The sequence below is a fragment of the Myotis myotis genome, unplaced genomic scaffold, assembly GCF_014108235.1.
Source record: "Myotis myotis isolate mMyoMyo1 unplaced genomic scaffold, mMyoMyo1.p scaffold_m19_p_3, whole genome shotgun sequence".
NCBI classification, from domain to species: domain Eukaryota; kingdom Metazoa; phylum Chordata; class Mammalia; order Chiroptera; family Vespertilionidae; genus Myotis; species Myotis myotis.
In genome coordinates, this window is record NW_023416335.1 from 131129637 (window position 1) to 131201725 (window position 72089).

The window sequence follows — 72089 nt, forward strand, 5'->3', positions numbered from 1 at the left end:
TTTAGAGAATATGGAAGAGAAAGGGAAAGACAGAGAGAAACATCAAAGTGAGAGGAACACTTTGATTGGTTGCCACCTGCATGAGCCCTGACCTGGGCCCCAGCCAGGGAGGAGCCTGCAACCTAGGTACATGCCCTTGGTCAGAATTGAACCCAGACCCAGCAGTGGGAAGGCCGAGGCATTATCCACTGAGCAAAACCAGCTAGGTCAGGATATGACATTTCTTAACCCTCCAGCAGCAGACCTTCCTTTTTTTCTCCAGGAGTGTGGTAAAAAACCCTAGATCACCTATTTGGATTCTTATTACCCAAGGTACTAAGAATATTCCCAGTGGCATACAGGGAGCTAAGCCAATGAGCAGTCAGAAAAGGTGTTTCCTCTGTAGTTCACACCAATTGCCGGCTTGGCCCCTGCCCAGGCCAAACGCCTCTGGCCGAGTCATTAGCTCTGGGCAGGGGACCTCCAGCTCCCTCAATTGTGGGTTCAGCCCCTGTTCCCCATGATCACTGGCTCTGCCCCTGCTCCCCGCCATCGCCAGCTCCCTCCCTGCTCCCCGCAATCACTGGCTCCGCCCCTGCACAGGCCTAACGCCTCTGGCCAAGGCCTTAGGCCTGGGCAGGGAACTCCCAGCTCCCACCATTGCCAGCTCCACCCCTGCTACCCCCGATTGCTGGGACCATCCCTGCCCAGACCTAATACCTCTGGCCAGGGCATTAGGCCTGGGAAGGGGACCCACAGCTCTCCACGATCTCCTACTCTGCCCCTGCCCAGGCCTAACGCCTTTGGCCCAGGCATTAGGCCTGGGGAGGGAACCCCCAGCTCCCTGCGATTGCTGGCTCTGCCCCTGCCCAGGCCTAATGCCATGGGCAAGGGGCCCCCTGCTCCCTACAATCACTGGCTTCTCCCCTGCCCAGGCCTAACACTTCTGGCTGAGGCATTAGGCCTGGGCAGAGGACCCCCAGCTCCCCACAATCACCAACTTGGCCCCTGCTCCCTGCGATTTCTCTCCGAGGCATTAGGCCTAGGCAGGGGACCCACAGCTCTCTGCGATATCCTGCTATGCCCCTGCCCAGGCCTAACCCTTGTGGCCAAGGCATTAGGCCTGGGCAGGGAACACCAAGCTCCCCATGATCACCGACTCTGCCCCTGCTCCCTGCAATGGCTGGTTCCGCCCCTGCCCAGGCCTATCGCCTCTGGCCAAGGCATTAGGCCTGGGCAGAGGACCCCCAGCTCTCACCATGGCCGGCTCCACCCCTGCTACCTGCAATCTCTGGCACCACCCCTGCCCAGGCCTAAGGCCTCTGGTGGAGGCCTTAGGCCTGGGCAGGGGACTGCCAGCTCTCCGCGATTTCCCACTCTGCCCCTGCCCAGGCCTAACGCCTGTGGCCCAGGCATTAGGCCTTGGAAGAGGACCCCCAGCTCCCCACGATTGCCAACTCTGCTCCTGCTCCCTACCATCGCTAGCTCCCCCTCCATTACTCCCCATATCCTGGCTCTGCCCATGCCCAGGCCTAACGCTTCTGACCGAGATGTCAGGCCTTGGCAGGGGACCTCTCAGCTCTGATTGCAGGCTCTTATAGCCGATAGCTGCTGGGTGCCTATGTATGCAAATTAACCGCCATCTTTGTTGGCGGTTAATTTGCATATCGTGCTGATTAGCCGATGGGAGGTGTAGCGAAGGTACGGTCAATTACCCTCTTTGTCTATTATTAGATAGGATCTTTTTCACAGTGGATTTTGACTACTTTGTGAGTTCATATGCTCTTTATAGTTGTATTTATCACTTTTTCCAATACATTTATTTACTATGCTATTCACACATTTTGAAAGTTTAGGATCTGGATTATCATGCAAAGACTTTTGAACAAATTAAACCAGTTCTTTCCAAAGAGGAACGCCAGTTGAAAGCTGCACCATGAAGACCCTAGTCAAAGATGGCACTCTGCTATTTCCTGGAAGGTACCAGTTCTGATAGTCAGGTTCGATTCTGGTCAAGGGCATATGCCTGGGTTGCAGCTGGATCCCCAGTAGGGCGTGTGCAGGAGACAGCCGATCAATGATTCTCTCTCATCATTGATGTTTCTATCTCTCTCCCTTTCCCTTCCTCTCTGAAATCAATAAAAATCTATTTAAAAAAATAAAAGAATAAGATTGCTTTGCTATCAAAGCCAAGCAAGGTGTGTCATTCATTGTCCCTGACGAAGTCTGAGCAGCTCAGTTCCTAAGCGACTTCACTGGGTTCTTATCAAATAAAATTCGTGGAGAAGCAACTAAGCCCACCATGCATTTAGGCTATAAAGACCGAAAGTCGGGGAGGACAGAGTGCTTCTGGGGTAGGAGACAGTGAGGGTCAGTGGCTGGGAGGCAGGGAAGACATGGGAGTGTCTGGGATATGCAAATCTGCTGGGGGCGGGGTCAGGCCCTGTGCTCCGAGAGGACAGGTCCAAAGGGAGGACAGGGGTGTGGTTCCAGGGAATCCCCTTCATGTGAGGCTCCTCCTCCTCCCCTTAACCTCCTAACCTGTCCATTTGGATAAAGGGGGTGGGAAGCAGGTACGTAATGCCTGGGTGGGAGCCCCTCAGTCCTGGATCTCTCTGGGGCAAGGGAGGGGTGTTCATATTGGTTTATTTGATTCTTCTTACACATTGAAGGGGGTGGCAGGGGAGTGTCTGCCAGACATGGTTTCCTTCTGCTTGCTCGCCAGAGCTTCCGGCCTGATGCCTTTTTCCCTTCCTTCCCCACTGCCCCGAGCTAATGTGCATGAGATCGCCAGGGACAAAACTGGGGCCCCCCTTGTATTGCATGGAGATTGCACTCCACAGGAACCTGCCTGATCCAGGGAGGGTTGGGGTCATTCACTGCCTGAAAGGCTGGATTTAAACCAAGCCACCGCTTGCCACCGCTTTGATAGGCGCTGGCTGAGCCGTTTGCAGAGGGTGTATCGTCCCTTCTGGATGTTTCCTTGGAAACCACAAACTCAAGATAACAGAGCTGGGGCCACGTGCTTCTCAGCGCCGGCTCTCCTCAGTCAGTTGCTGAATTTACTTGAAGGACATAGAATAATCTGTAAAAGATACTAAAGTGTGTACAATTAGGTCAAAGCATTATGCAATTGTTTCCTATTAATTTGTACAACTGAGGGTCCTGAATGTTTGAGGATGTCAGCTCTCACAGAGGATAGTGATTTCAACTATTGAATTTAACCAGTCTCCTGTGGCCCTTTCGGCCAGGGGCCTCTAGGCCGGGTGGCGCACAGGGCCTGCTCACGCCTCCACTGGCTGGGCAGCCTCCAGGCTGAGTGGCGCTGTGGGCCCCCGGTCCCCCCACTGGTGGTCACTTCCGTGGAAGGCCGCTCTCAGGCCTTGTCTGACTGGTGGTGGCTATTATACGCTTGACTGGTCGTGACTGCTAAGGCGTCGGGCTAATTTGCATATCCTTCGATTATTATATAGGACTAGGGGCCCGGTGCATGAAATTCATGCACTGGGTGTGGGGGGGGTGTCCTTCAGCCCAGCCTGCCCCCTCTCACATACTGGGAGCCCTCAGGCGTTGACCCCCATTACCCTCCAATTGCAGGATCAGCCCCTTGCCCAGGCTTGACGCCTCCGCCAGAGGTGTCAGGCTTGGACAGGGGACTCCCATCTCCCCCTGATCACTGGCTCTGAGCCCCGCCCAGGCCTGAGGCCTCTGGCCCAGGAATCATGCCTGGGCAGGGGACCCCCATCTCCCTCTGAGCGCTTGCTCCACCCCCCGCCCAAGCCTGACGCCTCTGACCCAGGCTTCAGGCCTGGGCAAGGGGACCATCATATCCCCCCAATCCCCGGCTCCGCCCCCCGCCCAGGCCTGATGCCTCGGCCAGAGGAGTTGACCCTCATCACCCTCCGATCACCAATCACCAGATCGGCCCCTTGACCAGGCCTGAGGCCTCCGGCAGAGGTGTCAGGCCTGTGCAGGGGACCCCCAGCTCCCCGCGGTTGCAGGCTCTGCCCCTGCCCAGGCCTAACGCCTCTGGCCTAGGCGTCCGGCCCGGGAAGCGGGGACCTGCAGTGGCAGCGGCCCCGCGATCGTGAGCTCCGCTTTAGGCCCAGGCAAGGGACCCCTAGCTCCCGGGACTGCCAGCTTCGACCGTGCCCAGCTCCCATCACTGGCTCCACCCCTACTTCCTCCGATCATGGCTGGGGGCAGGGCAAAGGCGGCCCCAGGGCCGCCTTTGCCCTGCCCCCCAGCTCTTCGCTCCCCCCTGGGTTTCCGATCACTGTCAGTGGCAGGGGGCTCCTTCCTGCTTTCCCTTTCGCCTCCCTGCATTGTGCCTACATATGCAAATTAGCCGCTATCTTGTTGGCAGTTAACTGCCAATCTTAGTTGGCAGTTAATTTGCATATAGCCCTGATTAGCCAATGAAAAGGGTAGCGCCGTACACCAATTACCATTTTTCTCTTTTATTAGTGTAGATAAGTAACAAGGTGATTTTATAGCCTGTGGGTTGTAGTTACTGTACAAGCTCTCAGGTTTTTGATTTGACATTTGAATGGTAATGAATCTTGCTTTTCCTACAGATTCCTTCTCTTTGACCCCCAACAGAGGACATAGTTTAGAATATTTCTCCGGAGTTTTGATCACTGTTCCAGAATTTGACTGGTAGTGAAGTCAGGTGTAATATTTTTTCTCATCAACCAGTGAACATTTTTGAAAAATAAATTACACTTTATTCTGCTTTTGTATGTTTCTCCTGCACATACATAAATAAGGAAAAGTCACAGCCTTTTACTTATATTAAGTTAATTAACAAAGACCGACATGGTTTCTAGAGGTCTATGTTCAGAGAAGGAAATAGCATAAATTGAGTGTGCATTCTGATAGATAACTATTCTGATAGATAACTATTCCGGTAGTTTTACATATATAACAGCATTAAACCAATAAAATATCTCTATGATTAAACAAATATTTTTTTTGTTAAACCACTGTTTCTAATAGATATTATTCTATCTCTTTTCAGCATCTATTAGCACTGGATACATGGCATCTCCATGATTTGTTATTCTTATTGTTTTTTTGTTTTGTTTTGTTTTTAATATATTTTATTGATTTTTTACAGAGAGGAAGGGAGAGGGATAGAGAGTTAGATACATTGATGAGAGAGAAACATCAATCAGCTGCCTCCTGCACACTCCCTACTGGGGATGTGTCCGCAACCAAGGTAAAGCCCTTGACTGGAATTGAATCTGGGACCCTTCAGTCCACAGGCCAATGCTCTATCCACTGAGCCAAACTGGTTAGGGCTCCTCATTGTTTTTTGATGAAGAACTGGAAGTCCAATATTTAAAAGGGCTTGAACCAAATCTTTCCAGACTGAACCCTAGCATATCACAGAATCAAATTGATTACCCTTAGAATACCTACCATCATTTGGCCATTTGCTCATCTGGCAAATATTATACACCTACAATTTCCTAAGGTATTGAGGGGAATGCAAAGAGGACACGTTGAATGTGATCATTCATACAAGCATAGAAAACAATACAATATGAAGCAACAGTATTTGGTACCACAAACTAGGTAAATAACATGCAACAAAGATAAATTCTCTACATTGTTTACTCTTGTTAGGTACTCATAGCAAAAATGAAAAATAATATAGCCCCTCACTTGCCAATATGGATGTTTCTAGTTATTAGTTATATGTATTTACAGCTATCATTAGTTAATTTTGTTCATAATCTTTACTTTGGGTGAAGTTAATGTTAAGCACAGTTGATGTTTCTTTTTCAAATAGTCTTATTCATAATTTTAAATATTTTTCTACTATTTTAACCTTATATAACAGTGTTTTAGAATTATTTTATTTCACTTCTAAGTTTGAAAAAATTTTCAAAACAGTAACTATATTTTATCTTATTAAAAAGGCAAAGTAATATAGCAAAGAATAATTCAAAATTTACATTTCAAAATTTAGCTCAACATGATCAATTAATTTCTCCCTTTGCAATAAAAAATTACTTAAACTCTGAGTGATACTCACAATTCTGGTTTGTAAGTTTATTTGTAAAACTGTGCATTTTGATAACATAAGATTAGAAGACATACAAAAAGATTAATAGTATAAGCCATGTTTATTTTTTAAAAAGTGACAAAGCTATACATAAAATAAGCAAGAAGAAGAAAAGAACAAAACAACTGTAGTAAATTAAAGACATAAAATTGAAAGAAAACACTGAATATTATAATAATGAATTCTTTCCTTTGAAATCATTCTTATCCATCTAGACATCATTTTAACATTTTTAAGTTTTTTAAAGCTTTAGACATCATGTAGTCTACCTTCTCTATTTTATGGTTGAGGAGACTCAATGATAAACTGAATGTATAGGTTGTCCAAGCTCAGTTTGCCAGAGTCAGGTATAGAAACCTAACATTAGAACTGGGAGTTCCATATTGTTCCCAGTTGACTCATGTGCAAAGCTTTGAGAACTGAAGTTCAGAAGATAACACAAAGTGAAGTGAGACAAAATTCAAATGAATCAGAAAATATATAAAAGACAAGTGAAAATTATGTAAACCAATGGTTCCCAACTGGGGACGATTTATGATCCCTCCCCACGGCATAGTTGGCGATTTCTGGACTCAATTTTTATTTTCACAATTTGAGGAATAGGGATGCTACTGGAATCTAGTGAGTAGTTGTCAGAAATACTGCTAACTGTATAAAATGTAAAAGACCACCTGCACACACACAAAAATTACCTAATCCATAATGTGAATAGTGCACCTATGAAGAAACCCTGAAATTATTTTAAAATTCTACTAATTACAGAAAGCAAGAAAATAAAAACTAAAAATGTAAAGCAGAGTGAAGACAAAATGGAGATAGAATATAAACATCAGGAAAAGGAAAAGTAGAAAATGCATAACAAACAAGACATTATCCAACTTACATATGGATAGATATAATTCCCGGGGGAAAAATGTCTTCACCTATTTCAAAGTATACTTTTTTTTCCTGATAGACAATGAATAAAATTTTGTCTAGGTAAACAATGCTTTCTTCTTGCATAGTTATGAACAAAAATATTATTAAATAATTTTACTGAAGAAAATGTGAAACTTTGAAAAGAGACTTTTTACGTCAAACTTTGCCTCCTAGAGAGGATCTGCACAGAAGTATGGTGTGCTTTTCTGAACTCTAATTACATACGAAATGTCATCTTTCTTCTGTCAGTGTTCTATGTTTTTCAGAGATAAGAATATTCTATTTTTCATTTTTGTATGGTGTTTGTATGTAGGTTTTGAATAATATGTTTTATTTCTTTTGAAATCTCATAAATAAATTACACCTATTTAATACATAAAGAAACTGAGGCACATTGAGGTTATATAACTTCACTGCAGTTCCACTGAATAGTGTCACAGGTAAGAACTAGTATTCAAATCCAGACATTTGGTGCCAGAGCTCTCATTCCTAATCATCGTGATATGTTTTCTTTGCCAAATTTTGTCTAATTTTCAGGAAATAATATTCTCATGTGAAAAGTCATCAGAATCACAATTCCTTTTTTTACTGTGTGGATGGAGACTGATTTTAAATCATTCTTAAAGTTCAAAAAACATATTTTAAAATGTTTCTTTGCAAAACATGTGGTAGAATTCCCTATCAGTTCTTGAATGAAGAGGAGCACCTATAGACTGATGCTAGCATAAATAGTTGTCTAAATAATACCTATCATCAATCATCTAATCTAATAAAAGACAAATAGGGTAATTAACCATACCTCCGACACGCTTCCCATTGGCTAATCAGGGTGATATGCAAATTAACTGCCAACCAAGATGGTGGCCGGCAGCCACGCAGCTGAAGTGAACAGGAGGCTTGCTTGCTCCAGTGATGGAGGAAGCCAAGATTCCCCGTCTGCTGTGGCCTGGCTCTGAGCTGCACTCTAAGAAACATGTTGCAATTATAGAAGCTAAACAAACCCCAGATACCTGCTTTCAGCAGTGGAGGCCTCAGAGCTGGAGCTGCAATAGTGTTTCAATTATAGAAGGTAAACAAACCCAGATACTTGCTTTATGCCAGCTGAGGTCTCAGAGCTGGAGCCGGGCCTCAGAGCTAAAGCCAGCTCTCAGCTCCAGTGACAGCCATGGAAGGTAAATAAATCCCAGAATAAAAAAAGAAAAAAAGAAAAAAAGGAGAGGTTGGGAGCTTCAGTCGCCCAAAACGGCCCTCAGCCCCTCACCCAGACTGGCCAGGCACCCCAGTGGAGACCCCCACCCTGATCTGGGACACCCTTCAGGGCAAACCAGCCAGCCCCCACCCGTGCACCAGGCCTCTATCCTATATAGTAAAAGGGTAATATGAAAACTGACCTTAACAGCAGAAAGACTGGGAATGACTGGTCACTATGACACACACTGACCACCAGGGGGCAGATGCTCAATGCAGGAGCTGCCCTCTGGTGGTCAGTGAATTTCCACATGGGGATCTCTGCTCAGCAACAAGCCAGGCTGATGGCTGCCAGTACAGCGGTGGTGGTGGGAGCCTCTCTTGCCTCCTCAGCAGCGCTGAGGATGTCTGACTGAAGCTTAGGCCTGCTCCCTGTTGGCAAGTGGGCATCCCCCAAGGGCTGCCGGGTTGCCAGAGGGATGTCTGACTGCCAGCTTAGGCCCAATCCCTCAGGGAGCAGGCCTAAGCCAGCAAGTGGTCATCCGCTGAGGGGTCCCAGACTGCGAGAGGGCACAGGCCAGGCTGAGGGGTCCCCCCTCCAAGTGCACAAATTTTTGTGCACCTGGCCTCTTGTTATTTAATAAAAGAATACTAATTTAATTTGGTGGCTTTTAAAAGAAGGGCAGTCAGCTAACTTAGATTGTGTGCCTGTACCATTGCTCCTGTCTTCTGATTAGAATGTGGGTTCTATGTCTGAAAACCCAGCATCTATCTTGGTCAATGAGAAGGCTATTACAATGAATGTCACTCTGAAAATGACAAATCAGATAGGGAGCCTGTTCCCTGCTGCTCATGGGTTAGCTACACCAGCTCTAAAATAAACCCAGGACTTTTTTACACAAAAGAAAAATAAACCTCTTTCTTATTTAACTTGATGAGGATCTCTCAGTAGAAAGGAATTTAAGAACGTGAAAGATTAGAGCTTCTGTCATTTTTACCCTTTTCCCACTCTTTTAATCAACGCATATAGTTGTATATGCATATATTCACATAAATGTATTCATGGGGTTAAATTTTTTCCCCCTTTGGTTTCTTGCATAAAAGTTAAAAACCTCTCAAAATAGACCTGCCTCGAGCTTTTGTACATATTTGACCTTTTATTTTCAAACTTTTCTTTCCTAATGAGATTGACTTTCAACTCTATTGATGTATATTACCCCTTTGTGATACCTCTTGCTAGTTCTTGAAGTTTTATTTTTGTCTCTCAGTTCAAAGCAAAGTGTTTTCTTTTAGAAGAGCTGCTCAGTTTCTCCCTTTTGCCTTTACTCCAAGATTATTCATTTTCGGCTATCTTCCCCAAGGCTGACCTCCCTGTCTTCTATTAAGTCAACAACACTCTTCCAAAAGACCAGGGTCAGAGCCAAAAGTCCAGTGAAATGGATATTTTTTTTTCCCCAAGGACATTATACTAGGTTGGCTGTTATATTTAAGGAACCGGTGGAAAATGTAGCTGAGACAGCATCGTGAAAGAGCAGAAATTATTTAAATACTAGAGGCCTGGTGCACGAATTCGTGCACTGGTGGGGTCTATCCGGCCTGCCCCAATGGGGGCTGATCGGAGCTGGGCCAGTGGGGGAGAGGGGACACAGGAGGTTGGCTGGCCAGCCCCACCCCCAATCGGGGTGGGAGGGGTTGATCGGGGCCACAGTGTGCATCAAAGTAACTGGTTGTTCCAGTTGTTCTGTTCATTCTGGCATTCCGGTCACTTGGCTTTTATATATATAGATTAGTCCCAGTAATGAGAGGTCACTTCCTTTGTCTACAAATGACTTTTAGTAGAGCTTTGTTTTAAAATGAGAAAAGTAAATAGTTAATTTAAGAAAGGGATGTTAATAGTTGGCTGTCAGGCAAGGAGGGTGGGTGGGGACATGGAATGAGAAAGGCACACAGAAGTAAGTCAACCATTAAGCAATGCTCTATGTGGAGAAAGATAATTTGTAAATAAGTTTTTAGTTTTGCTTGATATGACATAATATTATCTATTATCCCCACATCTTCAATTATGATCTTTTATACAAAATTGCCTGATGTAAATATTGTTTAGGAAATTAGTAAAAGGAAGCTGTTTTTCCTTTGTAGATGATGAGAGGCAGAAAAACAAGAACAGCAATAGAAAGTATCAGAGATTTGAATGAGACTGAGTATTGCCAAAATTAAGATGTCATATTAAAAAAAAAAAAAGCATAGAACCCTGGAAGGTATTGCTCAGTGGATAGAGTATCAGCCCCTGAAATGAAGAGTTGCAGGTTCTATTCCTGGTTAAGGCTGTATACCTGGTTTGCAGGTTCAATCCCTGGCTCCCAGGACCATTCAGGAGGCAATCAACTGAAGTGTCTCTCTCACATTGATGCTTCTCTTTCTCTCACTCTCCCTTCCACTTTCTCTCTCTCTAAAACAAACAAACAAACAAAAAACATAGAGATAATATCAATAGTTTGGGACTGGAAACATGTATTTCCAACTCACAGAAATGACAGAATGAGTCATTATGTTAGGTTATTAAAGAATGAATCATGAAGGTCCCGAAAACATTTTGTTACAAAATTTTAGTCTAATTTTTTCTTGAAAACAAAAATTTGTGCATCTGTAATTTAGCCACAAGAAAAGAGTTTTGTTTTTAATAAAGGATTTTGTTGTAAAGTTTGAATTAAATTAGTAAACTAAGCACATGACTATTTTGTTCTGGTTTCCTAAATAACAGAAATGATAGAAAAATAATAAAACTAAAGAAAAAGAAAGAAAGGAAGGAAAGAATAATAATACATAAAATCTTTGCAAAAACAAAACAACAACACAAAGTGACATCAGGAGCAAGAGTTCTGGGGAAATTTTCCATGACAGAAAGAAAACATAACGAAGAAAAGATTGAAGAAGAGATATTGTCACCAAAGATTATAGTGGTTTTGTCATGACCCAAAATCAGAGGAATGAAAACTAGGAGCAGGTAGGAGGTGATTGGTTAAGAAATTACACTGGATGTGATTAAGCTGATTGGGGCAGACTCTCATCCCCGTTCTTGTACTGCAGCAGTTGAGAGTCATTTGTTTCAAGAAGGTGATGCGAAAAGTAGCAGTGTCCTGAGAGTGATGCTGATATCCCCCCTTTCACAATTAGAAGTTGAACTAATGACACACAGGGACAAACAATCAAATTCCCAGCAAATTATTTTGTGGATATTGACAAACTGACTCTAAAGATTATATAAAGTCTTAAGAAACCCAGAATAGCTAACAGAATGTCAAAAAGAAGGACAGGAGTTCTCAAGCACAGCTGATTTCCAAAGCTAGTTTTGGGGTTCCTCTCTCAAGGTTTCCTGTCTCCATTTTAATTCAGACATACCACTTTCATTGAGAGGTACTTTCAACATTCATCATCTCATGATGGATTATGTAATCTGTGAGATCAGTAGGCTGGAATTGTAAAGATGAATGAGGTGGCTTAGTGACATATCGACTGCTCTATATCCCATTTCCTTAAAGACATCCTGGTTTCTTATATATGTGCCCCAATGAAAAGTTTACCATCACCAGGCTGGTGTGGCTCAGTCTTGAGAATTGACCCATAAACTAGGAGGTAATGGTTCAGTTCCTGGTCAGGGTACATGCTCAGGTTCTGAACTTGATCCCCAGTGTGGAACATGCAGGAGACAGATAATCTATGGTTCTCTCTCTTCACTGATGTTTCTATCTTTATTTTCCTCTCATTTCCTCTCTGAAATCAATAAAATAAATATTTTAAAAAAGAGAGGACAACCTGGCTAGTGTGGCTCAGTGGTTGAGTGTTGTCCCATAAACCAGGAGTTTAAGATTTAATTCCTGGTGAGGGCCCATGCCTCAGTTACAGGCTTGATTCTCAGTAGGGGGCGTGCAAGAGGCAGCCGACCAATCAATGATTCTCTCTCACCCTTGATCTTTCTATCTCTCTTTCCCTCTCCATTCCTCTCTCTGAAACCAATAAAAAACATATTAAAAAGAGAAAGAGGACAAAGTAGGAAGATTGCCACTATACAACTTTAAGACTTGGTATAAAGCTACCATGTCAAGATAGTGTGGTAATGGAAAAATACTAGACAAATAGTTCAGTGAAAGATAGTAGGGAGCCCGGAAATAGATTCCCCATAAATATAGTCAACTGATCTTTGACAAAGGAGCAAAGACAGACATTTTAGCAAATAGTGGTGGAACAACTGGATATCCACATATCCACATGCGCGTGCACACACACACACACACACACACACACACACACACACAAATCTAGACACAGAACTTACACAGTTCACAAAATTAGTTTAAAATTAAGACTTAAATGTAAACTGCAAAACTATAATATTTCTAGAAAATAACATAGAAAAAAACAAAACTAGATAACCTTAGACATGGTAATGATTTTTAGATACAACACCAAAGGCATGACTAATCCACGAAATAAGTAACTATTAAGCTGGACTTCATTAAAATTAAAAACTGCTCTGCAAAAGACAATGTGAAGAGAATGTCAAGACATAACACCAACTGGGAGAAAATATTTGCAAAGAATGCATCTGACTATTATTCATAATATACAAATACCCCTTAAAACCTAACATTAAGAACACAAACAACCCAATTAAAAAATGTGCCAAAGACTTTAATGAATACCTCACCAAATAAGTCATACACATGGCAAATAAGCGTATGAAAAGATGTTCCATATCTTAGGTCATCATGGAAAGGCAAATTAAAACGAGATAGCACTGCTCACCTATTGGATTGACCAAAATCTAGAACACTGACAACACTAAATACTGAAGAGGATTGGGACCACAGGGACTCTCATTCATTGCCGGTGGGAATGCAAAATGGTACAGACACTTTGGAAGACAGTTTGGTAATTTATTATACAACAAAACATACCTATCTTGGGTGATTTAGTGATTACACTTCTTGTTATTTACTCAAAGGAGTTGAAAACTTATGTCTACCCAAAACCTGCACATGGATGCGAAGAGCGTTTTTATTCATTATCACCAAACCTTGGAAGCAACAAAGATGTCCTTTAGTATATGAATATGTAAAACTGTTCTACAGCCAGAAAATAAAATGTTAGTCAGCCCTAAAAAGAATGAGTAATCAAGCCATAAAAAGACATGTAGGAAACTTACATGCATATTATTAAATTAAATAAGCCAATCTGAAAAAAATCTAAATTCTATGTGATTTCAACTCTATGACATTTTGTAAAAATACTAAGGAGATAATAAAAAGATCATTGGTGACTAGACAGAGCAGAGTGGGGGTGCTAATTAAAGGGGAGGCTGTGCATGCTTAAGAGCAGAGGATACATGGGAAATATCTGAATCTTCCCCTCAATTTTGCTGTGAACTGAAAACTACTTTATGAATTAAAGTTTTAAGTAAAGAAAAATAGAAAAGTTTTGATCCTCTGTCAGATGACCATATAAGGGGATGAGGTGAAAATGAACAAAAAATAAATCCATGGTTTGCATTTTTGAGCAAATTGGCTTATGTAATAGAGGGAAAAGAGGAATCAGAGAAAAAGTAGTGGGTCTGATTTAGTTGTAATGAGTTCAGGAGTCTATCTGTGACCCAGATGGGGTTTGTAGGACTAAGAAGTGAGATGTGTGATCAGCTTCACTTTAAGATTGACTCAAATATGCAGATTTTTATTTTAGAGTTTTGAATATTGTAATATAACAGAATTGACCACTGGGAGAGGCCAATGGATAGAGGATAAGGAATTGTTTTAGTTTAAATGGCTTAACTGCTTAACTATGCTATTGACATATCATTACATCTAAAAATTCTAGTTTATAGCCCAGCCAGCGTGGCTCAGTAATTGAGCAATGACCTATGAACCAGGAGATCAGGGTTTGTGCAGGGGGTGGCCAATCAGTGATTCTCTCTAATCATTGATGTTTTTAACTCTTCTTTTCCCATCCTCTCTGAAATCAATAAAAATATACATAAAAATAACAATGCTAGTTTATATATTAAGTTACTTAAAATTTTATATTCTCTTATTAAAATTAGGCTAAGATTTATTTTGAATAGCTGAAAATATTGACTTTATTTCTGGGGAAAATAATTCTTTTCTAACACAAAATTTTCCTGCTTAATGGAAATCTGTTTAGTTTTATTATTTTGGTTGGTCCCCTTTCAATCTAAGGCATAAAAGTCCATAGGTGAAGATATGGAAAACATAGATCCGGTCTATTCCCTGGAGTTTTCCTTAACACCAAGCTGACTGAATAGAACTGTTTATTTGTGTTTGAGATGTGGATTACTCTTCACCAGAGGTTAGTGCTCAAAATTTAGACCTGAAAAGGTCAGAACTTTTATCCATTAAGCCATCAAGCTATTTTTCCTATGATAACAGTAGATTTAAGGTTTTAACTTGGATCATAAATGTAAAGTTCAGCAGAATGATCATATCTCAAATTGAAAGAACAAGGCAAAAATAGCTTTATCATTCCATGTTTTGGAATCCAGTGGTCTAAATGTCAGTACAGAATGATAAGAGTATTAAGTCTTGGATCATATCAGTAAAAGCCAGAAGACAGGCAATTTTTAGTTTTATAAGTTCAAATTATATATAATTTATAAATAGAATGCATAGTTTGAACCTTACTTATCTAATACTAACATAACTTTAGATTTTATGGGAACATGCTAATCTCTAATTATATGCTAAGAAATTTGATTCCTTATTTAAAACCCAACTACTACTATTGCTATGGTATATAATTTGTCACACACTGAAGAAACTAAGCACATTTTGTGCCTACTGTATAAGCAGAATTTAGTTGCATATTTACTGTGATAAAAATAGAGATGGGACACTTATAGTTTGTGCTGACATATTTATAGCTCTTTTATTAAATTTAACACCCAAATATTTTCTAAGATATTACCAAGCTATCATGTTCATAATTTTCCTCCTGAGTGACAAACACTGGCTTCTTTTATTGCATTTTTTTAAATACTGTTTTATTAAATTTAATATATTTAGATAACAAGAAGAGGAAAAATGAAACTTGGATGTTTTTCTGAAACATCTATATTCTGAAAGATAATTCATATTTTCTCATAAAGAAAAATGGGTTTTCATAATATTCTGACTTGAGGAAATAGAGATGTTGCACAAATAATATAAACAAAACAAGGAAATTGAACAAAGACACTCTTATCACTCTTATCTAATAAAATGATCTGGGAAACAAAACAGACATTTTTTGTCATAACACTCAGCATGCTTGAAGCTATAATCCTCTCTGCATATGGTTTACCTTGAGTGCTGATTTAAAACAACAACACAGAATCCTATCTAATAAAGAGGGAATATGCTAATCGACAGTCACACCCTCACAAAGATGGCGGTGCCCACAGCCACAAGATGATGGTGCCCAGTCCCCTCAGCCCCACTGGGGCGCCTGCCTCCAGAGTCCCCCAGTCCCCTCAGCCCTCCAGCTGCCCAGGGCCAGCCTGAGGCACAGGCAAGCCTCAGATGGCGGCTGCCCAGCTGCCCAGGGCTGTCCACGGCTCAGGTAACCAGAGCCGGCTGAGGCTTGCACTGCCAGCAGTGGGAGCAGCAGAGGTGTGATGGGGCATTGCCTTCCCCTGATTGCAGGGTTTCCTCCTGCTCCTGAGGGTTCCCAGACTGTGAGAGGAGGCAGGTTGGGCTGAGGGACTCCCCCCTTCAGTGCATGAATTTTTATGCACTGGGCCTCTAGTTAATGTATAAGAGGGTTTGGTGTTTGTTATGGATTGAGTTCTGTTCCCCACAAAGGTGCACTGCAGCTTTAATCTCCATACCTGTGAACGTGACTTTATTTGGAATAGGGTCTTTGCAAATGTAATCAAGTTAAAATGAGGTCAGTAGAATGAGCCCTTAATCCAAGATGACTGATGTTCTTATTAAAAAAATGAAAAATTGGGCAGAGCTACACAGGGAATGGTCCTTTTCTCTTTTCCTATTTTTTTCTCAAACTGTTTAATTTATCCTTTTGTTCACATTTATAAGTTGTCCTTATCCTCTTTGAGTCTAGCAGATGTCCATTTAATTTTATTTGTTATTAAATTTATTGGAGTAACATATGTTAATAACTTCAATTTCAGGTGCACGACTTTATAATACATCTGTATATGTTATTGCTCAACATTATTGCTCAACCCAAGGTATAGTTTCTTTCATGACCACATATTTGACCCCTTTTACCCTCTTGTCCTCCCCACAGCCCCTTTCCCTCTAGTAACCACCATATTATTTATTGTTTGTGTGTGAGTTTGTTTTTGGTTCATTTATTGCTTTTTGTTTTATATCTCACATGAGTAAAATCATAAGGTTTTTGTCTATTTCTATCTTATTTTACTTAGAATAATACTTTCAAGATCCATCCGTGTTGTCACAAATAGCAATATTTCATCTTTTTAATCTGATAAGAACAGATACTACACTTGATCTTAGCCAAAAGGCTGAGAAGCGATAGCAATATTTCATCTTTTTAATGTTTGAGTCGTATTCCATTGTATATATGTAGCACATATTCTTTATCCAATCATTGTTGAAGGACACTTGGATTGTTTCCATGACTTGGCTATCCTATATAATAAAAGCCTAATATGCTAAGTGTCTGGTCGACTGGTTGGCCGTTCAACCAATCAAAGCGTAATATGCTAATGATATGCTAAGGCTGCTCAACTGCTCACTATGGTGTGCACTGACCACTAGGGGGCAGATGATCCGACCCATAAGATAGCTTGCTCCTGGGGTCCGGCCAATCGGGACTGAGATGGGCCAGACTTGCCCTGGAGCTCTCCCACAGTCCCTGCCCAGGTGGCCAACCTCCTGTGTCCCTCCCAGCCCTGATCATGCACCAGTGGAGTCCCTTGTCCTGGCCTGCATCCTCTCCAGTCTGGGACCACAGAAGAGATGTTGGAGAGCTGGTGATCCTGCAGGCCAGGCTGAGGGACGCCACTGGTGCCTCTAGTAGTAAATAATGATGCAATGAACATAGGAGTACATATATCTTTATAAATAAGTGTTTTCAATTGTTTTAGTAGATACCTAGAAGAGAAATTGCTGGGTTATATGATATATATGGTTCTATAGATGTTTATATTTGACACTATCTCTTCAGGAGCACTTTTTTTATTGGAAGTGGCTTAACAATCACTTCATACAAAGGCATTTTTCTGAAAAATGCCATTTCTAAAGCGTTTCTTCCTTTCTTACACTGACTCTTTTTGCTATTCTTAATTTGGATGAGAGTTCAAATAATTTTTTAAGTTTTCAAATTGTCAAATATTTCATTTGTATATTCTGCATTTAGAAAAACCTGAAATTTATATTGGTATGACCTGAAACACTTCACTTTAACATATCTCATCTGTATCCACTCTGTCTTAATTAAGGTACCACTGATTGTTGTAACATTTCCTTGTGTTAAGATAGAAATTTATCTTTTTAATCATAAAGAGTCCAATAAGATAGTGCGTGAACAGCTGGACTTGGTTAGAGAGAAGAAAATGCAATGTGCTTATTGGTGCAACAAGTCTCAACTGGGTTTTCTGAGATTTAGTTGGTCAATTCAATCTCCCACTCACAAAGAAATAGTTTATATTTTCTTTATTTAAACCTTTATGTGCCTTTCTGTACTCCTAATGTTCTTATCTGAGAAATAGAAGCAATTAAGGAAGCCAATCCCTGTCCCCACCACCAAATCTATTAACTACTTTGTATCTAGCCACAGACCGATTTTCTCCTCACTGCAGATGAACTATGTGGACTTCTAAGGGCAGACCTTTTACTTCTGTGCTATGTTCTATTATATTGTTTTCCTTTTCACCACAAGAACTTTGCTTCAAGAGCTGTTTCCTCTCTATAGCATCTTGCAATTTCCTTTCTCTTCAGGATCATTTTATTAGCAGAGATGAACCCCTATATTAAAAATTAAAGCCTTTTCATATGCATATCCCTCTCTGGCTACAGCCCCATGTCCCTTTATCCCTTATGGTAAAGCTGTTTTTAAAAGTTGACTATACTACCAGTCACCATATACTCTTTCCTCAATTCCCATTCTCTCCAAATCATGCCACTTGTACATCCATCCTCATCACACCACAGTATCTTCTCAAGTGTGACATTTTTTACCAGATAGGGGATCTGACCCTTGGTGGGTCTGCCTAGGGCCAGCTAGTAGTATGTGGGTTCTTGACTTTGTGCAGGAAAAATTTCACAACATGAGTCTAGGTGACTATGAGGAACATTTACTAAAGCCCACAAGAAAGGGCTTAGCATAGAAGAAGCAACAGGAGAGCCTAGGCTGGGCTGCCTTAGTTCTCTGAAAAGTCAGAGAAAAGGGGACCTTGGAATCAGGCTCAGGGAGTAGCCTGGGACAAGCTGCCACTGCCAATTGCTCCCCAGATTGCAAGTCTCCTGGGATCCCTTAGGGCTTAGGCCATGCATGCCTGTGGGGAAAGGAGAAGGGAAAGGGCATGGCCAGGGCTGCTCCCCAGAGGGAGAACACAGGCTGTGTTCTTTGTCTTGAGGCTTTACTAATATCTCTTTCTCACGGGCTATAATTTGAGGAAGTTTTAGGGGAGAATCTCAATAGAATATTCATCAGGTTTATGCTGATGTACCAAAATGAGATTTATTCTCTTAACTTCATTTGTTCTTGGGTGTGATTGGCAAATAGCACTCATTGAATTTCTGTTATCTGTCTTCCTGAGTAGGGTGATTTAAGCTATTTACCCTCTGGTTGCAGAGGAGAAGGGCAAACCATTTACCCTTAAATGTCCCTGGTTTAGGAAAGATAGGATTTATTAGATGGCTGAAACTGCTTGGCATCTTGATTTTCTAGATGGCTTCAAACTGCTGTTTACTATCTGTTCTCAGTTTTCCTATTTCGCTTGTCCTGGCTTACTGGCCTGTCTCACATTGACATCCATATTGTTAAGTGCAATCATCAATTATCAGTCCACATCTTACTGAACTTCTTAATTGCATTACACATAATCGATTATTTGCTGACACTATTGTGTTAATTTCTTTCCTGGATACCACACTTTCCTTGTTTTCCTTCTCTTAGGCTATTCACTTTTACTAGTAGTGTCATTTATTAGCTTCTCCTCTTTGTCCCAACCTCCAAATATTTGATTAGTCTCTAATCAGTTGACTTTGAGCTAATCGAAAGGAATAATATCTTGAGTGGTCCTGATCCAATTGGATAAACTATTAAAAGAGACAAGAAACAGCAGCAGCAGGATTCTCCTGCTGGCCTTGAAGGGTCAAAATACCATGCCGTAGAGAGAGCCACATGACGAAGACTCAAGATTGGCCTCTAGAATTGAGAATGGTACCTGGCCAGCAGTCAGAAGCGGGGCATCTTGGTGGGACAACCACAAGAAACTGAATTCAGCCAAAACTGAGTGAGCTGAGACGGGAACTTCAAGCCTCAAATGATACTGCTGCCCTGTGTGTTATCTCAATTTCCACGTGGTGAGACCTTGAGAAAATGACCCAGCTAACTGGAGCCCAGACTCCTTATCCACAGAAACTGTGAATGGGTGTTGTTTTAAGCCAGTAAGGTTGTAAAAATGTGTCCTACAATTAATAGAAATGTCATGCATCCACTTATCCAAAAACCAGACCAACAATCTTGGAGTCAAACTTACTTCTTGTTTCTCTCATAGCCTATATCTGATTTCATCAACTAGTCCCATGAGTTCTTAAAATATAGCCAAAATTGGGCAATTCCGTATGACCTCTCTATGACCCAGTACAAGTCTCAAAACAGGTCACTGAACATCTATAATATTCTTCTAAGCAATCTCTTTGCTTCGACTCTTGCCCTCTTCTAGTCATTTATCCACAGAGCAGAGTGACTTTTTAACAACATAAATTGTTTTGTTTCTTTCCTATGCTAAATATTGTATGTGCTTTTTATCACATATGTAATAAAATTCCAAACCCCTATAATACTGTAAGAATCAAAATGATCTGGCTCCTGGCTATTGTATATAAGCTCTTACCATTCTCCTTCTGACTTGATCTATGAAAGCCTACCAACATTATTCCTTTCTCTGAATATGACAAGCGCAGGGCCACTCAATATCCCCTTCCTCTGCCTAATAAGCTTATATTCAAGATTTCACTTGATTTTCTCATTTAGATCTTTGCTCAAGTTTCTTCTCAAGAACTTCTATGGTCACTTTATAAACAGTGTCCTGTGTCTGCCACATTTCTATCTCTCCTGTAGCCTGCATTTTAGCAAATTTTATGTGATTAGTTGTTTGTCTTTTATTTCTTTATAATAAAAAAGAAGAAAATATTTATGTATCCGCCAAACCTAGAAAGATCATGCTCCATTAAACTTGCTCATTACATCTTTCTTAAAATTGTTAATGATTTTTATTTATCTTATTTATTCTTATTCTATAATCCTTATTTCTTTCTTATTCTTATCCTTTATTAAAATATTATAAGAATATTTTATTCTTATCCTTTATTTCTTAGATTTAGTCTAGAGTGAATTACTAATTTATTTATCTTTCTTAGATTTGCTTTAGAATGAATGGCTAATTGATGTCTACCAAACAAATGAATCTGGATCTGCCAGCCTGAGAATAACATAGGATGTATCTTCAGACAACACTTGTGTCTCATATTATTTATGAATTAGTTTGACAAAGTGAAGCAATTCTCGTTAATTTTTAGGGTATTACTAAATTCTGTTTAGTATATAACATACAGTCATATATTTCAAATATTTACATGCATAAAAATTACACAAAGAACAGTTATATACATAGATTTTTAGTCCCCAACTCCAGAAATTCTGAAAAACATAATTCTGAAGTGTAAGCCAAGAATTTGGTGCTTACTAAGAAATAGCCTAGTGATTCTAATGCAGGTGAGCCTCAAATACAACCTGATTAGTACATATGGTATATGTCTAGACTTTTTATTTTTTCAATCTTCACTTGAGGATATTTTTTTCCATTGATTTCTAGAGAGTGGGAGGGAGGGTGGAGGGGTGCAGAGAAAGGGAGAGAAACATCTATGTGGGAGAGACACATTGATTGGTTGCCTCCTGCATGTGGTCCCACCAGGGTGGGGCTGGGGAACCTGCAACCTAGGTACCCTTGACCAGGGATCAAATCTGAATCTTCGGTCTGCAGGCTGATGCTCTAACCAATGAGCAAAACCAGCCATGGCATAGAATAAGTTTTATTCAGCCAACTAGTTCATTAGAGTTGTGCTCTCACATTTTCCATTTATTATGCAAACACATAAACTAGTATGCATGTGCCTTATAAAATGTATTTTAACTATATCTATTTGATAGAGAATGGTAATTTCTTAATTTTTCACATTAGTTGTATCTTTATTTGAGATCTTGAGTTTTTCTTACATTATTGAATGTTCCAGAAGTGTGGTCATCCACTTTTGTGTACTTGAAATATGACTATTCCAAATCAAGATGTACTGTACATGTTAATATATATTATATTTTAATAAAAGTATCAAAGGTAAATATATCATAAATATTTTTAATATGAATCAAGTGGTAAAATATTTTTAGTATCTTAGATAAAATGAAATGTGTTATTAAAATTAATTGTACCTATTTATTTTACTTTTTCTGATGTGTCTACTACAGAATATGGAGCTCATGTTATATTTCCACTGAACAGCAATGTTCCAAACAATGACCAGTTTTTATTGCTTTAATATTTATTTCAGGGAGCAGGGATTTTTCTTAACTATTAAAGAGTTTTTGTGATTAGATCTTTGGACAGCCTTGAAATTTTAAATCGTGACTATCTCCCAATTGTTTTCACTATAGAACTACTTTGGTTATTGCTCTAAATATGGGTGGAGTACCAACCTCTAAAAAAAATTAATTCTTACACCTGAGATTTTAGCATTATCGCTCTCATTGCATATTTAATTTGTAATATTTTTTCAAAAATATCTTTCTTAAATGGGAACAAATACTTTATACAAACAAATAAGATTCCATAACAACACTATGTTAACACACAGAGAATTAAACAAAATGTTGAGGAGGAGAAAACTGCATCTGTCCCAGGCATGCAGAGACATGTGATCCTTCAATAATCAGAAACAAATTAGAACCATATATGAGAGTTGGTCCATAGATATTGAAAAGGAGGAAAATGAAATTACAGATAGGACCAATCACCAATTGTACTGGCATGTCTTATGAGAGCAATTAATTTCAACTAGATAATATAATAAGAGTGGGAGGAAAAACTATAAAATTAATTATTTTATAATACAAATACTCTTCAATTATTGAAAAACAATCCTTTGCATAGAAAGGTAGAAAGTTGTTTGTCTTGCACTTTTGAAAATTTAGATTCTTTTGTGAGCAACTAATTTTCCTTTTGCTTTTGTTATTTGTTGTATTGCCTCATACAGTGTAGATATTTTCTTCCTTTTAAAATGTATGTAAATTATTCAGTTTCATTTTCTTAAATCATTCAAAATGTGATTTCAATTGAATACTAAAATTGAGTCATTATACAATCATTTAATACAGACTTCCAATTTAAAGAATAAAGAACAGAATAACATAAAAATTCTACACTGAGTGCCCATTTTTAACCCAAATACATCTCCAAATAGTTAAAAATTGTCTTCTCCCACAATAATGAAGTAAAGAAAAAAGCAAGAAATATCACAAAGATATGCTCAAAATGTGAATAAGATACATTTACCAGAGATATATATCTTATTTAACATTCTCTCTTCACAGAAAAAAATCAAGCAAAAATGTTGGTTTGTGCTCAGTTTACTCTGTAGTTTAATGTGAATAGATATTTAAATATAATCATGAAAAAATCAGTACATTATGCATATAAAATAATCATGTATTGTTTAAGTGGATTAGTCATTCAATCATGCAGCTAATTAGTTATTTAATAAGATATACCTTAGGGTTAAGGAAACTTGTTGTCTTGGTAATCATCTGTTTATGTGTCTGCCTCTGCACAGTGTCTGGTACATGATACAGCCTCAATAAATTGTTGTTAAATAAATAAATAAATAAATATAGCAAAGCATGGGTAGATAAATAAATGTCTTTGATAGCTTAGAGATATGCAGGTTTGGAGTCAAGGAAGAGCTGGTTTGGGCAACTTCTTGTTGGTTGTTTGCCTATCAAGTGCTTCCAATAGTTGTCTTCTAAATTATTTGATGTAAGTGGACCTCTGATGTTTTGGCTTGCTTAGCATCCACTTCTTTCTTTGTTTTAGAGACATTTTCTTTCCTATGAGAAACCCATTTCATTCATTTGAAATGAGGTTTAACGTACCCCAACCCTAGCTGGTTATAGAAATAGGTAAATGATCCCAGATAGGTTAACCAGAGGAAGCCAAACCTAATTATCAGAGTTCTGACCAAGATTTTTTATCCAGCTGTAAGAAAATTATTTCTCTTATATTTTCTGTGTTTAAAGTCAACTCTACTTTGTCCTTAAACATCTGAGTTATTTCAACCAATATAATTCTTTATGATTAGATTTCTGTCACTTAGCTAAAACAGTCCACTCTAATTCTTTGTCCACACATGCTTTGTTGGCTTGTATAGTGCTTCATTCACTCATTAAACATTTTTTGGCTCCTGCTGAGAATTAAATATCTGGTTCTTTATGAGGTGCTAAAAATACTTAAATAGATTATATTGAATTCCTTCCTTTGAAGAATGGAGGTTGGAAGCATGCAGGGAGACCGTTGGGGCTATAATAAAGGAAAATATACAAAATAGCATGGGAAAACAGAAAGAAAATAGGGACTAAGTTGGCTTTAAAGAAAGTCCTTCAAGAGAAGGTAACATTTGAATTGTGTGCTTTAAAAGGTGTGGCTTTCATGAGAGGGTAGAGCCGTTCTTCCCTACTGTTTATTATTATTATGATTAAAGTCATATATATTTAAAAGAAATTCAGCAATGCTAGCTCATGCCAACCATGTTTATTGAACAATTATACTTCTGTTTTCTCTTCTGTATATCTCTATTACAGCATAGTCAATTTATACTTAAGAAAACTTTTCCAGTAGTTGCATACTATCTAACATTAAAGGCACAGTGTGTGACCTCACTATACCTTAGGTATCCATAAAGAAAAGGCCAGGTATCGACAAGCCCACATCATATCCTGCAGCTAACCTTTTTTCTCTTTAATCCCCCAAATAACTCACACAGCAACTCAGTATTTGAATGGTGGTATAGTAGTCAATTAAATTCTAAAACTTATAGAGAAAGCAGGTTAAGGTGCTGCGCAGCTTATGATTTTAATTGCCCTGCATTGTATCTCAGTTGGGTAAATGTAAAGAGAAGTAGCCTCCTAGGCTTTTGTTCTATATACCATCTTCCAACACCTCTGAATGCCCAGAATAAGGACTCTCTCTGTGAAAGAGGGACAGTCACAATTTAGAAGAGCAATATTCCACTCCTTAAGGATAATTACTCCACGATGTAACTGAGAGCAATAAACAAAACAAAACAAACAAAAAAAGCAGAAAAGAAACGGATTATCTATTAGGACAGTGGTCGGCAAACTCACTAGTCAACAGAGCCAAATATCAACAGTACAACAATTGAAATTTCTGTTGAGAGCCAAATTTTTTAAACTTAAACTATATAGGTAGGTACATTGTTATTAACTTAATTAGGGTACTCCTAAGGCTTAGGAAGAGCCACACTCAAGGGGCCAAAGAGCTTCATGTGGCTCGCGAGCCGCAGTTTGCCGACCACGGTTTAGGAGAACATCATTCAGGTGATAGTGAATCTAAGCAACACTAAAATATTTTCCCAACTAAATAAATGTGATTGTTTAATTTAATTGTTAAATTATAGTTTATATTACATATTATTTCATATTAGTTTCAAATGTACAGCATAATGATCAGACATATATTTTATAAAGTGTTCCTCCCAATATTTCTAGTACCCACTTGGCACCATATGTAGTTATTACAATACTAGAGGCCCGGTGCATGAAATTCGTGCATGGGGGCAGGGTCCCCTCAGCCCAGCCTGCAGTCTCTCCAATCCGGATCCCTCAGGGGATGTCTAATTGCCGGTTTAGGCCTGATCCAGGGAATCGGGCCTAAATCGGCAGTCGGACATCCCTCTCACAATCCAGGACTGCTGGCTCCTAATTGCTCACCTGCCTGCCTGCCTAGTCACCCCTAACTTCCTCCTGCTTCCAGCCTGATTGCCCCTCACTGCCCCCCCCCCCCTGGCAGCCTGGTGTCCCCTAACTGCCCCCTGCTGCCAGCCAGGTCTCCCCCAACTCCCCCCTCCTTGCCGCCGGGTAGCCCCTATCTGCCCCCCACTGGCCTGGTCACCTTTTACTGCTCCCTCTGCCAGCCTGGTAGCCCCTCATGGCACCCCCACTGGCCTGGTCGCCACACACACCCTGCTGTTCAGTCGTTTGGTCGTCCCTCACTAACCCCTCTGCCAGCCTGGTCATAGGCAGCCATCTTGTGAGGGTGTGAGAGTTAATTTGCATGTTACCTCTTTATTATATAGGATTATTGACTATATTCCCTATGCTGTACTTTACATCCCTGTGACTGTTTTTATAACTGGCAACCTTTTTTACGCAGTCCCCCCACTCTCTTCCTCTCTGGCAACCATCAGTCTGTTCTCTGTAAATATGAGTCTATTTCAATTTTGTTTGTTCATTTATTTTGTTCTTTAGATGCCACATGTAAGTGAAATCATATGGTATTTATCTTTTTCTGTCTGACTTTTTTTACTGAGCATACTTTCTAGGTCTCTCTATGCTGTCCCAAATGGTAAAATTTCATTCTTTTTATGTCTGAGTAATATTCTATTTTATATATGTACCACAACTTATTTATCACTCATGTATTGATGGGCACTTGGGTTGCTTCCATATCATGGCGATTGTAAATGATGGTACAGTAAACATAGGGGTGTAAATACTCTTTCCAATTACTGTTTTGAGAAATTTTATTATTTGGATGCTGAGGATATTTTCTCACTCTAAATCATAGTGCACATACACATGTGTATGCATGCTCATATACATGCACATTTACACAAGCAAATACTGTCCCACATATCACATTTCTTTCTATACATGCTATACAGAATGGGTAATTAAGCTTTCTAATTTTATATGTATAAAATTTTAATGCACAGATAGTGGTTTTGTAAACAATCAGTGCTTAGTATTGTTTTGGAGGGGGAGAAGCTAACATCTCAAATAATGATATTTTGCTCAATCAAATTCAAAATTTCTTTCCATAGGACATGCTGGAAAATCTCTGAACCTCAGAAAGTGTAAGCTATATGTCTTCCAGGCATACTGGTTCTACATGATGCAGGCAGAATTCACATTTTGTTTTTGTCTGATGCTAAAGTAAACAATTTCTATTCTGCTACAAGAAAGGAAAGATAATACAATCTAGAGCAAAGGATTATGAAACCATGTGACTCTCATTCAAAGGACAGTTTTTTAGTGTAAGGATGGAAAGAATTTATAATTACTAAACTAATAAGTTTTAATTAATAAATGGTAACTATATAAGTAAATTATTTTCCTAAATATTTTAAATTATACCTGTCAAATTAAGCTCATGATGTTACTAGTATTTTACAGTTTGATTTATTTCAAATAAAGTTTTTCAAAGTAAAGTTTACATTAGCTTTATTCCTTGGAGAATAAAAGGAAAACTTTTGGCTAAAAACACTTGCTTTGTTTGAGAAGACCAAAGAGACCATCATCTTTTAGGTAGTGTATAAATTCCTGTGTAGCAATTTTAAAAAATTGTTAAACTGGTAATCTCCAAGAATTTTGTATTGTCAACATGTCATTAAATTTTTATTTCTCTAATCTTATTTTTAAATGCTTATTTATTTAACATAAAAATTATGAAAGATTAATATATTCATTATTGGAAATATCCAGGACTTTTTTCTTTTAAATATATTTTTATTGATTTTAGAGAGGAAGGGAGAGGGAAAGAAAGATAGAAATATCAATGATAAGAGAGAATCATTGATCGGCTGCCTCCTGCATTCCCCCCACTGGGGAATGAGTCTGCAACCCAGGCATGTGCCCTGAACAGGAATCGAACCATAAACAGAAATTTATTCCTAGTTCAGTGCTCAACAAGTGAGCCACACTGGCAGGGCCAGCCAGGACTTCTTAAGCAATATAAAAGGTTGCTGTGCATTTAAGAATTCAAATAATGTATTGACTTCTAGGTAACTGAAAATAACTAAAGGAGAGAGTATAGAGTCTACAATTTGATGAGAATTAATTTTTGTATACTGTCTCACATGATGTCTCTCTAGAGAACTCATTATTTAAAACCATGCTATATTCTTATCAATAAATACTACACTGTATTATGATCTTACATGACCTGTTAAATACACATGAAATTTACTTAATTCATGATTTGCTGTTACTTTGCAATTGACCTCTAGGCCTTCATATTTTAATATTGTATTAGCTATTAATCTCAATATATCTATTTTCATTTAATTAATTAAATAAATTAACTTTCTATTAATTCTTACACCAGCATCCATTTGAACAACTGCTTCAGGCAATAAAATTGTGGAAATAGTGTAGAAGCAAGATCTTGAGTGCTCTCTGAATTGAAACAGTGGTCATGCAGATGCAGAAGACAGAGTGGAATTTACTGATGTATAAAAAATAAAGGTAGAGTATCTTAGTTACTGATTAGGTGTCTGAGTTTTGAAAGATGGAGAGGAGTAACCTTGAACTTTGGTGACTAACTATCTTAATTCTTACATTCATTTATTCAGCAAATACTTGTTAAGGAATATCAAGAAATATCATATGCCAGGTACTTGGGAAAAAGCTGAATAAGACTTAATTTCCTCATGCCCTATAGAGCAGGAGCTCTATACATAAAAGCCTAAGTGACAGAATGACCGAACGACCGGTCGACCAATCACTATGATGCACACTGACCACCGGGGGGCAGATTCTCAAAGCATGAGCTGCCCCCTGGTGGTCAGTACACTCCCACAGTGGGAGAGCCACTCAGCTGACCAATGGGCACCAGACGCCAGGCTCACGGCTGGTGGGTGCACCTGTGGCAGCATGAGCCTTTCCCGCCTCTGTGGCAGCACTATCAGTTGGCAGCAGCAGCAGGCGCAGCGGGCCAGAATGAGTGGGAGCAGCGCAGCGCCCAGCCCAGGTTCAGGCTCCTCCCTGGCCGTCTGCCACTTCGTGTACTACTACATCCTTGGGGGATGTCAGACTGCCTGTTTCGGCTGGATCGGGATTGGGCCGAAACTGGCAGTCTGACACTCCCAAGGGTTCCCGGATTGTGAGAGGGTATAGGCCAGGCTGAGGGACCCCACTGGTGCATGAATTGTGTACCAGGCTTCTAGTAAACACATAAAAATATCTAAGGAAGAGGGGTGCTTAAAGTTTTAACATAATTCATACATAACTATTCAGTCTACTTAAATTTGGAGATGATTTTAATCTCTAAAACAACATATCATTTTATCGGTTCACAACTATGTTTTTTATAGGGAGGATGTCTTTATTACTAAGATTTTGCATTTCTTATTGTAAATGAGAGGGACAATATGCTATCTTCACCATCCTGCAGTTCCAGAATATTATTATTATTATTTTTTTAATTAATGTGCTAGGTCTCCTGTAACAAATTACCACAAACCAATTGGCTTAAAACAACAGAAATTTATTCTCTTACAGTTTGGGGGGCTAGAAGTCTGATTCAAGGTGTGGCAGGGAAGTTCTTTCTTTTCCTTTTTCTTCCAGGTGGATTTTGTGAGTATGTTTATTAAAGCTGGAGACAGTGAAACAGGAAAAGGCTTAGGGTAAAAAAAGCACAGGAGAGCCAAGGCTAGGCTGCTGTCAGCTCACTGTAAAGTCAGAGAAAAGGGGGCCTTGAAGACAGGCTCAGGGGGTTAGCCTGGGATGAAAAGTCACTGCCCATTGCTCCCCTGATTGCAAGTCCCTGGGGACCCTTAGAGTTTAGAAGATGCAGGGCTGAGAGGGAAGAAAGGTGGGGGTGTGCCCCTGGGAGGGAGAGCACAGGGAAGTCCTTTCTAGAAGCTGAATAAGAAGGCCTCTTCGTGCCTCTAGGCCCATGGCCTCCCTTTTCTTAAAGCATTTATTTTCAGGAACCTGTGATTATAAATTCTTCCTCTGCTCCTTTAATACCCAAATCTTTTAACAAGCTTCTTGTCTGTTTTATAACCTGGGAATATTTTTCTCAAGGACCACCCCTTTGAAATATACCCACCAAAGAAGACAGTGTCCACTATCTCCCAGCTTCCATGATAAAGTAGTAGCTAACTTCTAATAAGAATATGAGCCAGTGATCAGATTAGAACCCGCCCCCCCAATCCAGTATGACCTCATTTTATTTTTATTTTTTATTTTATTTTTTTAATTTAAATCTTTATTGTTCAGATTATTACATTTGTTCCTCTTTTTTTTTCCCCCCATAACTCCCCTCATCCCAGTTCCCGCCCCACCCTCCGTCCTCACTCCCCACCCACTGTCCTCATCCATAGGTGCACGATTTTTGTCCAGTCTCTTCCCGAATCTCCCACACCCCTTTCCCCCCCAGGAATAGTCAGTCCATTCCCTTTCTATGTCCCTGATTCTATTATAATCAACAGTTCATTCTGTTCATCAGATTATTTATTCACTTGATTCTTAGATTCACTTGTTGATAGATGCATATTTGTTGTTCATAATTTGTATCTTTACCTTTTTCTTCCTCTTCCTCTTCTTAAAGGATACCTTTCAGCATTTCATATAATACTGGTTTGGTGGTGATGAACTCCTTTAGCTTTTCCTTATCTGTGAAGCTCTTTATCTGACCTTCATTTCTGAATGATAGCTTTGCTGGATAAAGTAATCTTGGTTGTAGGTTCTTGGTATTCATCACTTTGAATATTTCTTGCCACTCCCTTCTGGCCTGCAAAGTTTCTGTTGAGAAATCAGCTGACAGTCGTATGGGTATTCCCTTGTAGGTAACTGAGTTTCTTTCTCTTGCTGTTTTTAAGATTCTCTCTTTGTGTTTTGCTCTTGGCATTTTAATTATGATGTGTCTTGGTGTGGTCCTCTTTGGATTCCTTTTGTTTGGGGTTCTCCGCACTTCTTGGACCTGTAAGTCCATTTCTTTCACCAGGTGGGGGAACTTTTCTGTCATTATTTCTTCAAATAGGTTTTCAATATCTTGCTCTCTCTCATCTCCTGGCACCCCTATAATTCTGATGTTGGTACGCTTGAAGCTGTCCCAGAGGCTCCTTACACTATCCTCGCATTTTTGGATTCTTTTTTCATTTTGCTTTTCTGGTTGGGTGTTTTTTGCTTCCTCGCATTTCAAATCATTGACTTGATTCTTGTGCTCCTCTGGTCTGCTGTCGGGAGTCTGTATAATCTTCGTTATTTCAGTCCGTGTATGCTTAATTTCTAGTTGGTTCCCCAATATAAGATCGAGGGTCTCATTAGTTTTCTTATAGATCTCATTAAGTTTATCGGCGGCTTCTAATCAGTTCTTGAGAGACCTTAAAAGTGTGGTTCTGAACTCTATATCTTCCATTGACAATTTTGTCCTGTTTCTTTGTCTCCACATTTTGTTATGCTTCCTTGGTGCACCCCCTAGTGGTCTTTGTTCGCAGTTTTATAGTTAAATCTTGATTGTTGTAGCTAATTCCAGGGAGGGTTTGACCTCCAGGCCAAGTGGCTATAAGAATCAGCTGTGTCAGCAGTGAGAGAACTTCTGTCCTCTAGGGAGGTGCTAATCTAGCCTTTGCCTGAGGCTATCCAGCAAATGCCTGTGTGCAGGGCTTGGGCGGGGCGGGTCGCACAGGATCAACAGGGTGGGCTGGAGAGAGCAGTTATGGCAGCTTTCAGTCCTGTCCCCAGGGGCTCTGCCTCTCTGAGTCCCAGCACCCGCTGCAAAGCTCAGAGAGAAAGCTGCACTCGCTCTGACCGAAGCCAGACAGTCCCGCTTCTCCCGTTTGAGTCTGGGTCCCTAAAGACTCGCCCGGATCTGGAGCTCAGAGTCTGCGACTCCCTCCCGATTGAAAACGCCAACCGCGCCCTCCGCCGCCAGCCCGCTCCGCGAACTCCGCACCTCGGAATTTGACTTCAGCACTGGGCCTACTCTGAGTGTCCGTATGCGTTTCTCTTTCTTCCTAGTTGTAGGACTTCCACTCAGCCAGCATTCCTGTGGTTCTGGGTGATGTCCCTTCTGTTTTTTGGTTTCACTTTTGAAGTAGTTGTTCAAAGCAGCAAACTCTGGCGTTAACCTATGCCGCCATCTTGGTTCTCCGACCTCATTTTAATTTGAGTACATCTGAAAAGGCACTATTTTAAATAAAGTTACATTCACAGGTACAAATATATACTGGGGGTGGGGGGCACAGTTCAACCTACAACATTTACAAAGTTTAAATGTGTTTGTGGGAAAATTGCCATCGCTTAAACCTTCCCTGCAGGACCTGGTTTAACAGTTATAAATATCATCTTAGAATCCTTGGCATGAGGGTTTGGTAGCAGCACATATTTAAGACTGTTTATGGGCAAATATAGCAACTAATATTTTATCCCAGGTTTTTGGGGTTGGTTTTTCCCTTAATAGGGTAACATTCTGGTAGAGGTTGGGTCATAGGGCTGTGGTCACTTTTGTCTACCCCCAGATATATCTTAAGGTTTTCACATTGACTCATGTTCTACCTGATCCAGGAAGGGCCTTAAAACAGCAGATCCAGTTTCTCAGGCCCTGCATTTGGCACCAAATTTACCCAGTGCGTGAAATTATAGATTGTGGTTTCTGCTAAGCTGATTCAGTATGTCTTCTTTTTCCTATAACCTCTTCTTGAGTCCCGACACATGTTGGGATATTCACATTTGCTAATATCACTACTGAGCTTACGGTAATTAGCCTGGCAAGGAGTCTACATTTTGTTTTTCTCCTGCCTGTGGACAGGATAAGAGAGTTTCCTGTTGTTATTCTAAAATCCATCGCTCCACTATACATTTCTGAGGACTACAAACTATCCATTATCTTCTCTCTTTTTATCATTAACCTCTTACTTTCTATTTGGTCCTTCTCAAAATCATTTAACTCTCTTCAATTACTAACATTTAAGAAATGAAGCAAAACAAAACAATTTCCCAGAGTAACTGTTACTTTCTCCATTTTTTGCCTCAAGATCACTGCAATATGTGGCTTCACTTGAACTGCTAAGATCACTCCATGTAGCTACAACCAGATGTTGAATTTGAAGAATCTTGAAACATCGAGATATAACACGTATGATAACCTGAAGTAAGGTTCTAACCCGATATTAACAGTTGATAATTACATGTTAGAGAAAAGCTTAGATGACCTTTGAGAAGGCGCTCAAACACATAGATATTATGAAAGCGTCTGGAGTTGAAGATTGGAGAGGATTTGAAGAGGAAGATCTATTAAAGTAGGATTGTCAGGTTGAGGTGATTACTGTTCCTGACCCACCCAAATGAGAGAGGTAAATTCCCTACTTTCTTACCTCATAATAAGAGACGAGTTTGAAAGAGGCTGTTAGCTAGTTTAATATATGTCCACTCTAGTTGGAAGTTGGACTTTTACCTAGTAAATAATTAAGGGACAGCAATGACTTTTAGCTAGTAGATCAAAGATTTCTGCACTCTTAGAAATTATTAGAGAAAATTAAACATTTTTTTCATGAATCAATTATGGAATGCATGCGAGAAGAAAAGAAGAAAGAAGAAGATGAAGAAGGAGAAGAAGGAGAAGGAGAAGGAGAAGGAGAAAGGAGAAGGAGAAGGAGAAGGAGAAGGAAGAAGGAGACTCTATCAATATGACCACTTACAGGAGAAAACAGATCTCAGTAAAGGGAAACTAAAGATATTAAGAAGATATCACCAAGTTTTTAAGGTAAACTGGAATATAAGATTGAGAAGCACCAATTAATTGGGGCACTTATTTGGGATATGGGTTTTAACATACTGGCAAGTATCCCACAGGGTAGAGAAAATTCACTGCTGGGGTAGCTCTTAGAAGAATAGAGAAAGTGGAAGCTAACACTGAGCAAAAGTAAAATGCATTGGTAGAGGAAAGGATGAAATGATTTAAGAATATTGGCAAGTTGGAATAATTCTGTTACAGGAAGCTACCAGAGCCAGAAAACCCAGAGGACTACTAATATCACTACTGAGCTTACGGTAATTAGTCTGGCAAGGAGTCTACATTTTGTTTTTCTCCTGCCCGTGGACAGGATAAGAGAGTTTCCTGTTGTTATTCTAAAGTCCATCGCTCCACTATACAACTTCCACCAAAACCACCAAAAATGTGCTGATGAGATAGTTTCTAGCATCACTAAGTTGAGGGATTGTTCTCATACGCAGGTCAAGTATGTCAGTAGGAGAAGCAGCCTCTAAGCTAGGACTTGGCTTTTTAAATGGCACAATGGGAAAGATGAGACCCAAAAGCAATAGATGCCAAGTGGCAGGCAGTGGTTAACCACCAGACAAATAAAAGAGCAGCCACCCAAATTCTGTTTAGCATCTCTAATCAGAAAAAGTCAGGATATAGAAGCATTAGGTTGAGGGCAATGACCTTGATGTAAAGTCACATTCCTTGCTCAGTTTCCATACCTAACCCAATTTTAAGGTTTAAAAAGTTATTTTTTTTTCTTTTCTCTTCTTTTCTCTCCTTTTCTTTTCTCTCTTTTTCTTTTCTTTTCTTTTATTTTCCTTTCTCTTCTCTTCTCTTCTCTTCTCTTCTCTTCTCTTCTCTTCTCTTCTCTTCTCTTCTCTTCTCTTCTCTTCTCTTCTCTTCTCTTCTCTTCTCTTCTCTTCCCTTCCCTTCCCTTCCCTTCCCTTCCCTTCCCTTCCCTTCCCTTCCCTTCCCTTCCCTTCCCTTCCCTTCTCTTCTTTTCTTTTCTCAAAAGAAGAACCCTGTAGTCCCACAGCAAGAACGTGCTGCAAAGATTTTGTCAGTACCTCCCCAAAAGAACATACGTCAGTTTACTTAGTTGATTGAATACTAGAGAAAGAGGAATATTCCAACACTTAAAGGATAATTAGACCCACATTGTAGCTAACACTGATACATAAAGACACAAAGCAACATCATAGCCTCCTGCTAAACTTGGAGCATATGGTGGCCAGTATTTCTAACTAAAATTCACCTTAAACTGCATCCACAGTGTCCAATTGATCATTTTGTCAGTACCTCAGTATAATTGGAATGACATACTTGGTTATGGAATCACCTCGCATTGGATACTCAGCTTCTGAAATAGGAATCATCAAATTCTGGAAAGTGAAGTGCAAACCTCTGACACTGCACCCAGATCCCTTTTCAAGAGACAACCGGCCACTCCTCATGGTGTTAGCTGACAGCATTGATCTGCAGGATTTCAGGGTGGGCATGCTTTTTAGTGCCTGACACATAAGAGAAGTTATGTTAAGAGAAAGAAAAATAGAGAATTAATTATTGCCACTGTAGTGTAATTTTATAGCCTGGAACAAAAAGAATTTATGAATGGTTTAGGGAAGTGGTTGGCAAACTCATTAGTCAACAGAGCCAAATATTAACAGTACAATGATTGAAATTTCTTTTGAGAGCCAAATTTTTTAAACTTAAACTCTATAGGTAGGTACATTATTATTAATTTAATTAGGGTACTCCTAAGGCTTAGGAAGAGCCACACTCAAGGGGCCAAAATGCCGCACGTGGCTCGCGAGCCACAGTTTTCCTACCACGGGTTTAGGGTCTTTGCTTCAGCATCCCTCACACAGAACCCTGAATTTTTTAAACAGCTAAGTTATAAGTTGCTTCTTGGCCTTTTGGCTAAGATCAAGTGTAGTAAACAGCTAAGTTATACATAATGATTCTGATGAAAAGTGAAATATTTACTGTATGTAATTGAATTTCTTTTTGCATTTTTCCAGTTTTATTGAGGTATCATTGACATAAAACACTATAAGTTTAAGGTGTATAGCATATGATTTGACTTGTAATTGTACTTAGAATTGTTTTATATAGAGTGCCACTATTGAAACTTGGCCATGACAAAGAGGCTAATAGAGCTACTTTTGTCATCTAGTCTTAAATTCATAAACCTTGATTTAAGAAAGGCTTTGATACCACACTGAATAAAAAAAATTGCTCTTTTAAGGTCATTAAATATGAACCACTTGAATGAACGAAGAATGAATGGTCTAGGATAGCTAAAGCAGCGGATATTGTTTTTTATATTAGCCTAGGAGAGAATGAGCTTCTACAGAAAATTCCAAGAATCTCAATTAGATTTATTTTCCCTCTAGATGGAAACTGGTAGCAAATATAAAGAAGGAGTTACATGTCCATAACACAAGGAAGCCAGGTTGAAATCCCTACTGATTTTACTGTGAATATCCCATTGGTTGTGGTCATTCTGGTCTTAGAAAGCAAATTTTCCTTTACATGGGAAGGACAGCACAGTTATCCCAAGGTCAAAGGGCTCCAGTTAACGTGTCCCTGTTGACTCAGTGTTCCAGAGACCCAAAAACTGTAATTTAGATAACCTGCTTAAGTCTGACCAGGTTCCTCATTCCAGACCTGAGGGCTCTAGATAATGTGCTTCTGTCAATGATCTGGGGACCCAAAACTGTAATTTAGATAACATGCTGATTCTGCTTCTGTAAACTGCTTTTTTTGCAAACCAGTTTCCTCATCCCAAACCTTGGGATGTAATCAATACCTTTGTGATCTTTGCCTATATAAGTCTGGTTTGGCAGCCATCTTATTACTATGAGATTTGGGAGAGCAAGATGCTCCCTCATAGTCCCGGATTGCAATAAATGTGACTCTTTAATTCGACTTCTTGAGGCGTCTTCTGTGATATGCGGGGTACATTACAACAGTACTACTGACTTGTTTTAAGAATACATACAAATTGGTGCAGCCTGTGCATTCTCCCTGTGTCCTCTTATTCCAAGGAGATGAGCTATACTGATTTCAGCAGTAATCTTAATTGCTTTGCATTGTACTCTTGATAAGTGTCTACTGGGATTGATTGTGTCTTTCACCTTTGCTTTGGCATTCTATCAATCGCAAAAGCCTTTATTGTTAATAAAACGCAAGGTAATTAATGGAATTGTTTGAATGGTGCTACTTTCTTTGTGTCTCCTAACAAAGTGAAAAATAAAATTGCCCTTGTTTTTTATGTGTGTTCATACATATTTTAAGATTATAGAATCAATAACTTTAGTCTCAAAAATGTTAATAATAATTCATATGGCTTTTATTGATGTTGTTTGAAGTGTATTTTATACTTAGGCATATTTAAAATTCATTTGAAATATAAGATGATAAGGTTTTATTGTGATAAATATATAATATTCAGAGTACATGTAAGATACAAACGAATCATAATTATATTGCATAGACCTAATTGCAGCTAATCATACTTGTGCACTTTTTCTATGCCTGGTGTCTTTTTTCCTCTAAAATGATGGGAATCAGTGCAGTGTACTATCACAGGTGCTGCACACTCCCAGCCAGGTCCTGTGGTTGCAAATCACTCCTCAGGGTCCTCCCATCTGCAGTAGACCCAGCAGACATTTCTCAGCAATTCTGGCATGAGGATTATAGTCTTTTACACCAGGGATTTCATTGAGATCAGAGGCAGAATGGAGAGAAAGTCAAATGCCATATTATGCCCAAATATGTGTATGGTTGATTTTAAGAATATATATTAGAAAACATTTTTATATCCATTTAAAAACTTGATCTGTTGTGGCGAATGACCCAGGAGAAGCGACAGCCAGCACCAGAGGAATTAGGAAAGTAAAATTTTTATTTCACAGGGCTGCTAGTTCAGGGGACTTTGATCCAAAGCCTGAACTGCCAATGTGGGAGGTTTTGGTAGATATATCTTCCAGTGGCAGGCCCTTCGGGGTGGGCTTTGCAACTCCACCACGGTCAGTTAGAATGGGGCTTGCAAGATTATTGATTAACTAGATACTGAACAGGCTATCAGCCTCCAAAGTTGCCCCCCTATTTCCTTCTCAGATCCACATAATACTTCTATGAAAAACTTGGGAGCCATATTTAAATCACATTTTACATGTAAGAAAACTTTCAGACAGGGAGGTTAATAAGTGATCCAATATGTTCAATCCGTAAGTATCAAAGTCAGGCCTAAGCTCCACTCTGCGTTTCCATTTAGGAAAAAAGATAGAAGTCTGACTAGTTTTAAAGAGTAGCAGCAAATTATTTTTCTATACTTAAGCTATTTTCAGGACCATGGATGAAATATTTTTTGGATTTTTTGAATTAAAGAGTATCAACAATGCATTACCCTGTTCAATTGGAAAGAGGGTTTGTACGTTATTGAGCTATTATCTCTGAGATCCAAACTTTCCCTTTATGCTGTTTCAAGATACCAGAGCTGTGTCTCTGCAAACTATATGCTTCTGCTTCTTTTCCCAGTGAGCACCCTGTTATTTTCTACCCAGAAGAGTTCTAGTTAGAGGAAAACTGGAAAACCAGGTGTGACCTTTCACCTAGACAGCTGCAGTGGTTCACTCTGAAAGTTTTTAGGGGAGAAATAGGCAGGTTTAGGAAATTTTAGGAATGAAGGGATCCGTGGGAAAAGCACAGGGCTACAGAGCTGCAAAGGGTACATTTCCATAAGATGAGGGAGTAGCAGAAGATACATTTCCATAAGATAAGGTTGATGGGAGCTACAGAAGGTACATTTCCATAAGATAAGGGAGCTGAGAGCTGCAGAAAGGTGTACATTTATAGAATAAAGGGAAGGAAGCCCCTCATTCAGAGAGGGAAGAGGAAAGCCCAGAAGGAATAGGGAAACAATAAGAAGTTGCTATAGTAACCAATCTAAGGGGGATTGTGACCACAGGGGATATCAAGGCACAAAAAACTGCAGCCTTTATAAACTGAAGGAAAAGGGACTCAGGGGGACTTTTGTCTCCTTGCCTCCGTGGGAGTCTGTGCTTATTTCTCAATAAATTTCCACCTTTGCTATACCACCTTTTGGTGTGGTTTCATTCTTGGACTCCACTGGACAAAAGCCCAGGAACCATCCTGCCCAGAGGAATACCATGTGTTCCAGTCCAGTTTTCCCATATCAACTTCTTGTTTTACTATTACTATTACTAGTGGCCTGGTGCACAAAATTTGTGCACATTAAAAGGGAATTAATTAGAGGAAATATTTTAATATTGCTATTTGCGCTTTCTCTATAATAGAAATGTCAGAGATGAAAGAAAATTAGTAAAATGTATATGAAAATCTTCCTCCTGTAAGAGTCTGGGGCATGCCGTGGGACCCAGAGTCAAGTCCCTGCCCACCCACGCACGCCTCGAAATCCTGTGAGACCCAGATCCAGCTGGCCCCACCCCCATTGGGTGAGATCCAGACCTGGCTGGCCCCACCCCTGTCAAGCCCTGCTGGGTGGGGAGGCACACCCTCAGGTCCCCTGACCTGGAGCCAGGTGGGGGGTACACCCTCAGGTCCCTGGCCCAGCGCCAGGGCAGGGGGCATGGCCTGAGGTCCCCCATCAAGTCCTGCCGGGAGGGGGGCACAGCCTCAGTCCCTGCATATCGCTCATTATGGCTCATTATGGGAACTCTGCCTCCTCTGTGGGTGCATCCATCTTGTGTTATGGGAACCCCACTTCTGCTATGGGTGCAGTCATCTTGTGATGGCGTGAGGGTTAATTTGCACATTACTTCTTTATTATATAGGATTATTACTATTATTCATTCTTTGATATTCCCAGAACCAGCCTCATTTTGTCCCCTCAGAGGTAAGAGCATTAACAAGGCAATCCCTCCTCAATGTCCTGCTTCTCACCTCTGCAGAGCCCCTCTTCTAGGCTCCTAGGTTCTTGTAACACCAATTTCTTCTCTTTGTTCCCCCATCCCTTTTTTCACCGTATTTGTTTGTTTTCAAGTCATGATTTGTTAATTTTAGGAAATGAAAGACAAATTTGAAAGTTCCTTTGGGGAAAAAACTCTTTTTTAACTTCTACTTATTCTTACATTCTGTGAATGAGAAGGATGGAAAAATTAGTATAGCAGAATGAAGTTTCATGACATGTTTGCTCTCCCTGGTGAAATGGGAGTTTCAGTGTAAAAGAGATGAAATTGGTCTCTGCAAAGGGGATCTCTACTTTTCTAGGCTCCTTGTGTCCAGCATGCATCATTGCAACTAAAGCTTTTCCAAACTAATGCGTCTTTCAACTCACCTTGGGCCTAAGCTAGTGAGGGAAACAAATGGACTACACCGGATCCCTTGTATGAAGGGTGCGAACAATAGTCAATCTGTGATTGTTTCCAAAGAGAGCTAACTTATTAATTATATGAGTAGTTAAATGGAAATTTTGGACTAGAAACCGAATTCTTTGTCCACCGGAGTCGAAGAATGAATCCACCGATAGAAGATGGTATAGCAAAGGTGGAAATTTATTAAAGAACAAGTACAGACTCCCACATGGGGAAGGGGAAAGGGTCCCACTGAGTTCCTTTTTCCCTACAGCTTATAAAGGCTGCAGGTCTTGATGCCTTGATTGGTCACTATTCCCTTAGACTGGTTACTATAGTAACTTCTGAGCTCAAAGGTAGATGAGGTTCTCCACACCCTCTCCTTCCTTCCTTATTGTTTTCCTGTTCCCTTTGGGGTTTTTTCTTCTCCTTCTGGATGAAGGGCTTCCTTCTCTTTATTTTGTAAATATAGACCTATTACTGTTTCCAGCTCTCTCATTCTATGGAAATATACCTTTTGCTGCTCAGCAGCCCTGTGTTTCTTCCATGGTCCCCTTAATTACTAAAATTTCCTAAAACCTGTCTTTTTCACCCCACAAAATTCCTGTTTCAGTAGTATAGTGTCTAGGGCTGGTGGTGTAATTGGCCCTGTAGTTTTTCAGATGGTGAAGTATTAGTGTCTTTGAGCTATTTCCATTGCATAATTTGGGGCGTTTTTCTTTCTTGAGGAAAGCTACCCAGTATCCTTGTAATACATTTCCTTTTTTTTCCTGTGTGTGTGTGTTGTTAATTAAACAAATTAACTTTTATTGCTTGCAACTAAGCAATATAAATGGTGTGTTCAATTTGAGCTGTCATCAAGATGACAGATGAAAAGAAAAATTAAATTAATTTATAATTAAACTAATACATATATGTATGTACTAGTAATAGTATGTAGTAGTAATAATATACATATCTAGTATACTACATATAATGTATGCAGTATCTATCTATCTACACAAAGACATATAGACACATAAGTTATGAATTAATTATGGTCAACTACAGACACTCTATACATTTAATGGTTATTAGTTTTTAAAGAGAGTTAATGTGTTTTTTATTTTGTTTTTTATTTTTTTTTCATTTTTCTTAATGTATTTTTTAAAGAAGTATTTCATTCGTATACTAAATTTTCTTCTTTTTCTCATTTCTTTGCAAGTTTTTTTTTTTTTTTAGTGTTTTTTTTTGCTTTTTTTGTTTTTGTTTTTGTTTTTGTTTTTTTTAGGCTGGGGCAGTGTGGTAACTAAGGAGCATTGACTAGTTTAAATCTGTGCTTCATAATTTAAGTGAAGTATGTTTTTCTTATGTCTACAATCAAGATAACATTTTTCTTTTCTAAATAAGACAACACATTTCTATTTTCCCTGACATAGCAAGGGCATCAGCTGTCAGAACTCTGAGACTCTCAGTTGGAAACAGACTTTGCTGGAATAAAAGCATATGTAGGAATTGGGAACTCTGCCAAAGTAGAAATACCAGTAAGAATACATAATATTTTTCTATGAGTTTGACGATGCCTAAAGAATGTTGGGCTGTCATCACCACTTTGGATCCCAGGGAGCAGCTTGATAAGAAGAGTCTGTATAATGCGGAGTAAAATTATAGTAATTTTTCAGCTACTTATTAGTCTCAGGTATAACATAATAGGTTTCTCATAAATCCAATACCTTCAATGTCAAGTAGAGATAAGGAAAGTAGCATTGTCTGCAAAGGTCAAGTATATGAAGCTGGAACATGTACCCACTCAAATGAACACTGCTATCCCCGGCCCCAAACACTAAAACATGCTCCAGAATGCTGATTATATTTTAGGCTGAAAATAAATTGGCTATAATAGCACATAATTTCTCAGGTTCTGTTTAACACACTTGATTAAACTTTGACTCCTTTGATATCTTTCATTCTTCACATTCATCACCTGCCTCTTGTACTTAGTCCTTTGCTATGCAGCTCAGAGCCCAATGTTTACTACTTTAACTGCATCCTGCATATTTTCTTGCCTTCCTGTCTTTGCCTTTTCTACTTGCAGTGAAAGCTACAACAATCCACTGTTTTCTCTGCTCCTACATACGTGTTGTGTTGAAGAAATTTATGCAGTCTCCCAGATTGGTTTTCTGTCTCTACCCTCAATTGGTTTTTAACTTTCTATTATGAAATTATTTCAATTTCTTTAGTGAATTCACTAAAACCGAAAAATACCAGCAACTGTCTTAAACTTTTTGTTGGTCTAAACTTACAACTTACCTTTCCCCTCCTACTCAGTAGAAGATTTCACCTACTTAATGGCATGAGTGCCTTCAATAAATATGTTCTCGATTTACAGTTCATCCACTCTTTCTTCCTAACAGCTTGTCACAATCAATAGATTTCTTTCCTCAAGCACAAGGCCAACAGCTTCATCTATGCCTTAGATGTTACCCCTTTTCCTACGATTATTAAATATACTCTTACTTTCATGTATTAGCTCCTTTTTCTTGTCTATTGTTCCCTTTTAGTCTTTAACAGCTGAGTATTTTTCTTCACAAAATACCTTCTTTCCACCTGACATCACTTCTTATCTTGGGCCCTATCTGTCTTTTCCTCTTCAGGACTAAGTTACTGAAATGTGTGGTTTTCATCTTTTTATCTCACATTGCTATACTTCTTGAAATCTGTGTTCTGCTCCTATTCACTCACCACAGTGGCTATTTACTGTTAAAAAGAATGAAAACATTTTTGGTCCCTACCTTCCTTTCACTTTCTGCATCTTTTCACAGTGTGCACTACTATTTTTTTCCTTTAAATTCTCTCTAATTTGATTTCCAGTCTTTTATTCTCAGTATCTTTTGTGGAATTCTTGTTCTTTCCCAATCTCTTAGGTGCCTATATTCTCACAAATATTGCCTTCTGACCTCCTTCCTCTTTACCTCCTTTCTTTGGGATAGGGTATCAATTGCAATGGCTTCCATTCCTAGCTCTGTTAATGACACACAAACAAATATTTCTACTCTGGGTTTCTCTCCCACAACACAGATCTTGTTTATCCAACTGCTTATTGTTATTTCCTGCAACACTTTTTTTGAAATTCAGTGTGACGCAAGCACCAAATTCCCCCCTAATCAACTAATGCCTCCTCTTTTCTTGATCTTAATACAAGTTTCCACTACCAGTGCAACTAAGTAAGCTAAGTACTAAGTGAACTAATGGCCTTCTTTTTCTAGTACAATATCTACCCCACAAGTCAGTTACTAAGTCATATTTAAAGTATCTCCAGGATATGATCATTTCTTTTTAAATCATTTTTATTTCTTCATATTACTACTAAAATTTTACATTGCTTTAAAAATATGACTTCCATTAAAATAAGAAAGAGAAAGCATTTCAGCTTTCATTTCAAAAGAAGAGGACTAGACTCTATATTACTTTTATTGACATGTGTCTATCATTGCTCTGCCAGCATAATTCACAGACTTTGGCTTTTAAAAATTTACTTGATGATGCAATTCATTTTTTATCCATTCTCAAAACTATTATTTGTGAAGATGTAGAAACATTTATCTAGGCTTTTATGAATAATTGCTTCCCAGTCTCTCATCTCCTACTTTCATAATGATGATTTTAGGTTTCTTAGTTTTGTTTTGTTTTTTACTCCATACACTTGAATTACCTTTTCATTGTACTTTACATACCTATGATGGTTTTTTTGTAGCATTTCATTACAAAAGTCTTATCTACTGCCAAGAGCTGGATCAAATCTGTGATCATCTCTTTCTTAACCATTATCTTCTATTTGTAAATCTACTATTGTCTATTCTTTTCTTCATCTATTATTTGGTGACATATAGTTCTTCAATTCGCCTCTAATCTTTCCATCCACATATTTTACCTGCCTCCTTACCAAGTCTGGATACTAATTATATAAACATGCTCTCTGAAATTTTCTGCCTTCATTTTATTTTCAATGTGGGAGGGATTTTGTCCATTCATTCAATAAGCATGTAATGAATACCTGTTCTTTCTCAGGCACTATTCTAGGTACAGGGAATATAACAGTGAACCAAACAATGACTGCTCTCCTGTAGCTTTATTTCTAGTTAGAAAAGATATACAATAGGAAAATAAATAAATAGGTATGTAGTGGTACACGTACTAAAGAAAAGAATAAAGCAAGATAAGCTGATAGAGAGAAATTGTACCTATATTTAAAAATACAGGATGACCCAGAAAGGACATTCTAATAAAGAGACATTTGGGCAGAGAAATGAAGGATATTAAGAAGTAAGTTATGCAAATATCTGGAGGAATATTCTTCTGGATAAAAGAACAGCAAATGTAAAGGCCCTGAGGAAGAAATGTGTTTAACTTTTATGAGTACAATGTAATCAGAGCAGAGCAGATCGGGCAAAGGGAAAAATGGTGGGAAATTAATTCAGAGAGGTAACATGTCTTCTTTGAGATTATGTTTATTCTCTGCCATATTCAAACTGACATCATCCGATAGCTCATTATTTTTCCCTACTTATGGTTTTTTATCATTGATTTCTCATTGGATCCACTGATAAGTGATGCCACTTTACTTCTATAATAGTCATTGATTTTTGAAATGTATTAATCATCTATCAAGGTCTCTAAAACTAATGTGCCTATTTTTTTCAACTTTCATATGCATCTCCGCCTTAGTCTATATATAATCTAAAATTTTACAGTGAAAATCTAAAACATATAGAGTTGCCTTCAAAATGTGCACCCGCTTTTTTAGCTCAGTTCTGAAAGAAGAAAAAAAAAAGATGAAAAATTTAAAAAGGAAGCAATAGGGAAAAACTAACGCTTGAATTTGACCTATTCCTTCTCTGGGCTTCCATACTACCTTGTATCACTGTACAATCTTGTGTTATTGAACCTATATCATTTATTATAACCTCACTTCTATCTTTGTCTCCTACATTAGAAAATGTTAATATTGTGGAATGGTACTCAGTCTTGTTCTTTACTATATCTTTATGGCATAGTATGATGTTTAAATGATTCATATGTGATCGTAAAACTTTCTCCGAATGAACCCATCTAGTGATGGAGTAGTTGACAGTTTCCATAGGCAAGCCTTTGTATTTTTAAAAAAACTCTTAGAAAAATGTTTCTTATATAAAGTACACTTAAATTTGTTGATAGGTCCTCAGATTTTAAGTGAGGCAACATAAAACAAAATCAGTTTACAATAGGCTGATTGACATAAACAAGAGTTAAGTTCCTAAGGCATCTAATCAATGTTATAACAAAATGACATTGAAAGAAAAGACGTTACTTGATGACCTGTTGTAATTGAATCCTGTTTTGTATATTAATAAACATATATTTAAATGACAAAGATACCAAAATTTGTAATCATTCATTAAAAAACTAAAATTTAATATGCAATATAGCTTAAATTACTATGTCATTCCTTTGAGATATAAGGCCTTGTGATTTTTTTAAAAAAATATTTTTATTTATTTCAGAGAGGAAAGGAGAAGGAGATAGAAAAATCAATGATGAGAGAGAATCATTGATTGGCTGCCTCCTGCACGCTCCTCATTGGGGACCGAGCCAGCAACCCAGGCATGTGCCCTTGACTGGACTCAAACCTGGACCCTTCAGTCTGCAGGCCGAAGCTCTATCCACTGAGCCAAACCAGCTAGGGCCTTGTGATGTTTTTAAGGTAAACATTTAGGGTACCAAAATGAAAGCAGACATTATGACTTATGTAGAAATATCTTGGTGTTGTGGAATAGGATTTCTGTGAGTGAAAAAAAATTAAAGGATATAAATTTCTTTTTTGTTTTTCAAACTGGAAGTCCCAAGACTTATGAAACCATGAATTCTGAATTACATATTTAATTGTGTTTATTTAATAGTCTTTTTAAAATTTAGAGATATTATTTTGTTTGCTTTTCCTCCAAACTATTTACAAATCAATTATTTCATTAGTTAATACCCTATATACTAATCCAATGCAATAAATATTTTCTTCCTCTTCAGTTACTTGAAAAGCCTAATGTTGTTCTCAAGTCTCATATTCATGGTTACAACACTTACTAAAAAGTAATAAAAATATAGTCCAAACAAAAACTGCATTCAAAAATCTTGCCAGGCTATGAACTGAAGTTGCAGTTATTTAAAACAATATTTGAGAGAACTAATTCCAGGACAATAAGAATATACACGCTGTTTTTTTTAAATTATGATAAATTTGATTTATAACACAACACTTTATTGAAATGTATAAAATTGGTATATTTCCTGATATTATCCAAAGTTTACTGCAGTGTTTTAATTAGCTCATCTATAGAATTTGCCTTAATTTAATAATAATAACATCCATAATAATAAATGTAGATAGTTTTCCAATCATTATCATTCAATAAAGAATACAAAATTTAGCCTGATGACAATACTTTCCAAAGGTCCTAGTAAATATTTAGAAAAAGTTTCTTTTTCTGCCAAGAATATTATCATTTAGTAAAAATATCTTTGTGTTGAAATTATTCTGTAGGATATCGTAATTGTGGATATATGACATTATGCTTTTGTTTAAACCTATAGAACTTTACAACACAAAGAACGAATGTTAATGTGTGTATATTAATAAAAAATTAGGAGCTTGGAGGATTCCAAGGAAGAATGCAGACTATGATGAGATAATCTACCTGTATTACAAATGTTTGACAAAAGCCTCCTGTAGGGGGAGGGGAAAATGTTCTGACCTTTGAAAATGACTTAAGGTAAAGTAAACTGTGCATAAACACTATATTCTATTTGATAAAGTTGTTTTAAATGAGAGTATGAGTTAACAATTTTGATATTTCTATACACGTATACTTGAACTGAAAAACTGATGGCAGATTCATTTACCTGATTCCCATCTCAGAGCCAGGTTTCTTATGTTTACATTGGAAATTTACAGATAATCAAAGAAAGAAGGCCAAAATGATCAATGTGGTAGTAGATTAAAGTTGGAGACATCAATAAGAAATTATTTTATTTATTATGAAGATGGCTACATATAGAAATATCTAGAGATCTGTATATATACATGGGTAAGTATACACAAATATATTTCTTTCTCTGTCAGCTGAAATGGTCTAAAAAAATGGCACCCTGGTATTAATGAGCACACCTAGCACCCAGATCTTGGTTTCTGATATTATTCTTCATTTAAATAAATCAGGGATCCTAATAGAAATGGCTAATTATATGTAGTGCCAGAAAGTAAGGGCATTCAAAGATTCCAACCAAATAAGCAAAACCCCATCAATGGTGATATATTAAAGGTACCCTAGAGCCAACTGAAAAAGCTCCCAATGGCCAAGGATAAAACAATTTGAATGACAAAACAAATAAATAGTATTTATTATAACCCAAAGCACAACATAAATATCCACAAGTTCATACTGAAATAAATGACTGAATGATTACATATATAGGGTGTACCAAAAAAATGTGTATATACGCTTTGAATAATTATAGAGGCAGTGTTATTAAAATACATTTCATTTTCAAAATTGAGCTATTTATAAATATCGCATCTTAAAGTAGAGAGTGTAACTACTACAACTTAAGTGTAAACTGTACATAGTGATTTACTTCCAAAGAATAGAGTGCAGAAAAGGGGGAAATGAATAGCTTTACAATGAAGAAACCTGACAAACTCCACTTCAACCACTTGAGCAAGGTCAAAATGGAAAGTTATAAAGCATGTTAGTAGTGTAGACCCTCCATGTAATGTGATAAAAATGGCATTTTATATCTGTTAGCTTCCTCTAAACAACCTACAAATCTAGTCTAATCATGAAAAAAAAAATACCAGGCAACTTCTAATAGAGAGGCATCTTATACAATATACCTGACCAATACTCCTCAAAACCATCAAGGTCATAAAAAATGAAAAATGTCTAAGAAAATGGTATAGTCAAGAAGAACCTAAGGAGACTTGATAATTAAATATATTTCAGAGCTTGGATGAGATTCTTGTGGGAATGGGTATAATATGGGGACTCTATGTACTGTCTGCTCAATTTTTTTATAAATCAAAAGGTATTCTAAAAGATAAAGTTTATTAATAAAAATAGGTTGGGCATTATTAGGAATATCATTTTTATTATTTCTAACCTGTATTTCACTATCCTGAGAGACTTTACATAAATACTTAAAGTTTCTAATTTACTGGTGAAAGTTTTCCTACAATGCATGAATTTTTGTTTCATGTTTATAAAATATATAAATGGCATCATTGTGTTTAACACATGAAGCTATAGCTCCACAAATTTGAGAATTTTGTCATTGGAAATCACAATGAAAAGATATATAAATATTTTAGTTGTTATTAAAATAGTTGTATTGAAATATTTCAAAACTAGTTCAGAAAATTAGTGTATCAATAATTGGAAACCCTTTTCAATTTGAAGTCTGAATTATATGTGATATATATTAATGCTTTCACCATTTTCATGAACAGTAAACTCCCCACACCAATACTATTAATATCATGCCAAACACTGGTAATACACTAAATGGATCCAAAGCAATAATACCAAAGTAATCTAACTACCATAATAAATACTTCTGTGGGATCAGATTAGCTATGTTTTGGGAATTTACATTGTATCCATGTCATTATTAGCCTATTTATCAACATTAACTTGTTGAATAAGCACTGTTGAAAACTGGAGAGAAATTTGCCTTCCTTATTTGGAATTCAATAAAATAGAAAGCTATTTTTCATTTATCCTGAAGCCTCTTGATATACATCTAAATATAATTTTAGGAATTAAAAGTATGTACTGAAAACATTCGATATTTCTTTCAAAGTCAACTTGCTCTTATTCTTACAATAATAGCACTCTTTTATCACAGTGGGAGCCTGCATAAACTTTGAACTCTAAGAGAATAGAGTTTAAATCCTGGCACTTATACAAGCATACCTCATTTTATTACCCTTCACAGATAGTGCATCTTCATCAATTTCAAGGCAAGACTAGGAGATAATAGATAGCAGTTCTTAGCAATAATGCATTTTTTTTTAAATTAAGGTATTGTGCATTGATTTTTAGGCATAATGCTACTGCACACTTAATAAACTACAGTAAGGTATAACCATGATTTTATATGCATTGGAAAACAAAACATTTGTGAGACCTGCTTTATTGTGATATTTCTTTTATTGCAGGGGTCAAGAACTGAACCTGCAGTACCTTTGAGCTGTGCCAGTGCCCATTAACTCTGTGGCTTTAGGTAAACAACCTACCTCTTCCTTGCCCCAGTGTGCCTGTTGATAATTGGTACTGATAGTGCTATCTATCGGGCCAGATGATGCGTGTGTTAGAAATAAGATATGTAAAGTGTTCTTACTGCTGAAGGGCTCAATGCATTTTAATTATTCATTATTAATGAATAACTAATGAACATATAATTTAGAATTGTTGCTGTTATCCATTCTCTTAATTGCTGATTATTCATTTTTTCCCTCCATTTCTGTCCCCTCCCAACATTCCTTTTATCATTTATGCCTATATAAAACATTATAAAATTTAGGACAATAATTGAGCCATATAGTGTTAAAAAGAAGACTTTTGTTCTGAAAAATTTAATAGATGCAATTGAGAATAAACATGAAGATTTTAGTTTGGAAAGCTCAAGAAAGTACTCAAAATATCTTAATCTATAATAATAAGAGCATAATATGCAAATTAGACTGGACAGCCAAAAGACCTTCTGGATGTCATTCTGGACGTCCTTCTGGACAACCTTCTTGTCAAAGCAGTGGCAGCAGGGGCCAAGGCAGAGGCGATTAGGGGCAATCAGGCAGGCAGGCAAAGTGGTTAGGGGCAATCAGGCAGGCAGGCAGGCGAGCAGTTAGGAGCCAGCAGTCCTGGATTGTGAGAGGGATGTACGATTGTAGTCAGACATCCTCTGAGGGGTCCTGGATTGCGGGAGGGTGCAGGCCAGGCTGAGGGACCCTCCTCCAACCCCCATGCATGAATTTCATGCACTGGGCCTCTAGTGTTTTAATAAGCCCTGTGGAGTTTGGCCTCTACATCTCCTTGTAGTCTCCTCTGCACCCCTCTACTCCAGTCAGCCATTTTGCAGCACTCCAGTAGTCCTAACTGTTGAACCCCTCTTAAAATAAGGCCTGTACATCTACAGTCTCCTCTTCCTGGAATGCTAAGTGTACACACATATGTGTGTGAACACATACTGGCAGAAACACACATGCACACATTTTTGCTTAATTAACTACTAATCATTTTGTGTCACATCCTCAAAAATATTTTTCCTGGTGTCTCTGATTAAGTCAATTTTCTATTCTATACTTTCAGAATGTTCCCTATCTTGCCTTTCTGGATCATTTAACAGTTTCACATTTCAGTTGTTTTGTGTGATTGATTAGGTGCCCAGCTCCCACACTACCATGCAAATATCTTCCGGGCAGGGCTCTGCTTTGTTTGGTGCAGCACATATCCCCTAGTGTCTCATCACTGTGTGGCACTTGATAAATCCAAGAAAAGCAACTGTGGAGTGAATGAAAAGACAGCTTGCCTCATTAAACTGAAACAACCATAAAACAGGTGGAGGAAAGCTAGAGTATTTCTTTAGACTTGTTGTCCATATTTTTCCAGAACATACTGACAGTAATTGCTTCTTAAGAAAGAAAAATAAAATGCCCCCTTCCCCGACTTATTGTCATCAATTCTTAGAACAAGTATTAGCAGATTGACTTTTTTTGTTGACATTTGTGATTAACATATAGATAAATCCAGATTTCTTTCCATAGAAAAATGATATGAAAATTGATTCTAAAGCAGCTACACTGCTATATATTTATGGCACATCTCAAATTTCAAATGGAACCCATTTAAGCCCATGCCTTATGCCCTCCACTGCATATAAAAAATAATGCAGTCCAGCCGGCATGGCTCAGTGGTTGAGCATTGGCCTACCCGAAGGTCATGGTTCAATTCCTGGTCAGGGTACTTGCCCGGGTTGTAGGCATGTGTGGGAATGTAACAGGCAGCTTATCAATGATTCTCTCTCATCATTGATGTTTCTATCTCTCTCTCCCTCTCCCCTTCTCTCTGAAATCAATAAAAATATTAAAAAAAAATTCCAAACATAAAGCAAGAGCTCTAACTGCTCCACACACAAAATGAAAAATGAATTGAATGCCTCTTAACAATAAGCATTACATTATATAGTTTTTTCATATCAACAAAAATATTTCAAATCTCTTATTTATTTATTTATTTGTTTTATTTAGAAACAGCAAAGACTACAGAGAACTGAGGGGACCTGGAAGATTGGGCCTGGGGATGGCTGCACTGTGAAGCCATTGAGAAGTAATTCTTTGTTGTTTTTTTAAAGATTTTTACTGTGTTTTGTTTGCTTATTTTTGTTTTAGAGAGTGAGAGAAAAGCGGGGGAGAGGGAAAAGAGAGAGAAAGAGAGAGAGACTGATGTGAGGGATCAAACCCTGGACACATGCCCTGACTGGGAACTGAACCCACAACCTTTCAGTGCTTGGGATGATGCCCAATCAACTGAGCCACATGGACCAGTGCTCAAATCTTTTAATAACCAGCTTGGCCTTGAGTAGCATTAAGAAGTTTACTTTAAAAATACTATGGAGATTAAGGTTACTTTGTGTCACATGAAATTCAAAGGAGGTTACTTTTCAGCTTTGAAAATCACCTAGTTTGATAGCATGCATCCTAAAGCTAATCTAAGTATTTGATGACAAATCTGGTATTAAAGATTATTTTTTCACTTAGTTGTTTTCACTTTGCCTCTTAGGGACCTCTACTATCTGAAATAAAGTTAGGGATATTTTTTTCCCCGCCTAAGGGCACTTGAACCTACTCCTTGAAATGAATCAGCTGACCAACTATGTCTCCTTTATTTGTAATTAACTAGAGGCCCGGTACATGAAATCGTGCACGGGAGTGTGGGGTCCTTCAGCCCAGCCTGCATCCTCTCTAAACCTAGGATCCCTCGGGGGATGTCCAACTGCCAATTTAGGCCCAATCCGGCAATCAGACATCGCTCTCACAATCCGGGACTGCTGGCTCCTAACTGCTCACCTGCCTGCATCATTGCCCCTAACCACTCTGCCTGCCTGCCTCATCACCTCTAACCCCTCTGCCTGCCTCATTGCCTCTAACCACTTGGCTGCCTGCCTGATCACCCCTAACTGCTCACCTGCCTGCCTGATCAACCCTAACCACCTCTGCCTCTGCCCCTATTATGGCAGCTTCATCTGGAAGGACATCAGGAATGATGTCTGGAAGGTCGTTCGGCTGTCTGGTCTAATTAGCATATTACACTTTTATTATTACAGATTTGAACATTTTTGGTTAGTTAATTGAGTTTATTTTTTTAATTCATTAGACATAATGTAAATACACTCTATATCAGTTAGTATACTGGCACAGTTAATGTTACGTCACAACAACAACAAAAATCATAAACAAAATCTTCGTGATTTAGTTCTTTGATGCTCAGTGGGAGCCTCAGCACCTCTCCAGAAGAGAGTTCACCTGTGTGATTGCTCAGTGTATATGTACACACCTTCATATGGAGTCAGGTAAGAGGTGACTGGAAAGTGGAACAAAAGCAATTAAACGGTTTCACACAGAACTATCAAACATAAATTCCACTCATATAATTGCTAAGAGCAAATCACGTGGCCATGTCTTCACAGGCAGGAAGGTATAACGCTCTCATTTGCCTGAAAATAGACAGAAATAAGATACCAGTGAATTAGGGCATTATATGCCACATAGCTCCAGCAATAAATAATAAGATTTTTATTCTCTGTTCTTTCTTTTTCCCAGTTTAGGTGGACTTCGCAGAATAATTATTAAAACCATTTCCTTCATCTGTTTTTTAGTCATAAGCTTGATAATAATGGCAATAAGCTTGAATGGCAATAAGCACATTCTCTACTCTTATGACCATCATATTTAGCAACTGGACGATTAGTAATGACATCTTGCATATCTATCCCTCATTTTTGGCCAGTGGTTCTCTTTGTGTCCATTATCAACCTCTTGGGAAATATTACCAGTAATTTTTTGTTGTTGTTATTAAACCTCACCAGAGGAATTTTTCCCTATTAATTTTTTTAAAAGTGGAAGGGTGGGAGAGAGAGGGAGAAGAGAGAAAGAAATATTGATGTGAGAGACACACATTGATTGGTTGCCTTCCACATGTGAACAAACCAGGGTGGGGAATGGAACCTGCAAACCAGTGCCCTTGACCGGGGATCAAACCAGCGACCCTTCCGTGCATGCACTGCCTGAAGCTCTAACCACTTACCAACACTGGTCAGGGCTATTGCTGATAATAAACGGAGAGATCCCAGGTTTAGAGAGGGAATTCTAAGTTGTAGTTTGGGGATTTGTATTTTAAATCACCCTCAGAGAACCTGATGGACACTTTGAGGAACACTTCAAATGCTTACCCCATTGAAAATTAAATTCAGCTATACTTTTTTTTTTTTTTTATCACATATGACAGTTGAAGGTTTTAATTAAAAATAGGAATGGAGGCATCTATAACTGTGTCAGCTGCTTGTCCTCTAATAGACAGCTGAGAGATTGGAGACGGACAGATTTGGATTTGAATCATAGTTATTCTACTAACTGGACATGTGACAGTGAGAAAGATGCTAATTTCTCTAATTGGCGGTATTCTTCATGTTTAAGGTTACTGTGCCTACCAAAAAGATTTGTGGAGATAACCTAATGAATTGTAATTGTAAAGCAATTAGTACATTGATGTTAGTTATTCCATTAAATGTTATTGTGTACCACCAAAGTACCAGCTACTGCTTTAAATAAATATGAAAAGATGTTGGAAGCAGAATTCCAGAATTTAAAGTCCAAGCTAAGAGAAATAAAGGTCCATTGAAAAGTTACATTATTAGATTATTACATACATTAGATTATTACATATTCGGTAGGCAAAGTAACTTGTTGGAGGCCACAGAGTTAATAAATGGATCCGAGTATGGATCTGAGCCCTGCAAATTCAACTCCATGATGATAAACAGAGAAAAAAAGCTGCACATACATGCTAATTTTTTCTTTTCTTGAAGACTATGGTGAAACATTGAAATAATTTAAGCAGTGGAGTACTATTATCAGATTTCAATTTCATAAAGAGAAATCTGAAAGCAGTGAAGATAGCTTTTGTTTATTAAGTTTGTTTTGAGGAAAGACATTCTGAGTTCAAAGGGAACTGTTAAAAGGCTATTGCAGCAATCTACACAAGAAAAGGAAGGGGTTGCACTAAGGTAGTGATGATTGAGAAATGAAATATTTTTCAAGAGTGTACAATACAGATCTATATAGCTAAATAAGTAATTAAGTATAGGTATGTAGGAAGAATGAATAATCCAAGTTAGGGCCCTAGTTTTTAATTTTTTTTTGCATTTGGATCATTGTTTTTCACATTCATCATGGTTGCAAAAAACACTGGAGGATACCATATGGTAAAGGGAAGGTGATGATAGATTCATATTTGGACATGTTGAGGTTGAGGTTTGGTATAATATCCATACCATACCAGTCCCACACTATATATAATATATGCCTGGAGTTCAAAGAAGACAATTTAGACTAAAGATAGAAAGGGATGTCATAAATATTTGATGATTGAATTATATTTGCTTGAACTTGTCTATAGAGTGTGAGTAGAAATGGAAAAGGTAATTGTTAATATGAAAAACTAAACACCCAAATTGTATATTAGAATAGTTGAATTGATAAAACATAGTTAAAGACTAATATTAATACTAGGTGGAAGATACTGTGTTTATAGTGTTCCAGGCACTATGTTAACTTCTTTATATAAAATAACTCTTTAATATTAATTTCAGCCTTATACAGTAAGTCATCTTTTATAATCATTTATTAGAAAGGAAATTGGATCTTAATAATATTAAGAAACTTCCCAAATGTTACATAGCTAAAAACTGAAGATGTTGGAGTTCAAATTTAAGCATTCTTGACCCATATTTTATCTGGGTTAACCACCAGTTATCCTGCTTCCAAAGAAGGACCACAGAAGGGAGTGAGGAAGAACTGCAACGATTTAGAGCAAATAGAAATGAAGTGTCTATAGATCTTGATGAGTAGAGGTAGGGTTTTGAATTTAGGTGAAGGATTGCGATTGTAACTTGAAAGTAGAATAGTATATGCTTAAGACAAGAGCTAGAACAGTGAAGGAAATGGGAAAACTGAAGGAGTGGTATTGGAAAGAGTGACTAAAGTGGAACAGAGGTGAAGATAGAATAGGAAAAGAAGTAGAACAGTGGGCTTATGTTGTTAAATGCTACATGCACAGAATTGAGGATAAAGAAAATGATCATTTTCTTAGGGAGAGAGAGAGACCAATATCAGTTTTAATATCTTCAAAGAATTGGAGGAAAGTAGGTATCTATCAGGTAAGGATATAATTGAGATGAGGAAAGGATTATGTAGTATATTATTGAATTTTCAAACTTCCCCCTTATATATCTCACTTAATTGCTCAAGCCCAGTATTACTCTCTCTCTTTTTTTGTCCTGACAGGGCAAGGAGAAAAAAAGAAAGAAAGAAATAGAATCACCAAAGAAATCCAGTTGATTTTCTATGTGTTTGATCCTATGATTCTACTGTTTTTCTCTCCAATATTCTTAGCCTTTGCTGAACATCTGCCTTTGAGAATCTTCTGAGACTCTAGTCTAGAGTTATCTGTCTAACCTGACCATTTGAGAATCTTCTGAGACTCTAGAGCAGCCGTGGGCAAACTACGGCCCGTTTGAAATGAATAAAACTATTGAAAAAAAAGACCGTACCCTTTTATGTAATGATGTTTACTTTGAATTTATATTAGTTCACACAAACACTCCATCCATGCTTTTGTTCTGGCCCTCCGGTCCAGTTTAAGAACCCATTGTGGCCCTCGAGTCAAAAAGTTTGCCCACCCCTGCTCTAGAGTTATCTGCTGGGGTGTTTAACCCACAGGCTTTATTTAATACTAGAGGCCCAGTGCTCGAAATTAGTGCACTTGGGGTTGGAGGGGGAGGTCCCTCAGCCTGGCCTGTGCCCTTTTGCATCCAGGAGCCTCATGATTGATTGCGCTGCAGAGGAAGGCCCCACCCACCCACCACAGCACCACAGGCCGAGTAGCCTGGACCTCCCTCTTTGGGGTGATTGATCGCGGAGCCCCCCAATTGATCATCCCGCTGGCTGGTGGCCTGGGACTCCCTCTTTGGGGCAATTGCAGAGGCTCCCCCGCCCCTCCGATTGATTGCCCTGCCAACCAGTGGCCTGGGCCTCCCTTTGCAGGGTGATTGTGGGGTAATGGTGGGCCCCCAGACCAACCGCATTGCACCTGCCTTGGCTGGCCTGGCACCATTGTGTGTCATAGCGTGGTCATCCGGATGATTATTCTGCTGTTCAGCCATTCAGTCAATTTGCATATTACACTTTTATTATTATAGATGCTCTGAGTCAAGCCTAATCTTGACCCTGTTTATTGCAGATTTCCAGCTACCTTACTGATCTAGATTCATTGCATTCTGGCAACTTTCTGCTCTTCAGTGTCCTTGTTCTTGACCTTGCATATCTTCCTGATACTTCCTGTGGGGCTCTTGGTTGCCTAAATTGGATGTGAACGAACATTCCAAGTTTTCTGGCTAGGAGTAAGACATCTGTCTGCTTGCTCTGGATGAAAAGAAAACTCTACAAAGAAAGCACCTACATATTATAAAACTGAAACATTTTAATAATAAAGTATCAGCTAAACCAGATGTGATTTGTCTATCACACTAAAAATACTGGTTTTTCTTAAATAGATTTACTGATATACTGTGCATGATAATCAGCTCTGATTTAGCATGAGAAAATTTTGGATTTGCAGCTCAGTGGGGCTTTGAGTTTTATAAGCTTCTTTCATTATGAAATTAATTATTTAAATAATTACAACAATGTAAATGAACCATTATCTCAAAATAGAATCCAATTTACTTCCTGCTAGTTCCCTAAGGGTTCTTTTTCTGTAGCTCAGTGTAGCCATGTCATGGATCCAATTCTCTAATTTGCGTTCCCTGCTTTATGGATTAAACACTGCAGGGGCTGTAATGGCCTAACTACCTTTGTTTCTCCTTCTTCTCTAGTGCCATGTTAGTATTTTACCAACAACCGACAAGGTTTGGTGGGAGGCAGGAGGTGAAAACAGCATGTCTGCAGAGTGATTCGGGTTAAATATATGTACATTTAATTATTTACACTTGGATTTACATATTGTAATTTGGAGTTCTGGAAAGGCATTAGAACCTGTTTATTGCTAACAGCATGGCACTTGGGTTTTCAGAGTAGAGTTGATATGGGGCTAATGAGATTTAGTGTCGAATATTTTGGCTTTGCCTGAAATTGCCTTCTTCACTCTCCCAATAAGTAGTACAATAATCTTAAGTTCCTTTTCTTGAGGAAATGGTTTTAAACTGAGACTCTTAATGCTACTACATGATTAAAGAAATGAGTTTTAAAATATGTAACAAGATTCTCTACTTGTTAAAATCTCAGAAGAAGCGGAGTAAGATAAGTACTTGATTTTATTTGTGTGTGTTGACGAATGTTGAAAAGGAAAGCAAATAGTATGATAGATAAAGAAAAAAAACAACACACCACACTTTCAGAAGACTTACATATATGGTACATAGACAAGGAAAAATGCAGCCACTTATGAGTCAATCTAATATCTGATACCCAATAATTACAGTGAAAGATAAAACCACAATTAATTTATTCTATTTAGTGAAGACTAATTAGTTTAGGCTGTTAAACTAATAATCACCTAATACAAATCAGACTACTTAGGCTATGAAATAGATTATATGTGGGGAGGGGATATTCTTGGAAATATCCACAGTTTTACTAAGAAAATGGGGCCTTTGTTGTGGATCCACTATGGTGAAAGCCACGAGATCAGACTAAAATTAATGAGAATTGGAAGAGTTTAGGAGTGCAAGTTAGAGAGAGTCTGAAATGATGAGATCAAAAGCTTACCTATTCTTAAAATAATGTATAGTTATTGCAGAGGTGTTTATGCAACATAAGTAATGTGAATTTGGGTGATACGTTATTCTTAGAGAAACACATAAAGATGTGTTATCTCACCCATGAGATACTTTAATTTCTTATAAGCTAAGATAGCAAGTAAATCCATGAATGACAAGAACAACACAAAAAAGTAGGACATTGGGAAAAAACACAAAAAGTTATTATTTTATAAAATATCCTATTAACCCTCACATGCCTTAACTGTGTTTCATATTTAGTTTTTATGCCTCTGTGTAACACTCTGTGTGATACTTAATATTATTTTTCAATTCATTAATTCACTGACTGAATATATTTTTGAGTATATATCACATATTGCATCTTTTAAAACAAATTAGAATCTCTGTTCTTTTATTTCTAACATTTCAGTTGGCTTTATTACAACCAATTTTTGCTTATTTTCTATTTTAGTTCATATTATGAAAAGTAAGTTAAATCTTCATTTAAATTTTTGAACATGGAAAAATACTAATTGTAAAGTACTTGTTTAACTGCTTTATATTATTATCTGGACCTAGAGAGAATTTATTTCTGACGTTGTTTTTAGCTATTTTGTAAAGAATTTTGTCTCTTCACGTGTCTTTGCATTCATTTTACATTTCTTGTGATTGTTCTCTTATTCTTTCTTTCTCATTTTCTGTCTCTCTATTTTTTTTCTCTCTCTCCCTGTCTGTGCAGTTTTCCTATCAAACAGTTTTACCATTTCTTCTCCATTTAAATACCAGATTATAATAGCAATTGTTCATTCCATAGTTACAATTCTTAGGCAAATCGAGTCAGTACAAGAAGATGGCTTGTCCTTTGTGACTTGTTACTTCTCCAAGCTCACAATTTTCTACAGACCATAGTACCAGGCCTCTTTCCAAATAGCAGAACCCTAAATCAGTCCCTGACTTTATATTGTGATCCTAATCATGGTCCTTTTTCTTGAAAACACACATTTAATTACCTTTACATCATGTTGTTAGAAATACAACTCAAATGTCGTTGCTCAGCTTCAAACATATAGTCAAAAAGCATCGCTAGACCTACAGAGAAAAATTTAGAAAGACCCAAGGATCAAACCATGAGGAATTAATTGATTCAAAACTATAGCAGAGCTCCAAAATATATAAAGCAAAACTTTATAGAATTAAATGGATTAGATATCCACATTCACAGTCTGAGATTGCAATGTATTTCTCTCAGTAAATTGTAGGAGAAACAGAACAACAATAAAAGCAAAAATCAATAGGGATACAAAAGGACAACAAAATCAAGAACTAGTGGAATATACAGAACAATAGCAAATTGGATGTGGTAATGTTCTGCAAACAGAACATTATTTGGACTATATCACACAATAGCAGAAAATACATTCTTTTCTGAAAGTGCACATAGGAAAGTCATCAAGACTGACCATATGGTGGTTGATAAAATAAGCCTCAACTAATTTAAATGGACAGAAAAAAATCCAAATTGAAAAAATTTTTAAAATTCTCTGATGACATTAAAATAAGGTAGAAAATCCCCAAAGTTGTAAAATTATGAAATATATTTTTAACAACTCAAAAATCAATGAAAACTTAAAGTAGAAATTGGAAAAATATTTAAAATCTGAATTATAATTAAATGTGTACTATTAAAACTTGTAAGATTTAGCCAACCAAAGGATTCCATAGAGAAATTATATTTTTGGAATGCAGAAGCCTGTAAATAAGTAAGAAATCTCCAATGTCAGAAATAAAAAAGAAATATCACTGCATATTTTAAAGATAATAAAAACATCATAAGAACATATTTTTAAAAAACCCATGCCAATTAATTTGATTGAATAAAATGATCACCTTCAAATATACAACTTATAAAAATGACACTAGAAAAAATAGAATTAGTCTTATATTCATTTAAAAAAATTAAATCTGAATTTAAGTACTTTGCTATGAAGAAAACTCCAGGATCAGATGACTCAGTCATTAATTGTTTTGCACACTTCCGAAATAACAGCATCAAAATATACAAAGCAGAAATTGCCAAAAATAAAGGAAACGTTAGGTAATTTCAGTCTTCACAGTTGAAGATATGAACATTCTCAGAAATTGATAGAAAATATAGTAGCTTTAAAAAATTCATAAAGACATTAACCTTGACAAGCCTATCAACCTTCCATAATTAATATTTGCAGAACATTACCACATCCAACAACTGCAAAATATACATTTTTTACAAGTCCAATGTAGGTAAGACAAAAGTAAATTCTTACATATAACATTATATGATTTGTGATAAAGATGACATAGCAATTTAATGAATAATTTATAGATTTTTCTATAAATAATGTTGGCTTAATTAAATATTTATATGAAAATTTAAAAAAATCTTGATGACTACTTTACACCATACATACTTACATGTAAATATGAAACACAAAATATTAATGTTTCAATGAGGAAAGACAGAAGAATATTTTTATGACCTTGGCCCTAAGCAAAGTTTTCTTAGACAAAATAATAACAGCACCTATAATAATAAAAGCATAATATGCTAATTAGACCAAACAGCTGAACAAACTTCCTGACGACATTCCGGACATCCTACTGGATGAAGCTGCAGTGGCCGGGGCCAAGGCAGAGGCAGTAGAGGGGCGATCAGGCTGGCAGATGGAGTGGTTAGGGGTGATCAGGCAGGCAGGCAAATGGTTAGGGACAATGAGGCAGGCAGGCAGAGTGGTTAGGGGTGATTAGGCAGGCAGCTAGGCGAGCGCTTAGGAGCCAGCAGTCCTGGGTTGCGAGAGGGATACCTGACTGCCGGTTTAGGCACGATCCCACATCGGGCCTAAACCAGCAGTCGGACATCCCTTGAAGGGACCCAGATTGTGAGAGGGTGCAGGTGGGCTGAGGGACCCCTCTCCCCATGCACAAATTTCTTGCACCAGGCCTCTAGTTAACCATAAAAGACTAAATTGTGAGTGGACTATATTAAAATTAATAACTTCTGTTGACTAAAAGATGTTACTAATGGTGTGTAAAAACAAGCAACAGAATGGAAACAGAAACTATATTACATATTTAAAACCGAGGACTTGACTCCAGAATATATAAAGAACGTCTATGAATCTATAAGCAAAAAACAAGAACCACAACAGAAAAATGGGTAAAAGTTTTAAAGAGGTACTTCAATCCCTCTGCCTGCCTGCCTGATTGCCCCTAACCACCTCTGCCTGCCTGATCGCTCCTAACCACTTCTGCCTGCCGGCCTGCCTGATCGCCCCTAACTGCTCTCCTGCTGGCCTGATTGCCCCTAACTGCCTCTGCCTTGCCCCATACCCAGGACCCAGGATTCCTTCCTTCGGCAGGTTGCAGGAAGCTGGGACCCGGGCTTCCCTCCCTCTGGCCAGCCACAGGCACCCAAGACCCGGGCCAGCTTCACCTGGGCTGGCCGCAGCCACAGGGGACCATGGGCAGGCGGCTTCGCCTGGGCCACAGCTGCAGGCGCTTGGGACCGCGGGGCTGGTGGCTTTTTCCTCTCCTGGGCCACAGGCACAGGTGCAGCTGCTGGTGCCAGGAACCTTGGGGCGGGTCGCTTGTCCCTCTCCTGGGCCACAGCCTGGCTGATCCCCATTCCTCTCTTGAGAGCTCATTTGTGCCTAGCTGGTCCCCATTTTTCTCTCCCCAGTGTTGAGTGTCTGAGCAGTTGGCATGATGGCATGATGGCATGAGGGCATGACGATGTGAGGGTGTGATGACCATTTGCATATTAGCTCTTTATTATATAGGATATTTAAACATGTGAGATTGCCAGGCTATTTTCCAAGATGGCTGTACTGTTTTATATTTCCACTAGTCAATACTTGTTATTATCTAACTATTTTTATGTCAGTTATTCTAGTGGGTGTGAAGTGGTATCTTATTGTGGTTTTGATTGGCATTTCCTTGATGACAAGTGATGTTGATCATCTTTTCTTGTGCTTACTTGTCATTTGTAAATCTTACTTGGAACAATATCTATCTCCTCTTTTATTTAATTACTAGAGGCCTGATGCACAAAATTCATGCAATAGTAGGCCTTCCTTCCCCTGGCTGCTGGCACCGGCTTCCCTCTGGCACCCAGGACCTGGGCTTCCCTCCAGCACCCAGGGCCCCCCCCTTCCCTCTAGCCACCGGCATGCACTCATGATCTGGGCTTCCCTCACAGCCCTGGCTTCTTCCAGAAAGTCATCTGGAATGATGTCTGGTCTAATTAGGGTATTATGTTTTTATTATTATAGCTTTGTTTAATTATTTATTTACATCACTATGACTCACTGATACTTATTTTATATTTTGGAATGGAATCCAACACTACATTATTCATATTATGGCTCAAATTATTTCAATTTTGAACATTGGGAGCTATTTAAGGTTGGCTTCAATTTTTCTATGACATATCACCATTCTTATGTTTTTGTGAGTTATTTTTGTTTATTTTTTTAAGAAACCCCTTACATTCTGGTACTATAAAATGCTCCAAAACCATCTTATATTTTCCCTTTTTGTACTCTAGAATTAGCCATTTCTCCAAATGCACCCTGCTTATTTTTATGGAAATTATACTTAGAAACCAAAATCTGGTTGCAAGATGTGCTTGTTGCTTCTGTTTCTTGTTGATTCTGTATCACTGTTTCTAGGCTCTCAGTAGACAGAATTAGGTAATATGTGAATTAGGTAATATGTAAATATCTAATGCATACATGGATATATATAATTAGTTCTTTATCCTCTATATGTCTCTTTGTGTGTACAGACACATAATCTTATGCACACACATATACATTTAAACACACACATACATATTTATATATTAGCTAGACATTAGTTCATATGGCTCTGAATTTAATCCAGTACCACATGGTTTATTATAATCTTCTTTTCATGCTTATCTGTAAATTTCCTCTTTGATTGCAAGAAATCTGGCTTCCACCATCATCTATTTACTTATTTTTTCAATCCTATTATATACACCATGACTTTTTTTAAAAATCTCATTGTGCAAGATAAAAGCCTGCATATCCCATGTAATATGTCAGAGGTGGGAATAGAAAATTATAGGTAAAGAACACAGATAAAATGTCCTTTAAAAAATGAGTTCCAGGAGCTGCCCTGCAACTATTCTGCTGATATAACATTGGCCAAAAATTGGGCACAAGCCCACACAAAGTTGAAAGAGAGTTTGGAAATTGTAATTATGCTGGCAAGCAAAATGCCAACCTAAAAAAAAATAACCTCATTAAATGTGGGAAAATAAAGGGGAAGAAAAATTGAAAATTATCTGAGTCTATCCTACATATTCCCTGATATAATTATTTTTTTCTGATTTATTTTCTTAGTAGAGGCCTCATCCTGGCCTGCAGGATTAGGCCGAACCTGCTCTCTGATATCCCCTAGGGGTCCTGGATTGTGAGAGGATGCTGGCCAGGCTGAGGAACCCCACTGGTGCATGACTGGGGCCAGGGAGGGACATGGGAGGTTGGCCAGCTGGGGAGGGACCGTGGGAGTGCTCCAGGGCATGCCTGGCCCATCTCGCTCAGTCCTGATCAGCCTGATCCTAGCAACAAGCTAGCCTACCGGTTGGAGCGTCTCCCCCCTGGTGGTCAGTGCAAGTCATAGCAAGCGGTTCTGGGCCTTAGCATATCATTAGCATATTACTCTTTGATTGGTTGAATGGATGACCAGACAACTGGACACAGCGTATTAGGCTTTTATTATATAGGATTTATTATTTTTATTCATTTTAATGAGTGAAGCTAAGCAAGAAAAAAATAGTACATTTTGGAAGTATAGGAAGTCATATAAATAGACTTGGAAGATAAACTTTTGCACCTTTTAAATCTCTTTTATTTTCCTTTATTTTTGCCATTAAACATGCCCCAATTGAAGTTAAGGAAAATAAGTGATTATTAATATAGTTAAAGCCAAAATAAATTTAGGAATTATGCTTAAAAAGTCAATATCTGCTATGAGTAAGGAATCCAGAGAGACTATTTCATCACATTGCCTAAAATTTTCTTTAAATGTATAAAAGAAATAGTAATTTTATTTTTATATCAGTGTTACCTCCTTTCTCTTAACAAGAATTGTGAGCAGTGACATTAATCTGTTGATTGTTGCTGAATATATCAGATATGCTTCATAACTACACACCTGCTGTGCTGCTGAAAGAAGCTGATATTTTCGGATGCTCCACTGAATACAATGGACTGGCAGCTTAAAGAGGCAGAGCAAAAGATAGGTGGGAGGGAAGTCCAAAAGCAAATGGGTAAATAAAACCCCGTAATACACTCTTTATGAAAACCAGTTATTACTGAAAAGAATGGAGGAACAATAAAGTCTTAAATATAGCTATTTTATGAAATGTAATACTATTAGAACCTGTGCTAAAGTAGATATACTCCTCAGATTGACTTGATAATAAATTTTTAAATGCATGGGACTGTGGCTTTTTAAAAAAAGTCTGAGTTATTTAGAGATGATGGCCGTGAGTGTGAACTAGCCAAGTTATGCATAATACTTATACAATATTGAAATGAAAAGAACTTTCATCAGAAAAAAACTGGCATATCATACTCCCCTATGTAGCATTACATTTTTAAAGTTTCAACAAAAGGCCTATAAACCTCTGTGTATTGCTGCATAATGGTTCCCAATTGTTCTAAGAAATAGCTCAGTCTATGGACAACATTATAAAGAAATTTTATTCAGCCCTAAGTATATCTATTCCTTTGACATAGTCATAGCAATTCAAGTATGAGAATGAATACGAAATAGGCCTTACTAAACCTGAAATGGATTTTTCTGTATGTTTAAATTATATTCTCCTTCTAAGAACTGAGAAGCTGTGGGGATAATTCAATTAAGCAACTAGATACTTTTAGTGTGAAAGTATTCCAGTAATTAGTCTTTCTTTCCTAATTATAGTTGTGGAAATCTACTTTTTCCTCTGTAATTTATGAATATCTTCCAACTTTAGAACTTAATAGTTTATACATTAAAAATAATTGAGTTTTACATTTAAACAGAATATAGAATATCCACATCCTTCAGTTCTTCTATTTATTACCATATCATGAGTACATCTCTCATCTTATAGAAAACATTTATATTTTATCAATTAGTAACAATAATTATGATCACAATACCAACTTAATGTAACAAATTTTTTCTACCCAAATGTTGTTGTTTCTTCTAGTTTCTTTCTTAGAGTAAAATATTTTTAAAAATGTAAAAAAAAAAAACCTTGTCAATTTCAATACACCTAGAAATTATTGCAACTATATACTTTTTATAATTTTTAAAAATTTTGCAAAAATATTTTATTTTTAATAATTTTTCTGAATTACATTATAATGGATTACTTTAGTCCTTGCTTTATACCTTGAACAATGCTACTCCTTTCTTTAAATGATGTTTAACTTTTCCACATACTTCCAGGTGATTATTATATTTTCCTTTAACTTTTGCTTGGTTAAATTTTATGTATTTAATTCTTTAATATTTGTTTTCTCTACTAAAATAATCTCTCTGGCTTGTTAAGAGCTTTAAGGATTGTTCTCTGAATTTCTTTTCATTTCTCTTTATCTTCTGGGAATGATGTTTGTTATTTCAGGTGTAGTAGTGGTATTTGATATTTCCACCATCGTTATTTCAAGCTAAGAGTTACACATTTGCCTTTGCGAGCCTAGAGGAGATGGCTCCGGTTCACCATTGAAATGATTTAGTTTCTTCTTTGTGGTCAGTTGCTTCATAACCACGAGACTGTGCTATGATTACTCAAGAAAGAATGGCCACTATTAACTAAGATTTTCCCCTTGTATTCCTACAATATATATTCATAATTTTCTATATTAGAAGATGACTGGAAGTTGGAAATTCTTTTTTCCCCCCCAGGGTGACAAGTTTTATCTTTTTACATTCAGTATTACTTTGTATTAGTTTCAGGTGTATAGCATAGTGGTTAGATAATCATATACTTTACAAAGTGATCCACCCAATGTTTCCAGTACCCACCTGGCACCATACACAGGTATTACAATATTATGGGCTATATTCTCTGTGCTGTACTTTATATTCCTATGAAAATTTTGTATCTACCAATTTATACTTCTTAATCTCTTCACCTTTTTCACCCAGTCCCCAAAACCCATTCCCTCTGCCAACCATCAGACTGTTCTCTGTATCTATGAGTGTTTTTATTTTGTTTGTTCATTTATTTTGTTCTTTAGATTCCACATATAAGTGAAATGGTATGGTATTTGTCTTTCTATGTCTGACATTTCACTTAGCATAATACCTTCTAGGTCCATCCAGGCTGTAGCAAATTGTAAGATTTCATTCTTTTTTGTGGCCTACAAATATTCCATTGTATATATGTACCACTACTTTTTAGAAAGTTGAAATTCTATATCTGAATAGATACTGAACTCTCTCAACCAAAATTCCTATTCTTTCAATAGTGTTTGACTTTTTTATAAATATCATTATATTAATACCAGATTAGTGTTCTATTTTTTCTTTATTTTTAATATCTGATTTCTTAATCCAACAAATAAAATCATTCTTTTCTAAATTACTTTCAGTTTCTTTTTATTTTATTTTATCAATGCTCTAGCCATTTTTTACAGTGTCTTGTTGCAGGCTCTTCCTCCTTCACCAGTCTGTAACTGAATGATTCTTACATTTTAATATATGAATTAATCAACTGAAGAGCTTTAAAAAACGTACTATCCTGGTCTGCCTAACATTCTGATTTAGTAGCTTTAACTCTCACCCCCGGAGCAGCATTTTTATAAGCACCAAAATGATTTTCACAAGGATGATTCATGGATCACATTTGGATAAATACCACATAAATCTTGTTCTTCTCCTTCAAGGCTCTGTCTCATGTCCTTTCCTTTGGTGATATAATCCTCTCTAGTTTAAATATGCAATGGATTAAAAATCTATATCTCAAACCTGTCTAAATATATTCACCAAACACACTCTTCAAAGCATTGCAGAAGTTGGCACAATATCATGGCCACTGGTTCATTTTGACAAAATCCTTTGTGTACATCCCTTGACAATAATGTTTATACAGATCAAATTTGTCAAAAGTTTAAAGTTTTCCCCAAAAAGTAGAAGTAGTTAACACAAATAAAGACCTGAAAGCAATATGGTTTAAAATAAAATAAATGAAAAACACAGGTAAACAAACCAAAACACAATGTGGTGATATCTAAATATAGTGTAGAATTGCTTTGAGTAGAGAATAAATAGGCATTAGAAAAAAAAAATACTTTAATTGGTTCCCAGGTCTCTGGTTATATTTAAACTAGAGGCCTGGTGCACAAAAATTTGTGCACTCAGGGGGAAGGCGGGGTCCCTCAGCCTAGCCTGTGCCCTCTCGCAGTCTGGGACCCATCGGGAGATAATGACCTGCTGGCTTAGCCCTGCTCCTGGGTGGCAGAGGGCAGGCCCAATCCCTAGGTGCAGCCCCTGGTCGGGCTCAGAGCAGGGCCAATTGGGGTGTTGGGGCACCGCCCGCTGTCATGCACAGAGCAGGGTCACGCTTAGGATAGGGCTGATTGGGGTGGGGGGTTGGGGCACCACTCCCTGTCACACTGAAGGCAGGGTCAATGGGCAGGTTGTGGCGCCACCCCGTCATGCACAGAGCAGGGCCAATCAGGGGGTTGGGGCTCCGTACCCTGTTACGCACAGAGAGGGTCAATCAGGGGGTTGGGGAGCTCCCCCTGTCATGCACAGAGCAGGGCCCGTGGGGGGCAGTTGGGGCATCACCCTCTATCACCCACAGAGCAGGGCCAATCAGGTGGTTGGGGCACCGCCACTGTCACACTCAGGGCAGGGCTGATGGGGAGGTTATGGCTCTACCCCGTCACACACAGAGCAGGGCCCGTTGGGGGGGGGCGGGGTTGGGACGCTGCACCCTGTCACAAACAGAGCAGGGCCGATCAGGGGGTTGTGGCACCGCAGCCTGTCACACACAGAGCCGCAGGGCAATTAGGGGGCTGGGGAGCTGCCCCCTATCAGGCACAGAGCAGGGCTGATCAGGGGGTTGGGGCGCCTTCCCCTGTCACGAAGAGCAGGGCGGATAGGGAGGTTGTGGCCCTACCCCCTGTCACACACAGAGACGCAGGGCAATCAGGGGGTTTGGACGTTGCCCGCTTTCACACTGATCCCAGTGCCGGGAGGCATATTACCCTTTTACTATATAGGATAGAGGTCTGGTGCATGAGTGGGGGCCGGCTGGTATGCCCTGAAGGGTGTCCTGGGTCAGGGTGGGGGACCCCACAAGGGTGTGCCTGGCCAGCATGGATGAGGGGATGATGGCTGTTTGCAGGTGGTCACACACCCTTCAGGGTAGGGGTCCCCACAGGGGTGCCTGGCCAGACTGGGTGAGGGGCTGAGGGCTGTATTCAGGCTGGCGGGTGACTGAAGCTCCCAACCGTTCCTTTTTTTCTTTTTTTTTTATTCTGGGCCAGCTTTAGCTCTGAGGCTTGGCTCTAGCTCTTAGGCCTCTGCTGCTGAAAGGAGGTTTCTGGCCTTTGTTTACCTTCTGTATTTGAAACAATATTGCAATCCTGCTGGCTGAAGCCGGGCCGACTACTGCAGGTTTTGTTTAGCTTCTATATTTGTAACATAGTTGCTTAGAGTTGCAGCTCAGAAGCAGGCAGCGGCAGGTGGGGAACGTTGGAGTCCTCCGTCACAGAAGCAAGCAAGCCTCATGTTCGCTTTAAGCTGCCTGGCTGCCAGCCGCCATCTTGGCTGGCAGTTAATTTGTATATCGCCCTGATTAGCCAATGGGAAGGGTACAGGTGTATGGCTAATTACCATGTTTCTCTTTTATTAGATAGGACAAGAAGCCTGTAAGTCTAATGGTAACAGTGCTCTCTCCCCAGAGTTCACAGTGTATAGCTCAACTTTGGGGACATAGGGCATCTCTGAGATGTGCTGGTATGGGCACTGCCTCTACAAAGAGAGTGGTGATGCTTGATCAGCATCGTGAATGTATTTCATGATCAGGAATGACACCGGTTCAAATAAAAAACAATAATTTTATTATTTAAAAGGGATTATACCAAGGAATGATGAAGGCCAACACCAGACAAAAGACAATAATAAAGGCCAAACTCGCCCCAAACCCTAAAGTAAGAAAAAGGTCAAAAAAGAAAGTACGCCATGGAGAACATAAAAACAAAATAAGAACAGAGAAGAAAATGGAGATATCAAGGAATGCAGGAGAAATGATTTTTTCCCTTGGGACAGCGTGGGCCGTTTCCCCAGAAGGCCCTTGAGTTGGTCCCTTCACAGGCAGCTCCTCTTCTGACCCAGGACCCTGAACGGGTCCCAGGGAGGGTTCTTCTTCCTCTGCTGGTGGGGCCTCAGTTCTGTCTGCGGCCGGCCCTGGCTCTGCCGCTGCCACTGCAGCTGGACAGGTGGCCGGAGCTGACAAGGGCTCTGAAGGTTCACACATCTCCAGCTCTGCCTCTGGCTCCTCAGGCTGGACCCTCGGTGTTCCAAGAGGAGCCTCCTCTACCCTGTGGGCTGGTGCTGGAGTTGTGAGAGGAGAAAATGTCACCCACACGCCAGGATTCCCTTGTGCCCCCCAGACACAGAGCACAGCTAGAGCCCAGGATCCACCGCAGGACGTCCTCCCCCCTCGCCCAAAGTCCAGCAGGTGGGTAGTCTGAGGCCAGTCTTTGCTCCTGGCCAGGCTCTGGGGTGCCCCCTGTGTCTCTGGCAACAATCCCTCCCCATAAGCTCACATGGACCTCCCCACCACTTTCACCCCACCATCCCACCTTCTCACACTTTGGCTCGGCCTCCTGAGGCTCCAGATCTTCTCGCCTGCTGCGATGACCATAGCCCCAGCACTGCAGGGCCACGCTGACAATGGCCATCCTCCTGTGGGGCCGGAGTGGCTTCGAGGTTGGAGGCCTGTGGGGCCTGGGTGGCTCTGGTGGAGGAGGCCTTCTCCCTGCCCCCGTGGGCCCTGGTTCCCCAGATGCCCAGGTGGCCACACTCACTCCGGGCCTGCTTTGGCCTGAAGTGGTGTGGCTCACCGGCCCCTCCCTGCTGGGCGTGGAGCGGGGGTCTTCACTGACCAGCTGTTGCTGCCCTTTGACCAGCTGAGACCTCTTCTTGGCCTGGCTGGAGGTCTGCAATGACAGTGACTCTCAGATGACTGGGAGGACTCAAGCCTGGCCCTAGTCACTGCTGCTTCTGCCCACTGGACCTTCTGCTCCTGGATTGAGTCCAGCCCTGTGTCTACATAGACATCATCCGCCGAGAGGAAATGAGACTCACCTCCAGGGCTCGGGACAGACCTCAGACAGAGGGTGCCACCCACACTCTCCGTCCGCCCAGCTAGCCTTGACCTGGGGTGTGAACATGATTGGTCCTGACACCCGAACCCAGCCTGTTCCTATTTTGGACAGACCCTCCCCATGTGAACACTCCCTTCACCCCCCATTCCCCAAACACATGGGGAGGGGACATAGGGCTGCTCAGCTGGGATCAGAGGGCTGGCCTGGCCCAAACCAAACCTCCCTGTGTTACCTCTTGATCCCACTGGGAAAAGGGCCACAGGCGTTCTCTCTGAGTGCGGATCCAGCGGCAACCAGGACGAAACACACTCTCATCGCTGCCTCTCTTGAGGCATCGGCCTCGGGACAAGGGGAGACAACACGAAAACATGGTTTCTTCTCCAGTGTCTCTATCCGAGTGAGATGGGAGGGGCAGTTACAGAATGTGGCTGCCTGGTTACCTGGGTTCCAGGCTCACTTGGGCTCCATTGTCAGGATGTGAGGTATGAGTTGAACCTGCAGTCCTTTGGCGCACAGGATGATGCTCCAACCAACTGAGCCATATCAGCCAGGGGGAGAGGAGGATTTTTTATCCATGTTTGAACATATGATAGATAAAACAAATATCCACACCTGTAACATCCTTGTCAATACTGCTCAAAGAGTAGTATAACAAATTATAACATTTAATTTAACACATATAATATAAACGTGTGTGTTTTTGCAATAGTTACATTGGGGCATCCATATTTTTACTAATGAGATAAATAGCTAGCAGATTGCTTTCGACTGTCTAAACCAGTGATGGCGAACCTATGAAAAGTGTTTCATACATGACACCGGATCTCATTTTTTGGCTGGATTTTTTCTTGTTACATGGCATTTAAATATATAAAATAAATATCAAAAACATAAGTCTTTGTCTTTTACTATGGTTGCAAATACCAAACAAAAAATTTTTTTTGAATATTTCTGTATGTGACAAGGCACCAGACTTAAGTTAGGATTTTTCAAAATTTTGCCACGCCGAGCTCAAAAGGTTAGCCATCACTGTCATAGTGACTGGTTGAGCAGTCATTCTGGCCATTCCATTGTTAGGGTCAATTTGAGTATTAGCCTTTTATTATACATGATGTTTTCATCATTGTTTGTCAGTATGCAAAATCTCACAGAAGGGGAAAGAAATGCTGTCATGTTACAGCAGCCTAGTTTCAAAACTTCAGTGATTTGGTCATAACCTTTCATTTACCCATTCTTGAAAAAGGCATGTAATTGTCTACATGTTCAGCCTGTAGGTCTCTAACTACTCTAACTCAGGGCTCATTAACTATAGACTAACAGAGTTTTGGGGAGCTCAGTCAGGAAGCAAGTTACCTCACTAAATTACTAATCATTCATGATCCTTATCTTTGAGCCAGTTGGTGTATCTTTCCCATTAACATCTGCTACTAACCTGGAAGTCCTTGCACTTCCACATTATTGAGTCTCATACTCTCACTCAACCTTCCCCAATAAATTTAATGTAATCCTTAATCTCATAGTATAAATTAAGCCCATTAATGTGTTTTATGGTATCTTGTGTTTTTAGGTTTAAAGTTCTTCATTCATATATTTAATTCTTATTTTGACAATTTATTTTTAAGTAATTATTTATTTTTTAATTTACTTTGTACCTAATATATGGTTTAAATAAAGTGAGATTATTTTCTAAACAACCAATCAGTTATTTTAACATATTCGTAAATAATTTTTCTTTCCTCATTCATTTTACTTTGTCACATTCTAGATTCTTAACTATTCCTGTTTTTATTTTTGATTAAAATTATTTTCATTGATATTTATCAATTTTTAAAGCAATAAAACACTGATTTAATTATTATTATTGTTATCTGAATCATTATACCTCTTATTATTCTAAATTTACAATTTCACATATATATTTCAGCCTGCCAACAGTTTCTTGAAAATTACAAAAGAAATACATTTGTAAATTATTTTACAAGGGGTTCACAAATTCTTTTAGTTTAGTCTTTCTTTGATTTAAATTCATAGCATCATAATTTTTGTTGACT

At 38.7% G+C, this 72089-nt stretch overlaps 1 long non-coding RNA gene and 1 pseudogene across 2 annotated transcripts; one reads left to right on the top strand and one right to left on the bottom strand.

Moving 5' to 3' along the window:
* Positions 1-16579: 16579 nt before the first annotated feature.
* LOC118652413 lies at positions 16580-16703 on the bottom strand (annotated as a pseudogene).
* A 16337-nt stretch (positions 16704-33040) lies between these two features.
* Positions 33041-51005, top strand: LOC118650161. 2 transcript variants are annotated; one of them, XR_004965886.1, is made up of 3 exons: positions 33041-33197; positions 48765-48829; positions 50853-51005. It is a non-coding gene; the product is annotated as an uncharacterized LOC118650161 (long non-coding RNA). The 2 variants fall into 2 exon arrangements; XR_004965887.1 differs by lacking the exon at positions 33041-33197 and adding an exon at positions 45223-45257.
* The last annotated feature ends 21084 nt before the right edge of the window (positions 51006-72089 follow it).